Source organism: Durio zibethinus, chromosome 2 (assembly GCF_047325235.1).
Source record: "Durio zibethinus cultivar Kanyao isolate XHJ-2024 chromosome 2, ASM4732523v1, whole genome shotgun sequence".
Lineage (NCBI taxonomy): Eukaryota > Viridiplantae > Streptophyta > Magnoliopsida > Malvales > Malvaceae > Durio > Durio zibethinus.
In genome coordinates, this window is record NC_143163.1 from 23,719,775 (window position 1) to 23,791,863 (window position 72,089).

The window sequence follows — 72,089 nt, forward strand, 5'->3', positions numbered from 1 at the left end:
CGGCATTGGCATGGTAACAATATGAAGATGTGCCTGAACCCACCTACCACTCGATCGATCCACGACTTGCGCATCCCGCCTCTCTGGGCGGCTAAGTGCCCGCACGCTTGTTTTGTGGGTTGACTTAGGCATACGTAGTGCCCTTCCAGTCAACGATCGAACTAGACCAAGGGTTGCAGTAGCTGGACCCGTAGCAGGATCGACAGCACGAAGAGGGGATCGAGTCGATCCCCAGCTTGCGCATCCTTCCTCTCCGGCTGGCTGAGCGCCCGCACGCTCGTTTCGTGGGTTGACCTAGGCATATGGAGTTCATCCCCAGTCTAAGATCGGATCAGACCGAGGGTTGCGACAGCAAGACCAGCAGTAGGATTGGTAGCACGCAGGGGGGACCAGGCCAATCCCCGACTTGTGCATTCTACCTTTCCGGTCGGCTGAGCGTCCGCACGCTTGTTTCATGGGTTGGCTTAGGCATACGGAGTTCATTCCATGTCTAAGCCCCAGCCGGACAGAGGGTTGTGGTAGCGAGACCGACAGCACGCAGAAGGGGATCAGGCCGATCCCTGACTTGTGCATTATGCCTCTCCGGCCGGCTCAACACCCGCACGCTCATTTTATGGGTTGACTTAGACATATAAGGTTCATTCCCAGTCTAAGCATACGGAGTTAATTCCCAGTGTAAGATCGGATCGGTAGCAGCATGTAAAGGGGGACTAAGTCGATCCTCGGCTTATGCATCTTGCCTCTCCGACCGGCTGAGCGCTCGCACGCTCGTTTCATGGGTTGACTTATGCATACGAAGTTCATTCCCGGTCTAAGCCCCAACCGGACTGAGGGACCCGCAACGAGATCGGTAGCACGCATAGGGGGACTGGGCCGATCCTCAACTTGCTCATTCTGGCTCTTCATTTGGTTGAGCGCTCACATGCTCGTTTCATGGGTTGACTTAGGCATATGTAGTGCATTCCCGATCTCGACCAGCCAAGGGCCAGAGGCTATCGATGGCATTTGGGGCAACAACCGAGGGGGTCCAACAGCAGAATCCTTGGTTGGCTCACGCATCCCACCCTCAGCGGTTGGTTCGGTGCTCGCACACTCATTTCGGGGTTTGATCGGGGCTCGACATGTGCCGATGGTGGTCGAGGCAACCCCCCGCACCATGGCCCAACATATGCCGATGGTGTTCGATGCAACCGCCCGTTCCAGGGGCCATCTTGTGTCGATGGTGGTCGAGGCAATTGCCGGTACCAGGGCCTAACTTGTGTCGATGGCGGTCAAGGCAAGTGCCCGTACCAAAGGGCAGCCTGTGCCGATGATGGTCGATGCATGTGCCATCACCATATGACATCATGTGCCATTGATGGTCGAGGCCTTAGCCAAAGTTTGATTTTGAGCCACGATGCACATGCTGGGCTCGGGCATGTGCTGGTGCCACATTTTTTTTGCCCGACGCACCATCGTCGGAGCAACCCCGAAGAACCTAACCGACGGCATTGGGGGTTTCAATAATTGGGGGGTCGGGGGTGTGCGCACATGATGTCCGATGGGTGCTGGTACTTGGCCCTTATTTTGGCCCCCTATCCCTCATCAAATCTCGAGAACTCACACCCCCTTAAAGAGCATTTGAGATTTTATAGGTTTGCTCACAGTAGCCATTAAAGTGTCTAAAATGGGGACATTTTTTTCAAACGATCACAAAATCTTCTCCACTTCGAGTTTTTAGCTAAATTTGTTTATGTGTGCCAACAAAAATACAAGGATCATGTCTACCAAAATTTGGGCCAAAACACCTTCTAAAAAATTTTAAAAAATTCCGAACCGTAAAAAGTTTCAAACATCATGAAAAATAGAAAACGGGTCGTCTTGCCATGAAACTTCACATGAAGGCTTAGGGGCCCATTGTATGAATTTACAAGCCATAAAAATGGCATTGGTGCAGCAGAAATATGAAGATGTGCATAACCCACCTACCACTCGAACGATCCATGGCTTGTGCATCCCACCTCTCCGGCCAACTAAGTGCCCGTACGCTCGTTTCGTGGGTTGACTTAGGTATACGTAGTGCGCTCCCAGTCTAAGATCGAATCGGACCGAGGGTTATGGTAGCAGGACCCATAACGAGATCGGTAGCATACAGAGGGGATCGAGTCAATCCTCGGCTTACGCATCTTGCCTCTTTGGCCAACTGAGCGCACGCACGCTAGTTTCATGGGTTGACTTAGGCATACGGAGTTCATGCCCAGTCTAAGCATACGGAGTTCATTCCCTGTCTAAGATCGGACCAGATCAAGGGTTGTGACAGCAGGACCAGCAGTAGGATTGGCAGCACGCAGGGGGGATCGGGCCGATCCTCGGCTTGTGCATTCTGCCTCTCCGATCGGCTAAGCCCCCACACACTCATTTCATGGGTTGGCTTAGGCATACGGAGTTCGTTCCATGTCTAGGCCCCAGTCGGACCGAGGGCTGTGGTAGTGGGACCAGCAGCATGCAGAGGGGGATCGGATCGATCCCCGACTTGCACATTATGCCTCTCCAGTCGGCTCAGCACCCGTACACTCATTTTATGGCTTGACTTAGGCATACGGAGTTCATTCCCAGTCTAAGATTGGTCCGGCAGCAGTACACAGAGGGGGATCGGGCTGATCCTCAGCTTGTGCATCCTGCCTCTCCGGCCGACTGAGTGCCCATACGCTCATTTGATGGGTTGACTTAGGCATATAGAGTTCATTCCCGATCTAAGACCCAATTGGACCGAGGGGCTCGCTGCGAAATCGACAGCACACAGAAAGGGATCAGGTCGATCCTTGGCTTGTGCATTCTGGCTCTCTGATCGACTGAGCGCCCGCATGCTCGTTTCATGGGTTGACTTAGGCATATGTAGTGCATTCCTGATCTCGACCAACCAAGGGCCAGACACTATCGACTGCGTTTAGGGCAACAACTAAGGGGGACCAGCAACGGGATCCTTGGTCGGCTCGCTCATCCCACCCCCAGCGATCGGTTCGATGTTCGCATGCCTATTTCGAGGGCCGACCGGGGCTCGACATGTGCCGATGGTGGTCGAGGCAACCGTCCGCACCAGGGGCCATCTTGTATCAATGGTGGTCAAGGCAACCGCTTGCACTAGGGCCCAGCTTATGTCGATGGCGGTCGAGGTAAGTACCCTTACCAAAGGGCAGTCGGTGCCGATTATGGTCAATGCATGTGCCATCACCATGCGCTATCATGTGCCATTGATGGTTGAGGCCTTGGCTGAAGTTTGATCTTGAGCCACGGCGCACATTCTGGGCTCAGGCATGTGCTAGCGGCACATTTTTTTTCGCCCGGGGCAACATCACCAGAGCATTGCCGGAGAACCTAACCGGCGGCATTGGGGGTTCTGGCGATTGGGGGGGCCGGAGGGTGTGCGCACATGATGTGCGATGGGTGCTGGTAGTTGGCCCTTATATTGGCCCCCTATCCCTCATCAAACCTTGAGAACTCACACCCCCTTAAAGAGCATTTGAGATTTTATACGTTTGGTCCCAGTAGCCATTAAAGTGTCTGAAATGGGGACATTTTTTTCAAACGGTCACAAAATCTTCTCCACTTCGATTTTTTAGCTGAATTTGTTTGTACGAGCCATCAAAAATACAAGGATCATGTCTACCAAATTTGGGGCCAAAACTCTTTCTAAAAAAATTTTAAAAAATCTCGAACCGTAAAAAGTTTCGAAAATCATGAAAAATAGAAAACGGGTCGTCTTGCCACGAAAATTCACATGAAGGTTAGGGGACCATTGTATGAATTTACAAGCCATAAAAATAGCATTGGCATGGCAGAAATATGAAGATGTGCCTAAACCCACCTACCACTCGATCGATCCACGGCTTACGCATCCCGCCTCTCTGGCCGACTAAGTGCCCGCACGCTCGTTCCGTGGGTTGACTGAGGCATACATAGTGCGCTCCCAGTCTAAGATCGGATCGGACTGAAGATTGCAACAGCAGGACCCGTAGCGAGATCGACAGCATGTAGAGGGGATCAGGTCGATACCCAGCTTACGCATCCTGCCTCTCTGGCTGGCTGAGTGCTCGCACACTCGTTTCATGGGTTGACTTAGGCATAAGGAGTTCATCCCTAGTCTAAGCATATAGAGTTTATTCCCAGTCTAAGATCGGATCGAACTGATGGTTAAGGTAGCAGGACCAGTAACAAAATCGACAGCACCCTAGGGGGACCAAGCTGATCCCCGACTTACGTATTTTGCCTTTTCGGTCGGCTAAGCCCTCGTCAGATCGAGGGTTGTGACAACGGGACTGGCAACATGTAGAGGGGACCAGGACAATCCTCGACTTACGCATTATGCCTCTCCGATAAGATCAGTGCCCGCACGCTCGTTTCATGGGTTGACTTAGGCATACGAAGTTCATTCCCAGTTTGAGATCGGACCAGACTGAGGGTTGTAGCAGCAGGACCCATAGCGGGGTCGACAGCATACAGAGGGGACCTGGTCGATCCCCAGCTTACGCATCCTACCTCTCTGGCCGGCTGAGTGCTCGCACGCTTGTTTCATGGGTTGAATTAGGCATACGGAGTTCATCCCTAGTCTAAGCATACGGAGTTCATTCCCAGTCTAAGATTGGATCAGACCGAAGGTTGCGGCAGCAGGACCAACAGTAGGATCCGCAGCACGTAGGGGGGACCGAGCCGATCCTCAGCTTGTGCATTCTGCCTCTTCGGTCGGTTGAGCACCCGCACGCTCGTTTCATGGGTTGGCTTAGGCATACGGAGTTCATTCCGTGTCTAAGCCCCAATCGGACCGAGGGTTGAGGCAACGAGACTGACAGTACGCAGAGGGAGATCAGGTCGATCCTCGGCTTGCGTATTATGCCTCTCCGGCTGGCTCAGCACACGTACGCTCATTTCATGGGTTGACTTAGGCATATGGAGTTCATTCCCAGTCTAGGCATACGGAGTTCATTCCTAATCTAAGATCGGACCGACAGCGGGATCGACAGCAGCACACAGAGGGGGACCGAGTCGACCCTCGACTTGTGCATCCTATCTCTCTGGCTGGCTGAGCACCCGCAAGCTCGTTTCGTGGGTTGACTTAGGCATACAGAGTTCATTCCTTGTCTAAGCCCTAATCGGATCGAGGGACCCACAGCGGGAGCGCCAGCATGTAGAGGGGGACTAGGTCGATCCTCGACTTGCATACTCTGGCTCTCTGACTGGCTGAGCACCCGCACGCTCGTTTCATGGGTTGACTTAGGCCTACGTAGTGGATTCTCGATCTCGACCAGCCAAGGGCCAGAGGCTATCGATGGCGTTTGGGGTAACAACCGAGGGTGACCAGTAGCAGGATCCTTGGTTGGCTCACGTATCTTACCCCCAGTGATCGGTTCGATGCTCACATGCTCATTTTGGGGGTCGATCGAGGCTTGGCATGTGCCGATGTTGGTCGAGGTAATCACCCACACCATGGCCTAGCATGTACCGATGGTGTTCGATGCAATCGCCCGCATCAGGGGCCATCTTGTGCCGATAGTGGTCGAGGCAACCGCCCGCACTAGGACCCAACTTTTGTCGATGGTGGTCGAGGCAAGTGCCCGTACCAAAGTGCAGCCTATGCCGATGATGGTCCATGCATGTGCCATCACCATGCGCCATCATGTGCCATTGATGGTCGAGGCCTTGGCTGAAGTTCAAGTTTGAGCCACGGTGCACATGCTGGGCTCGAAAATGTGCTGGTGCCACATTTTTTTGCCTGGGTCACCATCGCCGAAGCATCGTCGGAGAACTTAACCAACGACATTAGGGGTTTTGACGATTGGGGTGCCCAGGCGGTGTGTGCACATGATGTGCGATGGGTGCTGGTACTTGGCCCTTATATTGGCCCCCTATCCCTCATCAAACCTCGAGAACTCACACCCCCTTAAAGAGCATTTGAGATTTTATAGGTTTGCTCCCAGTTGCCATTAAAGTGTCTGAAATAGGGACATTTTTTTCAAACGGTCACAAAATCTTCTCCACTCCGAGTTGTTAGCTGAATTTGTTTATGTATGCCAACAAAAATACAAGGACCACATCTACCAAATTTGGGGCCAAAACTGCTTCTAAAAAAATTTTAAAAAATCTTGAACCGCAAAAATTTTAAAAATCATGAAAAATAGAAAACGGGTCGTCTTGCCACGAAACTTCACATGAAGGCTTATGGGACTATTGTATGAATTTACAAGCCATAAAAATGGCTTTGGCACGGTAGAAATATGAAGATGTGCCTGAACCCACCTACCACTCGGTTGATCCACGGTTTGTGCATCCCGCCTCTCCGGCAGGCTAAATGCTCGCATGCTCGTTTCGTGGGTTGACTAAGGCATACGTAGTGCACTCCCAATCTAAGATTCGACCAAACCGATGGTTGTGGTAGCAGGACCCACAGTGGGATCGACAGCACGTAGAGGGGATCGGGTCGATCCTCGGCTTGCACGTCCTGCCTCTTTGGTCGACTGAGCGCCCGTACGCTCATTTCGTGGGTTGACTTAGGCATACGGAGTTCATCCCCAATCTAAGAATATGGAGTGAGGGTTGCGGTAGCAGGACTAGCAACAGAATCGATAGCACGCAGGGGGGATCGGGCTGATCCTTGGCTTACGCATTCTGTATCTCAGGTCGGTTGAGTGCCTGCATGCTCGTTTCATGGGTTGGCTTGGGCATATGGAGTTCATTCCATGTCTAAGCCCTTGCCAGATCGAGGGTTGTGACAGCGGGACCGATAGCACACAGAAGGGGATCGGGCCGATCCCCGATCCCCGATTTATGCATTATGCCTCTCCAGCCGACTTAGCACCCGCATGGTCATTTCGTGGGTTGACTTAGGCATACGGAGTTCATTCTCAGTCTAAGATCATACAGGCAGCAGCACGCAGAGGGTGAACAGGCCGATCCTCGGCTTACGCATCCTACCTCTTCGACCGGCTGAGCACCTGTACGTTCGTTTCATGGGTTAACTTAGGTATACGGAGTTCATTCCCAGTCTAAGCCCCAACCGAATTGAGGGACCCACAGCAAGATTGGTAGCACACAGAGGGGGACTGGGTCGATCCTCGGCTTGCGCATTCTGGCTCTCCAATCGGCTGAGAGCCCGTACGCTCGTTTCATGGGTCGACTTAGGCATACGTAGTGCATTTTCGATCTCGACCAACCAAGGGCCAGAGGCTATCGACGGTGTTTGGGGCAACAACTGAGGGGGACTAGCAGCGGGATCCTTGGTCGGGCCGCCCCCAGCTTGTGCCGATGGCGGTCGAGGCAAGTACCCATACCAAAGGGTAGCCCGTGCTGATGATGGTCGACGCATGTGCCATCACCATGCGCCATCTTGTACCATTGATGGTCTAGGCCTTGGCTGAAGTTCAATTTTGAGTCACGTGCACATGCTGGGCTTGGGCATGTGCTGGTGCCACATTTTTTTTGCCTGGGGCACCATCACCGGAGCATCGTCGGAGAACCTAACCGGCGACAATGGGGGTTTCGGTGATTGGGGATCGGGGGATGTGCGCACATGATGTGCAATGGGTGCTGGTACTTGGCCCTTATATTGGCCCCCTATCCCTCATCAAACATCGAGAATTCACACCCCCTTAAAGAGCATTTGAGATTTTATAGGTTTGCTCCCAGTAGCCATTAAAATGTCTAAAATGGGGACATTTTTTTCAAACAGTCACAAAATCTTGTCTACTTTGAGTTTTTAGCTTAATTTGTTTGTGCGTGCCAACAAAAATACAAGGATCACATCTACCAAATTTGGGGCCAGAACTCCTTCTAAAAACATTTTAAAAAATCTCGAACCGTAAAAAGTTTCAAAAATTATGAAAAGTAGAAAACGGGTCGTCTTGCCACGAAACTTCACATGAAGGCTTAGGGGACCATTGTATGAATTTAGAAGCCATAAAAATGGCATTCGCATGGCAGAAATATGAAGATGTGCCTGAACCCACCTACCACTCGATCGATCCACGGCTTGCGCATCCCGCCTCTCCGATCGGCTAAGTGCCCGGATGCTCGTTTCATGGGCTGACTTAGGCATATGTAGTGCGCTGCCAGTCTAAGATCGAACCAGATTGAGGGTTGAGGTAACAGGACCGTAATAGGATCGGCAGCATGCAGAGGGGTTCGGGTCGATCCCCGGCTTGCGCATCCTACCTCTCTGGCCTACTGAGCGACCGCATGCTCATTTCGTTGGTTGACTTAAGCATACGGAGTTCATCCCCGGTCTAAGCATATGGAGTTCATTCCCAGTCTAAGATCAGACTGGACCGAGGGTTGCGGTAGCAGGACCTGCAGCAGGATTGACAGCACGCAGGGGCAGACCGGGCGATCCTCGGCTTGCGCATTCTACCTCTCCAGTCGGTTGTGTGCCCGCACGCTTGTTTCATGGGTTGGTTTAGGCATATAAAGTTCATTCCATGTCTAAGCCCCAGTCGAATCGAGGGTTGTGGCATTGGGACCAATAGAATACAGAGGGGGATTGGGCCGATCCCTGGCTTGCGCATTATGCCTCTCCGACCAGCTCAATGCCTGCACGCTCGTTTCGTGGGTTGACTTAGGCATACGGAGTTCATTCCTAGTCTAAGCATACAGAGTTCATTCCCAGTCTAAGATCGGACCGACAGCGGGATCGGTAACAGCAAGCAGAGGGGGACCAGGCTGATCCTTGGCTTGCACATCCTACCTCTCCGGCCGGCTGAGCACCCATTCGCTTGTTCTGTGGGTTGACTTAGGCATACGAAATTCATTCCCGGTCTAAGCCCTAACCAGACTAAGGGACCCGTAGCGAGATCGATAGCATACAGAGGGGGACTGGAACAATCCTCGACTTACGCATTTTGGCTCTCCAGTCGGTTGAGCTCCTGCACGCTCATTTCATGGGTTGACTTAGGCATATGTAGTGCATTATCGGTCTCGACCAACCAAGGGCCAAAGGCTATCGACGGTGTTTGGGGCAACAGTCGAGGGGGACCATCAGCGGGATCCTTGGTCGGCCCACGCATCCAACCCCCAACGGTCGGTTCGATGCTCACACGTTCGTTTCAGGGGCAGACCGGGGCTCGACATGTGCTGATGGTGGTTGAGGCAACCGCCCGCACCACTGCCCAGCATGTGCCGATAGTGTTCGATGCAACCGCTCGCACCAAGGGCCATCTTGTGCCGATGGTGGTCGAGGCAATCGCTCACACTAAGGGCCAGCATGTGCCGAAGGTGATCGAGGCAACTGCCCGCACCAGGGCCCAGCTTGTGCCGATGGCGGTCGAGGTAAGTACCCGTACCAAAGGCTAGCCTATGCCGATGATGGTCGATGCATATGCCATCACCATGCGCCATCATGTGCCATTGATGATCGAGGCCTTGGTCGAAGTTCAATTTTAAGCCATGCTGCACATTCTGGGCTCGAGCATATGCTGGTGCCACATTTTCTTCGCCTGAGGCATCATCGTCGGAGCATCACCGGAGAACCTAATCGATGGCATTAGGGGTTTTAGCGATTGGGGGGGCCGGGGGGAGTGCGCACATGATGTGTGATGGGTGATGGTACTTGTTCCTTATATTGGCCCCCTATCCCTCATCAAACTTTGAGAACTCACACCCCCTTAAAGAGCATTTGAGATTTTATAGGTTTGTTCCCAGTAGCCATTAAAGTGTCTGAAATGGGGACATTTTTTTCAAACGGTCACAAAATCTTCTTCACTTCGAGTTTTTAGTTGAATTTGTTTGTGCGTGCCAAAAAAAATACAAGGATCATGTCTACCAAATTTGGGGCCAAAACTCCTTCTAAAAAAATTTTAAAAAATCTCGAACTGTAAAAAGTTTCAAAAATCGTGAAAAATAAAAAACGTCGTCTTGCCACGAAACTTCACATGAAGGTTTAGGAGACTATTGTATGAATTTACAAGTAATAAAAATGGCATTGGCATGGTAGAAATATGAAGATGTGCCTGAACACACCTACCACTCGATCGATCCACGGCTTGCGCATCCCGCCTCTCCGGTCGGCTAAGTGCCCGCACGCTCATTTCATGGGTTGACTTAGGCATACGTAGTGCGCTCCCATTCTAAGATCAGACCGGACCGAGGGTTGTGGTAGCAGGACCCGTAGCGGGATCGATAGCTCACAAAAGGGACAGGGTCTATCCCTAGCTTGCGCATCCTGCCTCTCCGGCTGGCTGAGCACCCGCACGCTCGTTTCATGGGTTGACTTAAAAATATAGAGTTCATCCCCAGTCTAAGCATACGGAGTTCATTCCTAGCCTAAGATCAGATCGGATCGAGGGTTACGGTAGTAGGGCCAGTAGCAAGATCGACAGCATATAAGGGGGGACCGGGTCGATCCCCGGCTTGTGCATTCTGCCTCTTCGGTCGATTGAGCGCCCGCACACTCGTTTCGTGAGTTGGCTTAGGCATGCGGAGTTTATTCCATGTTTAAGCCCCAGCCAGACTGAGGGTTATGGCAGCGGGACTGACAGCATGCAGAGGGGGATCGGGCCGATCCCCGACTTACGCATTATGCCTTTCTGACTAGGTAAGCCTCCGCACGCTCATTTTGTGGGTTGACTTAGGCATACAGAGTTCATTCCCAGTCGAAGCATACGGAGTTCTTTCCCTGTCTAAGATCGAACCGACAACGGGATCGACAGTAGCATGTAGAGGGGGACCAGGTCGATACTCGGCTTGCGCATCGTACCTCTCTGGTCGACTGAGCGCCCATACGCTCGTTTCATTGGTTGACTTTGGCATACAGAGTTCATTCTCGATCTAAGCCCCAATCAAATGGAGTGACCCACAGTGGGATCAGCAGCACGCAAAGGGGGACTGGCCCGACCTTCAGCTTACGCATTTTGGCTCTCCGATCAGCTGAGCGCCAGCACGCTCATTTCATGGGTTGACTTAGGCATACGTAGTGCATTCCCGATCTCGACCAACCAAGGGCCAGAGGCTATCGACAGCATTTGGGGTAACAACCAAGGGGGACCAATAGTGGGATCCTTGGTTGGCTTGTGCATCCCACCACCAGTGGTCGGTTCGATGCTCTAACACTCATTTCGGCGGCCAACCGGGGTTCAGCATGTGCTGATGGTGGTCGAGGCAACCGTGCACACCACGGCCCAGCATGTGCCATTGGTGTTCGATGCAACTGCTCACACCAATGGCCATCCTGTACCGATGGTGGTCGAGGTAATTGCCTGCACCAAGGCCCAGCTTGTGCCGATGGTGGTTGAGGCAACCGCCCGTACCAAAGGGTAGCCTGTACCGATGATGATCGATGCATGTGCCACCACCATGCGCCATCATGTGCCATTGATGGTTAAGGCCTTGGCTGAAGTTCAATTTTGAGCCACGATGCACATACTAGGCTCAAGCATGTACTGGTGCCACATTTTTTTGCCTGGGGCACCATCGCCGAAGCATCACCGGAGAACCTACCCGACGGCAGTGGGGGTACCGATGATTGGGGGGCCGGGGGGTGTGCGTACATGATGTGCGATGGGTGCTGGTACTTGGCCCTTATATTGGCCCCCTATCCCTCATCAAACCTTGAGAACTCACACCCCCTTAAAGAGCATTTGAGATTTTATAGGTTTGCTCCCAGTAGCCATTAATGTGTCTAAAATGGGGACATTTTTTTCAAACGGTCACAAAATCTTCTCCACTTTGAGTTTTTAGCTGAATTTGTTTGTGCGTGCCAACAAAAATACAAGGATCATGTCTATCAAATTTGGAGCCAAACCTCATTCTAAAAAAATTTTAACAAATCTCGAACCGTAAAAAGTTTCGAAAATCATGAAAAATAGAAAACGGGTCGTCTTGCCACGAAACTTCACATGAAGGCTTAGGGGACCATTGGATGAATTTACAAGCCATATAAATGGCATTGGCATGGTAGAAATATGAAGATGTACCTGAACCCACCTACCACTCGATCGATCCACGACTTATGCATCCCGTCTCTCCGGCCGGCTAAGTGCCCGCACGCTCGTTTCGTGGGTTGACTTAGGCATATGTAGTGCGCTCCCAATCTATGATCAGACTGGACCGAAGGTTGTGATAGCAAGACTCACAGTAGGATCGACAGCACGTAGAGGGGACCGAATTGATCCCCAGTTTGCGCATCCTACCTCTCTATCCGACTGAATGCCTGAATGCTCATTTCATGGGTTGACTTAGGCATACGGCGTTCATCCCCAGTCTAAGTATATGAAGTTCATTCCCAGTCTAAGATTGTATCAGACCAAGGGTTGCGACAGCAGGACCAGCAGTAGGTTTGACAGCATGCAGGGGGGGATCGAGCCGATCCTCGGCTTGTGCATTCTGTCTCTCCGATCGGCTGAGAGCCCGCACACTCGTTTCATGGGTTGGCTTAGGCATACGAAGTTCATTCCATGTCTAAGCCCCAGTCGGACCAAGGGTTATGGTAGCCAGACCGATAGCACACAGAGAGGGATCGGGCCGATCCTCGGTGCCATGAGCCAACCTTGTATAGGGCCATGGCTGGGACTTAGATTGCCATGAGCCACCCATGTATAGGGCCATGGTTGGGTAGATCCTTTGTGCTAGGAAAAGTGTCCCCATTTCAAACATTGTAATGGTTACTGGTAGCATAGCTCTAAAATCTTTAAGGCTCTTTAGGGGGGTGAGTCGGCAGCATTGTGTTGGGCTGTCTCACCGGTTGCTATGCGAGCCTAGGCCACCCACCATGGGCTACCCCCTGGCCCTGGTGATGGTGGGAGGTCCCGATGTATGATTCTCGATTATAATAAAACTCATCCCGATTGAATGTCCTGCTTGTTGCCTCGATGTGTTTTTCTTTTTCTCGATGCGAATATGCCTTCTTATGTGTGTGCTTGAGATTGATCTCGATATATTGTGCCTTATTGTGAATGCTTGGGACTAACCATGTCTTATGGTTATTTTTTCAGATATCGATCTATTGAATGTTGACTTGGTTGGGAGTGCCTATTCAAGTACCGTACGGTCTATTGCTTGTTGAGAGAAAGCTTAGTCTGTGACACCCGACTTACGCATTATGCCTTTACGGCTGGCTCAGCGTCCGCACGCTCGTTTCATGGGTTGACTTAGGCATACGGAGTTCATTCCCAGTCTAAGCATACGGAGTTCATTCCCAGTCTAAGATCAGACTGGTAGCGGATTCGTAGCAGCACGCAGAGGGGGACCGAGTCGATCCTCAGCTTGCACATCCTGCCTCTCTAGCCGACTGAGTGCCCGTACGCTCGTTTCGTGGGTTGACTTAGGCATACGGAGTTCATCCCCAGTCTAAGCATACAGAGTTCATTCCCAGTCTAAGATCGAACTAGACCGAGGGTTGCGGCAGCAGGACCAGCAGCAGGACCAGTAGCTGGATCGACAACACGCAAGGGGGACCGAGCCGATCCCCGGCTTACGCATCCTGCCTCTCCGGCCGGCTGAGTGCCCGCATGCTCATTTTGTGGGTTGGCTTAGGCATAGGGAGTTCATTCCATGTGTAAGCCCCAGTCGGACTGAGGGTTATGGCAGCGGGACCGACAGCATGCAGAGGGGGATCGGGCTGATCCATGGCTTGCGCATTACGCCTCTCCGGCCAGCTCAGCGCCCGCACACTCGTTTCATGGGTTGACTTAGGCATACGGAGTTCATCCCCAATCTAAGCATACAGAGTTCATTCCCAGTCTAAGATCAAACCAAATCGAAGATTGCGATAGCAGGACCAGCAGCAGGATCGGTAGCACGCAGGAGGGACCGGGCCGATCTCGGCTTACGCATTCTGACTCTCCGATCGGCTGAGCGCCCACACGCTCGTTTCATGGGTTAGCTTAGGCATACTGAGTTCATTCCTTGTCTAAGCCCCAGCCGGACCGAGGGTTGTGGCAGCCGGACCAACAGCATGTAGAGTGGGACCGGGCCAATCCTTAACTTGTGTATTCTGGCTCTTCAGCCGGCTAAGTGCCCGTATGCTCGTTTCGTGGGTTGACTTAGGCATACATAGTGCATTCCCGATCTCGACTAACCAAGGGCTAGAGGCTATCAATGGTGTTTGGGGCAACAACTGAGGGGGACCAGCAGTGTGATCCTTGGTCGGCTCACACATCCCAACCCCAGTGGTCGGTTCGGTGCTCGCACATTCGTTTCGGGGGCCGATCGGGGCTCGAAAAGTGACAATGGTGGTCGAAGCAACCGCCCGCACCACGGCCCAGCATGTGCCGATGGTGTTCGATGCAATCGCCCGTACCAGGGGCCATCTTGTGCCGATGGAGGTCGAGGTAACCACCCGCACCAGAGCCCAGCCTGTGCCGATGGTAGTCGAGGCAAGTGCCCGTACCAAACGACAGCCTGTGCCGATGATCATCGATGCATGTGCCATCACCATGCGCCATCATGTGCCATTGATGGTCGAGGCCTTGACCGAAGTTCAATTTTAAGCTGCGGTGCACATGTTGGGCTTGGGCATGCGCTGGTGCCACATTTTTTTTGCCTGGGGCACCATCGTTGGAGCATCGTCGGAGAACCTAACCGGCGGCATTGGGGGTTTCGGCGATTGGGGGGGCCAGGGGGTGCGCACACATGATGTGCGATGGGTGCTGGTACTTGGCCTTTATATTGGCCCCCTATCCTCATCAAACCTCGAGAACTCACACCCCCTTAAAGAGCATTTGAGATTTTATAGGTTTGCTCCCAGTAGCCATTAAAGTGTCTGAAATGGGGACATTTTTTTCAAACGATCACAAAATCTATTCCACTTTGAGTTTTTAGCTGAATTTGTTTGTGCCTGCCAACAAAAATACAAGGATCACGTCTACCAAATTTGGGGCCAAAAATCCTTCTAAAAAAATTTTAAAAAATCCTGAATCGTAAAAAGTTTCAAAAATCATGAAAAATAGAAAACGGGTCATCTTGCCATGCAGAGGGGACCGGGTCGATCCCCGACTTGCGCATCCTACCTCTCTGGCCGGTTGAGCGCCCGTACGCTTGTTTCGTGGGTTGACTTAGGCATACAGAGTTCATCTCCAGTCTAAGCATACAGAGTTCATTCCCAATCTAAGATCGAACCAGATCGAGGGTTGCGGCATCAGGACCAGTGCAGGATCAACAGCACGTTGGAGGGATCGGGTTGATCCCTGACCTACACATTATGCCTCTCCGGTCGGCTCAGGGCCTGCATGTTGGTTTCATAGGTTGACTTAGGCATATAGAGTTGATTCCCAGTCTAAGCATACAGAGTTCATTCTCAATCTTATATCGGACTGATAGCGAGATCGATAGCAGCATGCAGAGGGGGACTAGGCCGATCTTCGACTTGCGCATCCGACCGCTCTGATCGACTGAGCGCTCGCACGCTCATTTCATGGGTTGACTTAGGCTTGCAAAGTTCATTCTCGATCTAAGCCCCAACTGGACCGAGGGACCTGCAGTGAGATCGGCAGCACGTAGAGGGAGACCAAGCCAATCCTTGGCTTACGCATTCTGGCCTCTGGTCGGCTGAGTGCCTGCACGCTCATTTCATGTGTTGAGTTAGCCATACGTAGTGCATTTTCGGTCTCGACCAACCAAGGGCTAGAGGCTATCGACGGTGTTTGGGGCAACAACTGAGGGGGACCAACAGCGGGATCCTTGGTTGGCTCATGCATCCCACCCCCAACGATCGATTCGGTGCCCGCACGCTCATTCTGGGGGCTGATCGGGGCTCGACATGTGCCGATAGTGGTCGAGGCAACCGCCCGCACCATGGCCCAGCATGTGCCGATGGTGTTCGATGCAATGGTTTGCACCAGGGGCCATTGTGTCGATGGTGATCGAGGCAATCACCAGCACCAAAGGTTAGCATGTGCCGATGGTGATCGAGGTAACCGCTCGCACCAGGGCCCAGCTTGTGCCGGTGGTGGTCGAGGCAAGTGCCCGTACCAAAAGGCAGCCTGTGCCGATGATGGTCGATGCATGTACCATCACCATGCACCATCATGTGGCATTGATGGTCGAGGCCCCGACCGAAGTTCAATTTTGAGCCACGGTGCACATGCTAGGCTTGGGCATGTGCTGGTGCCACATTTTTTTCGCCCAGGGCACCATCGCCGAAGCATCATCGAAGAACCTAACTGGCGACATTGGGGTTGGGGCGGCCGGGGGGTGTGGGCACATGATGTGCGATGGGTGCTGGTACTTGGCCCTTATATTCGCCCTCTATCCCTCATCAAACGTCAAGAACTCACACCCCCTTAAAGAGCAATTGAGATTTTATAGGTTTGCTCCCAATAGCCATTAAATTGTCTGAAATGGGGACATTTTTTTCAAACGGTCACAAAATCTTCTCCACTTCGAGTTTTTAGCTGATTTTTTTGTGCATGCCATCAAAAATACAAGGATCGTATCTACCAAATTTGGGGCCAAAACTCCTAAAAAAATTTAAAAAAATCTTGATCAGCAAAAAGTTTCCAAAATCGTGAAAAATAGAAAACGGGTCGTCTTGCCACGAAACTTCACATGAAGGCTTAGGGGACCATTGTATGAATTTACAAGCCATAAAAATGGCATTGGCACGACAGAAATATGAAGATGTGCCTGAACCCACCTACCACTCGATCGATCCACGACTTGTGCATCCCGCCTCTCCGACCGGCTAAGTGCCTACGTGCTCGTTTCGTCGATCGACTTACGCATACGTAGTGCGCTCCCAGTCTAAGATCGGACCGGATCGAGGGTTGCGACAGCAAGACCCACAGCAGGATCGACAGCATGCAGAGGGGACCGACTTGATCCCCGACTTACGCATCCTGCCTCTCTGGCCAGCTGAGCGCTTGCATGCTCGTTTCGTGGGTTGACTTAGGCATATGGAGTTCATCCCCAGACTAAGTATACGGAGTTCGTTCCCAGTATAAGATCAAACCGGACCGAGGGTTGCAGCAACAGGACCAGCAACAGGACTAGTAGTAGGATCGGTAGCACGTAGGGGGGATCGGGCCGATCCACGGTTTGCGCATTCTACCTCTCCGACTGACTGAGCACCCGCATGCTCATTTCATGGGTGGGGCTTAGGCTTACGAAGTTCATTCCATGTCTAAGCCCCAGTCGGACGGAGGGTTGTGGCAGCGGGACCGACAGCACGTAGAGGGGGATCGAGCTTATACCTGGCTTACGCATTATGCCTCTCCGGTCGGCTCAGCGCCCGCACGGTCATTTCATGGGTTGACTTAGGCATACGGAGTGCATTCCCAGTCTAAGCTTACGGAGTTCATTCCCAATCTAAGATCAGACCTGTAGCGGGATCGACAGCAGCGCGCAGAGGGAGACCGGGCCGATCCTTGGCTTGCGCATCCTACCTCTCTGATCGGCTGAGTGCCTATGTCACACCCTGGGTGGGCGAGCTAGGCACATCAGGTGCACCAGCAGGCAAGCCAGAGGTTGAGGCCCGCAGAGCAGGCATGCTGGCGGTATCTGTGCTGAAAGCCTACCAAACGAGTTTAGAATGCTTGCCCAACTTACAGGCCAATCTGTGAGACCAAGGCTTGGCATACAAGCTACCCGCACCACATCCAGAAGGGCCCAAGGTTTTAGACACGAAAGGGAAGCTTCTTGAAGCAGGCAGGAGCAACAGGAGCATCCTGGCAGATTTGGTTGACCCTGAAAATCAAGAGTTAGCATCTTGATTGATTGTAACCTGTATAATCCCTTGATTTTAGCCTTTATTCTAGGATATTGCCATTAAGTGTAGCTGGAGCCTCAACTATAAATAGAAGGTTGCTCCAACCTCATTTGTACACCATTAAACACTTCTGTTTCAGTGAATACAAGAGTATTTCTAGAATTCTGCCTTCTTATCCTGTTTCTCTTTAACTTGCGTAATCAGCCCTTCCTATTGTTCTAGTGCCCGCACACTTATGTTTTAGGCTGACTTAGGCATAAAAGAGGAGTTTCCAAGCCTAAGGTTGGACAGTTTCTGAGTCTAAGGTCAGAGTCCGTGACAGTTGGTATCAGAGCAAGTTTGATTCTGTATGTTTGTGTTATGCAGGTTAGATCGTGATTGAGGAGATGGCATCCCAAAGCGACATTGCTAGCCAACAACCAGAGGCCCAGGAACATGGGTGTAGAAGAGGCAAGAAAGCCAGTTCTAGAGATATCTGGTCTACCATGGACGGTAGGCTAGCCAAGGTAGAGGTGACCATAGGCTACATGGGGGAGAAGCTTGAGGAAGTAGAGACTCACATTGCCCTTGTGCGATGGCATGGAGGCCATACGCCAGCGGATGGAAGAGCTTACCAGTGAGTTCGTTGCTTGCAAGACTGCCATTGGGAATGGCATGTTTGTCGAAGTGTCCAAATATAGATTGGAGGTACCCAAGCCTAAGGAGTTCAAGGGGACTAGGGTGGCCAAGGAAGTAGACAACTACCTTTGGGGTATGGAGCAGTACTTCCAGGCCATGGGCATGCAAGATGAGGCGATAAAGGTAAGCACCGCTACTATGTATCTCACTGATGTAGCCTTATTGTGGTGGAGGTGCAGGTGTGATGATGTCAGGCGTGGGAGCACCAAGATTGGAACCTGGGCAGAGTTCCAAAAAGAGTTCAGAGAACAATTTTACCCGGAGTATGCCGATGATGAGGCGCGGGCAAAGTTACATCGACTTAGCCAGCAAGGGGACATAAGGGAGTATGTCCAAAAATTCTCTAAACTAATGTTGCAGATCTCGGATCTAGGTGAGAAAGATGCCTTATTTGCTTTCATGGATGGGCTGAAGTCATGGGTGAAGCATGAGCTACAAAGGAGGGGAGTTCATGACTTGGCTAAAGCCATGACTACTGTCGAGGCCTTGATAGAGTTCAAGCCTCTGAACAAGTTCGAGTCTTCCAAGTCCAAGGGTAAGGGCAGAGACAATAGGGACCGAAAGAACCAGTCCAAAGGGAAGGACCATGACCAGGAGTCCAAGGATGCAGATCGAGACCGTTCAACAAGACGGTGAGAAGAAGCCACTAGCAGGCAAGTAGAAAACAAAAGGGTTCGAGAGCTACTAGCATGCTACCTATGTGGAGGGAGCCACATAGCATGTAATTGCCTACAGAAGGGCAAGCTGGCTACTGTAGACAAGGAGTCTGACGAGGAGCCAGAGTCAGGGGCAGCAAAGCTTAGGTCGTTGGTGCTCAATGCTATCCAGAGTAAGGGGAGCCGTAAGCCAAAGGGCTTGATGTTTGTGGATCTGATGGTTACGGGTCAGAAGGTGAGTGCACTGGTGGACACAGGTGCCTCACATCTTTTTATTTCAGGTGATGGAGCCTGAAAGCTCAGACTAAAGGTGCAAAAAGGGAATAGTACCATTAAAATGGTGAACTTCAAGGAAGTTCCAGCCATTAGAGTAGCACAGGGAGTGGAGTTACAGCTTGGAGACTGGAAAGGCAAGGAGACCATTGAGGTAATACCCCTTGACGACTATGAGTTTGTGATTGGGTTGGATTTCCTTGTTCGGATTAGTGCCTTCCTGTGCCTTTTACCGATTGTGTTTGCATCTTGGATGCACGGTGCTAATGCCTAGTGCCATTCAGGAGAAGGGTTGGAGTTGGGTCGCGGGTGGTGTCAGCCATCCAATTTGCCAAGGTGGTAAGCAGACAAGAAGGCACCTTCTTGGCAGCACTGAAATATGATGAGCCGAGGGAGAAGGAGATCGAGCCACCCTTGAAGGTGCTAAAGGTGCTGAAAACCTTTAGTGATGTGATGCCCGTAAAGTTACCTAGCAAGCTACCACCTAAGAGAAAGGTGGACCACAAGATCGAGTTGGTGTCCGAGGCCAAGCCACCAGCCAGAGCCCCTTACCGAATGTCTCCACCAGAGTTGAAGGAGTTGAGGAAGCAGCTCAAAGAGTTAGTTGATGCTGGCTTCATCAGGCTATCGAAAGCACCCTATGGTGCACCGATTCTATTCCAGCGCAAGCATGATGGGTTGTTATGGTTGTGCATAGACTATCGGGCTTTGAACAAGCTGACCATCAAGAACAAGTACCCCATCCAACTCATTGCAGACTTATTAGATCAACTTGGGAGCGCAAGGTGGTTCACCAAGCTGGATTTGAGGTCGGGCTACTACCAAGTCAGGATCATAGAGGGAGATGACCCAAAGACAGCATGTGTCACTCAGTATGGTTCGTATGAGTTCTTGGTGATGCCTTTCAGACTCACAAATGCCCAAGCAACATTTTGCACCCTTATGAATGAGGTACTTTAGTCATTCCTTGATCGGTTTGTTGTGGTTTATTTGGATGACATTGTGATCTACAGCCAGACTTTGGGAGAGCATGTAGACCACTTGAGACAGGTGTTCGAGGTGTTGCGGGTGCACAAGCTGTTTGTCAAGAGGGAGAAGTGCTCATTCACCCAATAGGAGATCCCCTTTCTTGGCCACATAGTGGGAGGTGGCAGGATACGCATGGATGAAGGCAAGATACACACCATCCTAGAATGGCAACTGCCAGCCAAGGTCACTAAGTTGAGATCATTCCTTGGGCTGGTTAACTACTACAGGCGCTTCCTTAAAGGTCACTTAGCAATAGCCACGCCATTGACTAACTTACTCAAGAAAAAGAGAGCATGGGAATGGAGCACAGGGTGCCAGGAAGCTTTTGACAGGTTGAAACGGGCTGTGACCGAGGAGCCAGTCTTGGCCTTGCCAGACCATGCCAAGCCATGTGAGGTGTATACGGATGCATTAGACTTTGCCATAGGGGGCATGTTGATGTAGAAGGGACGTCCAATCGCATTCGAGAGCAGGAAGCTGAACGAGATTGAGTGCAAGTACACGATCCAAGAGAAAGAGATGACTGCAGTGGTGCACTGCTTGCGCATTTGGTGCCATTACCTGTTGGGGTCGAGGTTCATGGTGAGGATGGACAATGTGGGGACCAGCTACTTCCAGACGCAGAAGAAGTTATCCCCCAAGCAGGTGAGATGGCAAGATTTTCTTGCAAAATTTGATTTCCAGATGGAGTACAAGCTAGGACGGGCGAACCTAGTGGCAGACGCCCTGAGCAGAAAGGCTAACCTTGCTGCCATTAGCCAACCAGAGGGGTCATTGCTGTCACGCATCAAGAAGGGACTTGCACTTGATCCTACAGCCAAGGCTTTGATGGAGTACGCCCAGCAAGGTAAGACTATGTGGTTTTGGTTACAGGATGGGTTGCTGTACACCAGAGGTAGTAGACTATTTGTGCCGCAGCAAGGGAAGCTCCACAAGGAAGTTTTGCAAGAATGCCATGATTCAAGGTGGGCTGGACACCCTGGAGTGAGCCATACCTTGGTGCTGATTGAGGACCGGTACTACTGGTGGCACATGAGGGACGATGTGGAGGCCTATGTGAAGACTTATCTTGTGTGCCAACAGGACAAGGTGGAGCTCAACAAACCAGACGATCTCTTGTAGCCATTGCCAATGCCAGAGTGACCATGGGAGAATGTTTCTCTGGACTTTATAGTCGGTCTACCCAAAGCAAAAGGGTTTGGAAGCATCATGGTAGTGGTGGACAGGTTTTCCAAGTATGGAATCTTCATTCCAGCAACCAAGGAGTGCCCAGCCAAAGAGGCAGCTCGATTGTTCCTGAAGAACATGGTTAAGTACTAGGGAGGACCGAGGACCATTGTTAGTGATTGAGACATGCGTTTCACGGGCAGGTTTTGGATTGAGTTGTTCAAGCTATTGGGATCAGACTTGAACTTTTCCACTAGCATGCATCCGCAGACCGATGGGCAGATAGAACGAGTGAATGGACTATTGGAGGTCTACCTCAGGCACTATGTGAGTGCCACACAAAGGGACTAGCCAAATCTGCTAGATGTTGCACAGTTTTCCTACAATTTGCAATAGAGCGAGGCAACGAACCAGAGCCCATTTGAGGTTATGACCGGGCAACAACCACTAACACCCGGTTCAATTGCTGCAGGTTATACAGGGCTGAATCCAACAGCATACAAGTTTGCCAAGGCATGGCAAGAGCAAATTGACTTGGCCAGAGTTTTTCTACACAAGGCGGCCAAGAGGTCAAAGAAGTGGGCAGACCAGGTTGGAGACTTGGTGTTGGTGAAGCTGCATCCCATTGTGCACCATAGGGGGCTGCACAAAGGCCTAGTCCGAAGGTTGAGGGACCTTTCTGAGTAGTCAAAAGGGTAGGCAAGGTTGCCTACAAGCTAGATATGCCACCCATGTTGAGGGTACACCCGATGTTCCGTGTGAGCATGCTCAAGCTGGTCCATGAGGATGAGGGAGATCCAAGATGGGCAGAGTCAAAGCGTGCACCATTGGGAGCAAGGACCTCATATGAGAAGGAGGTCCACAGCATCATAGCTGATCGGGAGGTGAGACGAAAGAACTATCAGCCAAGACAAGAGTACTTGGTGCGTTGGAAGGGACTTCCAGATAGTGAGGTGAGCTGGGAACCAACGGATGACTTATGGCAGTTCAGGGACTAGATCAGGTAGTACCATGTAGAAGATGCAACGAGGGCGTTATGCAATCAGGTGGGGGAGAATGTCATGCCCTGGGCGGCCACGCGAGGCACATCAGGCACACCAGCAGGCGAGCCAGAGGTTGAGGGCCATAGACCAAGCATGCTGGTGGTTATCTATGCGCAAAGCCTAGCAAACGAGTTCAAAAGACCTGCCCAACTTGCAGGCCAGCCCATGAGACCAAGGCCTGGCATACAAGCTGCCCGCACCACATCCAGCAGGGCCCAAGGTGCCAGACACGCAAGGGAAGCTTCTGCAAGCAAGCAGGATCAGCAGGAGCATCCTGGCAGATTTGGTTGACCCTAAAAATCAGGAGTTAGCATCTTGATTGATTGTAATATGTATAATCCCTTGATTTTAGCCTTTATTCTAGGGATATTGCCATTAAGTGTAGCTGGAGCCTCAACTATAAATAGAAGGCTGCTCCACCCTTATTTGTACACCATCAAACACTTCTGTTTCAGTGAATACAAGAGCATTTCTAGAATTCTGCCTTCTTATCCTATTTTTCTTTAACTTACGTAATCAGCCCTTCCTATTGTTCTAGTGCCCGCATGCTTGTGTTTTAGGTTGACTTAGGTATAAAGAAGGAGATTCCAAGCCTAAGGCCGCACGCTTTCTGAGTCTAACGTCGGAGCCCGTGGCACCTGCACGCTCGTTTCATGGATTGACTTAGGCATACGGACTTCATTCTTGGTCTAAGCCCCAACCGGATCGAGGGAACCGTAGCGGGATTGGTAAGACGAAGAGGGGGACCGGGCTGATCCTCAGCTTGTGCATTCTGGCTCTCCGATTGACTGAGCGCCTGCACGCTTGTTTCATGGGTTGACTTAGACATGTGTAATGCATTCCCGATCTCGACCAACCAAGGGCCAGAGGCTATCGACGGTGTTTGGGGCAACAACCGAGGGGGACCAGCAGCGGGATCCTTGGTTGGCTCACGCATCCCGCCCCCAGCGGTCGGTTTGGTGCTTGCATGCTCGTTTGGGAGGCCGATCGAGGCTTGGCATGTGCCGATGGCGATCGAGGTAACCGCCTCCACCACCGCCTAGCATGTGCCGATGGTGTTCAATGCAACCACCCGTACCAGGGGCCATCTTGTACCGATAATGGTCGAGGAAACCGTCTGCACTAGGGCCCAGCTTGTGCCGATGGCGGTCGAGGCAAGTGGCCTTACCAAAGGGTAACCTGTGCTGATGATGGTCGATGCATGTGCCATCACCATGTGCCATCATGTGCCATTGATGGTCAAGGCCTTGGTTGAAGTTCAATTTTGTGCCATGGTGCACATGCTGGGCTCGGGCATGTGCTAGTGCCACATTTTTTTGCCCGGGGCACCATCGTCGGAGCATCGCTGAAGAAACTAACCGACGGCATTGGGGGTTACGGCGATTGGGGGGCCAGGGGGTGTGCACACATGATGTGCGATGGGTGCTGGTAGTTGGCCCTTATATTGGCCCCCTATCCCTCATCAAACCTCGAGACCTCACACCCCCTTAAAGAGCATTTGAGATTTTATAGGTTTACTCCCAGTAACCATTAAAGTGTCTGAAATGAGGACATTTTTTTCAAACGGTCACAAAATCTATTCCACTTCGAGTTTTTAGCTGAATTTGTTTATGCGTGCCAACAAAAATACAAGGATCACGTCTACCAAATTTGGGGCCAAAACTCCTTCTAAAAAAATTTTAAAAAATCTCGAACCGTAAAAAGTTTCCAAAATTATGAAAAATAGAAAACGGGGTCGTCTTGCCACGTAACTTCACATGAAGGCTTAGGGGACCATTGTATGAATTTACAAGCCATAAAAATGGCATTGGCACGGTAGAAATATGAAGATGTGCCTAAACCCACCTATCACTCGATCGATCCATGGCTTGCGCATCCCACCTCTCCGGCCAGCTAAGTGCCCGCACGCTCATTTCGTGGGTTGACTTAGGCATACGTAGTGCACTCCCAGTCTAAGATCGGATCGGACCGAGGGTTATGGTAGCAGGACCCACTGCGGGATTGGCAACACGCAGAGGGGACCGGGTCGATCCTCGGCTTGCGCTTCCTGCCTCTATGGCAGGCTGAGCGCCCACACTCTCATTTCGTGGGTTGACTTAGGCGTACGGAGTTCATCCCCAGTCTAAGCATACAGAGTTCATTCCCAGTCTAAGATCGGACTAGACCGTGGGTTACAGCAGCAGGACCAGCTATCGGATCTGCAGCACTTAGGGAAACTGAACCAATCCCCAACTTGAGTATTCTGCCTCTCCGACCGATTGGGCACCCGCACGTTCGTTTGGTGGCTTGGCTTAGGCATACGGAGTTCATTCCATGTCTAAGCCCCAGTCGGATCGAGGGTTATGGCAGCGGGACCGAGAGCATACAGAAAGGGATCGGGCCGATCCTCGGCTTGTACATTATGCCTCTTCGGCCTGCTTAGCACCCGAACACTCGTTTCGTGGGTTGGCTTAGGCATACAGAGTTCATTTCCAGTCTAAGCATACAGAGTTCATTCCCAGTCTAAGATCAAATCGACAGAGAGATTGATAGTAGCACATAGAGGGGGACCAGGCCGATCTGTAACTTGTATATTTTGCCTCTCCGGCCAGTTGAGCGCCCGCATGCTCGTTTCGTAGGCTGACTTAGGCATACGGAGTTCATTCTTGGTCTAAGCCCCAATCAAACTAAGGGACCCGTAGTGGTATAAATAGCACGTAGAGGGGGATCAGGTTGATCCTCGATTTACGCATTTTGACTCTCCAGTCGATTGAGTGCCTGTACGCTCGTTTCATGGGTTGACTTAGGCATATGTAGTGTATTCCCGGTCTCGATCAACCAAGGGCCAGAAGCTGTCGATGGCGTTTAGGGCAACAACCGAGGGGGAACAGCAGCGGGATCCTTGGTCGACTCATGCATCCCGGCCCTAACGGTCGGTTCGGTGCTCGTACGCTTGTTTCGGGGGTAGACTGGGGCTCGGCATGTGCCGATGGTGGTCGAGGCAACTGCCCGCACCATGGCCCAGCATGTTCCGATGGTGTTTGATGCAACCGCCCACACCAAGGGCCACCTTGTGCCGATGGTGGTCGGAGCCTGTGACACCATCACCATGCGCTTCATGTGCCATTGATGGTCGAGGCCTTGGCCAAAGTTTGATTTTGAGCTATGGTGCACATGGTGGGCTCAGGCATGTGCTGGTGCCACATTTTTTTCGCTCGGGGCACCATTGTCGGAGCATCGCCAGAGAACCTAACCGACGGCATTGGGGATTCCGGCGATTGGGGGGGTCGGGGGGTGGCACATATGATGTGCGATGGGTGCTGGTGCTTAGCCCTTATATTGGCCCCCTATCCCTCATCAAACCTTGGGAACTCACACCCCCTTAAAGAGCATTTGAGATTTTATAGGTTTGCTCCCAGTAGCCATTAAAGTGTCTGAAATGGGGACATTTTTTTCAAACGGTCACAAAATCTATTCCACTTCGAGTTTTTAGCTGAATTTTTTTGTGCAAGCCAACAAAAATACAAGGATCACGTCTACCAAATTTGGGGCCAAAACTGCTTCTAAAAAATTTTTAAAAAATCCCAAACTACAAAAGGTTTTGAAAATCATGAAAAATAGAAAACGGGTCATCTTGCCATGAAACTTCACATAAAGGCTTAGGGGACCATTGTATGAATTTACAAGCCATAAAAATGGCATTGGCATGGCAGAAATATGAAGATGTGCCTGAACCCACCTACCACTCGATCGATCCACAGCTTGCGCTTCCCGCCTCTCCGGTCGGCTAAGTGCTCGCACGCTTATTTCATGGGTTGACTTAGGCATACGTAGTGCGCTTCCAGTCTAAGATTGAATTGGACTAAAGGTTGCGACAGCAGGACCCGCAGTGAGATCGATAACACGTAGAGGGGACCGGGTCAATTCCCGGCTTGTGCATCCTGCCTCTCTGACCGGCTGAGCGCCCGCACGCTCGTTTCATGGATTGACTTAGGCATGTGGAGTTCATTCTCGGTCTAAGCATACAAAGTTCATTCCCAGTCTAAGATCGGACTGGATCGAGGGTTACGGCAACAAGACCAGCAGCAGGATCGGTAGCACACAGGGGGGGACCGGATCGATCCCTAGCTTACGCATTCTGCCTCTCCGGCCAGCTGAGCTCCCGCACACTCATTTCATGGGTTGGCTTAGGCATACGGAGTTCATTCCATGTCTAAGCCCTAGCTCGGGACCGACAGCACGTAGAAGAGGATCGGGCCGGTCCCCGACTTGTGCATTATACCACTCCAGCTAGCTCAGCGCTCGCACGCTCATTTCGGGGGTTGACTTAGGCATATGGAGTTCAATCTCAGTCTAAGCATATGGAGTTCATTCCCAGTCTAAGATTGGACCGACAGCGGGATCGCCAGCAGCACGTAGAGGGGGACCGGGTCGATCCCCAGCTTGGCATTATGCCTCTCCGGTCAGCTCAGTGCCCGTATGCTCGTTTTGTGGGTTGACTTAGGCATACAGAGTTCATTCCCTGTCTAAGCATACGGAGTTCATTCCCAGTCTGAGATTAGACCGACAGCGGGATCGACAGCAGCACGCAAAGGGGGACCGTGTCGATCTGTGACTTGCGCATCCTGCCTCCGGCCGACTGAGAGCCCGCACGCTCGTTTCATGGGTTGACTTAAGCATACGGAGTTCATTCCTGGTCTAAGCCCCAATCAGACCGAGGGACCTGTAGCGAGATCGATAGCACGCAGAGGAGGATCGGGCTGATCCTCGACTTATGCATTCTAGCTTTCCAGCAGGGTGAGCATCCACACGCTCGTTTCATGGGTTGACTTAGCCTTATGTAGTGCATTCCCGATCCCGACCAACCAAGGGCTAGAGGCTGTCGACGGCGTTTGGGGTAACAACCAAGGGGGACCAGCAGTAGGATCCTTGGTCGGCTCATGTATCCTGCCCCCAACGATCGGTTCGGTGCTCACACACTCGTTTCGAGGCAACTACCCATGCCACGACCTAGCATTTACCGATGGTGGTCGATGCAACCGCTCGCACCAGGGGCCATCCTGTGCCGATGGTGGTCAAGGTAACCGCTCACACCAGGGTCGACCTTGTGCCGATGGAAGTCGAGGCAAGTGCCCGTACCAAAGGGCAGCCTGTGCCAATGATGGTCGATGCATGTGTGATCACCATGCACCATCAAGCGCCATTGATGGTCGAGGCCTTGGCTGAAGTTTGATTTTGAGCCACGGTGCACATGCTGGGCTCAGGCATGTGTTGGTGCCACATTTTTTTCGCCCGGGGCACCATCACCAGAGAACCTAATCGACGGCATTGGAGGATCTGACGATTGGGGGGGCCAGGGGGTGTGCGCACATGATGTGCGATTGGTGCTGGTACTTGGCCCTTATATTCGCCCCCTATCCCTCATCAAACCTCGAGAACTCACAACCCCTTAAAGAGCATTTCAGATTTTATAGGTTTGCTCCCAGTAGCCATTAAAGTGTCTGAAATGGGGACATTTTTTTCAAACGGTCACAAAATCTTCTCCACTTTGAGTTTTTAGCTAAATTTGTTTGTGCGTGCCAACAAAAATACAAGGATAACGTCTACCAAATGGAGTTCATTCCCAGTCTAAGCATATGGAGTTCATCCCTAGTCTAAGCATATGGAGTTCATTCTCAATCTAATATCGAACTAGACCTAGGGTTGTGACAACAGGACCAGCAGCAGGATCGAAAACATGCAGGGGGGACCGGGTCGATCCTCGACTTACGCATTCTACTCTCCCAACGGCTGAGCGCTCGCACGCTCATTTCATGGGTTGGCTTAGGCATACAGAGTTCATTCCATGTCTAAGCCCCGATCGGACTGAGGGTTATGGCAGCGGGATCTGCAGCACGCAGAGAGGGACTGGGCTGATCCCTGGCTTACGCATTATGCCTCTCCGATCGGCTCAACGCCCGCACGCTTGTTTCGTGGGTTGACTTAGGCATACAAAGTTTATTCCTAGTCTAAGCATACGAAGTTCATTCCCAGTCTAAGATTGGATCGACAGCAACACGCAGAGGGGGATCGGGCCGATCCTAGGCTTGCGCATCCTGCCTCTCCAGCCGACTGAGCACCTGCACGCTCGTTTCATGGGTTGACTTAGGCATATCGAGTTCATTTCCGATCTAAGCTCCAATCGGACCGAAGGACCCACAGTGGGATCGACAGTACACAAAGGGGGATCGAGCCAATCCTCGGCTTACGCATTCTGGTCTCCGACCGGCTGAGCATCCGCACGCTTGTTTCATGGGTTGACTTAGGCATACGTAGTGCATTCCCAGTCTAGACCAACCAAGGGCCAAAGGCTATCGACAGCGTTTAGGGCAACGACCAAGGGGGACCAGCAGTGAGATCTTCGATCGACTCACGTATCGCATCCCGAGCAGTCGGGTCGATGCCCGCACGCTCATTTCGGGGGTCGATCGGGGCTCGACATGTGCCGATGGTGGTCGAAGCAACCACCCGCACCATCACCCAGCATGTGCCGATGGTGGTCGAGGCGACCGCCTGTACTAGGGCCCAGCTTATGCCGATGGTGGTCGAGGCAAGTGCCCGTACCAAAGGGCAACTTGTGCCGATGGTGGTCGAGGCAAGTGCTCGTACCAAAGGGCAACTTGTGCCGATGGTGGTCAATGCATATGCCATCCACATGTGCCATCATGTGCCATTGATGGTCGAGGCCTTGGCTGAAGTTCAATTTTGATCTACGATGCACATCTGGGCTCGGGCATGTGCTGGTGCAACATTTTTTTCGCCCGGGGCACCGTCACCGGAGCATCATCGAAAAACCTAACCGACGGCATTGGGGGTTTCGACGATTGGGGGGGTCGGGGGGTGTGCGCACATGATGTGCGATGGGTGCTGGTACTTGGCCCCTATATTGGCCCCCTATCCCTCATCAAACCTCGAGAAGTCACACCCCCTTAAAGAGCATTTGAGATTTTATAGGTTTGCTCCCAGTAGCCATTAAAGTGTCTAAAATGGGGACATTTTTTTCAAATGGTCACAAAATCTTCTCCATTTCGAGTTTTTAGCTGAATTTTTTTGTGCATGGCAACAAAAATACAAGGATCACGTCTACCAAAGTTGGGGCCAAAACTCCTAAAAAAGTTTTAAAAAATTTGAACCTCAAAAAGTTTTAAAAATCATGAAAAATAGAAAACGGGTCGTCTTGCCACGAAACTTCAGATTAAGGCTTAAGGGACCATTGTATGAATTTAGAAGCCATAAAAATGGCATTGGCATGGCAGAAGTAAGAAGATGTGCCTGAACCCACCAAACACTCGATCGATCCACGGCTTGCGCATCCCGCCTCTCTGGCCCGCTAAGTGCCCGCACGCTCGTCTCGTGGGTTGACTTAGGCATATGTAGTGCGCTCCTAGTCTAAGATCAAACCGGACCAAGGGTTGCAGCATCAAGATCCACAACAGGATCGGCAACACGCAGAGGGGATAGGGTCGATCCCCGGCTTACTCATCCTACCTCTCTGGTCGACTGAACGCCCACACGCTCGTTTCGTGGGTTGACTTAGGCATACAGAGTTCATCCCCAGTCTAAGCATACGGAGTTCATTCCCTATCTGAGATCAGACCGGACCAAAGTTTGCGATAGCAGGACCAGCAGCAGGATCGACAGCACGCAGTGGGGGATCGGGCCAACCCCTGGCTTGCACATTCTGCCTCTTCGATCGATTGAGCACCCGCACGCTTGTTTCATGGGTTGGCTTAGCCATACAGAGTTCATTCCATGTCTAAGCCCCAGCCGGATCGAGGGGTAGTGGGACCGACAGCACGTAGAGGGGGGCCAAGCTGATCCGTGGCTTGCACATTATGCCTCTCCAGTCGGCTCAGCACCCGCACGCTCATTTCATGGGTTGACTTAGGCACACGAAGTTCATTCCCAGTATAAGATCGGATCGATAGCGGGATCGGCAGCAACACTCAGAGGGGGATCGAACCGATCCTCAGCTTGAGTATCCTACCTCTCCGGTTGGCTGAGCGCCTGCACACTCGTTTCATGGGTTGACTTAGGCAAACGGAGTTCATTCCCAGTCTAAGATCAGACCGACAGTGGGATCAGTAGCAGCACGCAGAAGGGGATCGGACCGATCCACGGCTTGCGCATTATGCCTCTTCGGTCAGCTCAGTGCCAGCAAGCTCATTTCGTGGGTTGACTTAGGCATACGGAGTTCATTCTCGGTCTAACCCCCAACCAGACCGAGGGACCCACAGCAAAATCAGCATCATGCAGAGAAAGATCGGGCAGATCCTCAACTTGTGCATTCTGGCTCTCCGATCGGTTGAGTGGTCGTACGCTTATTTTATGGGTTGACTTAGGCATATGTAGTTCATTCCCGATCTCGACCAACCAAGGGATAGAGGCTATCGACGGTCTTTGGGGCAACAATCGAGGGGGACTAATAGTGGGATCCTTGGTCGGCTAGCGCATCCCGCCCCCAGCGATCGATTTCGTGCTTGCCCGCTCATTTCGAAGGTTGACCGGGGCTCGGCCTGTGCCGATGGTGGTCGAGGCAACCATCCGCACCATGGCCCAGCATGTGCCGATGGTGTTTGATGCAACCGCCCGCACCAGGGGCCATCTTGTGCTGATGGTCGAGGCGACCACCCGCACCAGGGCCCAACTTGTGCCAATGGTGGTCGAGGCAAGTGCCTGTACCAAAGGGCAGCCTGTGCTGATGATGGTCAATGCATGTGCCATCCCTATGTGCCATCATGTGCCATTGATGGTCGAGGCCTTGGCTGAAGTTCGATTTTGAGCCACGGTGCACATACTGGGCTCGGGCATATGCTGGTGCCACATTATTTTCACCTGGGGCACCATCATCGGAGCATCACCAAAGAACCTAACCGGCGGCATTGGGGGTTTTGACGATTGTAGGGGCCGGGGGGTGTGCGCACATGATGTGCAATGGGTGCTGGTACTTGGCCCTTATATTGGTCCCCTATCCCTCATCAAACCTCGAGAACTCACACCCCCTTAAAGATCTTTTGAAATTTTATAGGTTTGCTACCAGTAGCCATTAAAGTGTCTGAAATAGGGACATTTTTTTCAAATGGTCACAAAATCTTCTCCACTTTGAGTTTTTTGCTGAATTTTTTTGTGTGTGCCAACAAAAATAAAAGGATCACGGTCGTTTCGTGGGTTGGCTTAGGCATACAGAGTACATTCCATGTCTAAGCCTCAGTCGGACCATGGGTTGTGGCAGCGGGACCGACAGCACGCAAAGGGGGACCAGGCTGATCCCCGACTTATGCATTATGCCTCTTCGATCGGCCTAGCCCTCGCACGCTCATTTTATGGGTTGACTTAGACATACGGAGTTCATTCCCAGTCTAAGCATATGGAGTTTAATCCTAGTCTAAGATCAGACCGACAGCGGGATCGGTAGTAGCACGCAGAGGGGCACCACGGCCCAGTATGTGCCGATGGTGTTCGATGTAACCGCCTGCAGCTGGGGCCATGTTGTGGTGATGGTGGTCAGGCAACCACCCGTACCAGATTCTAGCTTGTGCTGATGGCATTTGAGGCAAGTGCCCGTATCAAAGGGCAGCCTGTCCCGATGATGGTTAATGCATGTACCATCACCATGCGCCATCATGTGCGATTGATGGTTGAGGCCTTGGTCAAAGTTTGATTTTGAGCCATGGCACACATGCTGGGCTCGAGCATATGCTGGTGCCACATTTTTTTTGCCCGGGGCACCAAAGTCGAAGAATAATCGGAGAACCTAACCGATGGCATTGGGGGTTTCGACGATTGGGGGGGCCGGAAGGTGTACGCACATGATGTGCGATGGGTGCTTGTACTTGGCCCCCTATCCCTCATCAAACCTCCAGAACTCACACCCTCTTAAAGAGCATTTGAGATTTTATAGGTTTGCTCCTAGTAGCCATTAAAGTGTCTGAAATGGGGACATTTTTTTCAAACGGTCACAAAATCTTCTCCACTTCGAGTTTTTAGCTGAATTTGTTTGTGCGTGCCAACAAAAATACAAGGATCACGTCTACCAAATTTGGGGCCAAAACTTTTTCTAAAAAAATTTTAAAAAATTTGGTACCGTAAAAAGTTTCAAACCTATAAATTCTCCAGTCTGATCATCCCTAATCTATGATCAGATCAAACCGAGGGTTGCAACAGTATGACCAGCAGTAGGATCGACAGCATGCAGGGGGGACCGGGTCGATCCCCGACTTGCACATTCTGCCTCTCTGGCCGGATGTGCCCTCGCACGCTCGTTTCATGGGTTTGCTTAGGCATACGGAGTTCATTACATGTCTAAGCCCCAGTCGGACCGAGGGTTGTGGCAGCGGGACCAATAGCACGCAAAGGGGGACCAGGCCAATCCCTGGCTTGTGCATTATACCCCTTCGGCCTGCTCAGCACCCGCACGCTCCTTTCGTGGGTTGACATACGCATACGAAGTTCATTCCCAGTCTAAGCATACAGAGTTCATTCCCAGTCTAAGATCGGACCGACAATAGCATGCAGAGGGTATCAGGTCGATCCTCGCCTTACGTATCCTACCTTTTCGGCCGGTTGAGTGTCGGCACACTCATTTTGTGTCTTGACTTAGGCATACGGAGTTCATTCTCGATCTAAGCCCTAACTAGACCGAGGGACCCGCAGCGGGATCAACAGCACGCAGAAGGGGATCGGGCCAATCCTTGGCTTACGCATTCTGGCTCTTCGGTCGTCTGAGCACCCGTACGTTCGTTTCATGGGTTGACTTAGGGATACGTAGTGCATTCCCGATCTAGACCAACCAAGGGCTAGTGGCTATCGATGGCATTTGGGGTAACAACCGAGAGGGACAAGTAGCAGGGTCATTGGTCGACTCACGCATTCCACCCCCAGCGGTCGGTTCAGTGCTCGCACGCTTATTTCCAAGGCCGACCAGGGCGTGACATGTCCCGATGATTGTCGAGGCAACTGCCCGCACTACGACCCATCATGTGCCGATGCTGTTCGAGGCAACCGCCCGCACCAAGGCCCAGCTTGTGCCAATGGCGGTCAAGGCAAGTGCCCATACCAAAGGGCAGCCTATGCCAATGATGGTCGATGCATGTGCCATCACCATGTGCCATCATGTGCCATTGATGGTCGAGGCCTTGGCCAAAGTTTGATTTTGAGCCACGGTGCACATGCTGGGCTCAGGCATGTGCTGGTGCCACATTTTTTTCGCTCGGGGCACCATCGTCGGAGCATCGACGAAGAACCTAATCGACGGCATTGGGATTTCGGCGATTGGGGGGGCCAGGGGGTGTGCGCACATGATGTGCGATGGGTGCTAGTACTTGGCCCTTATATTGGCCCCCTATCCCTCATCAAACCTCGAAAACTCACACCCCCTTAAAGAGCATTTGAGATTTTATAGGTTTGCTCCCAGTAGCCATTAAAGTGTCTGAAATAGGGACATTTTTTTCAAACTGTCACAAAATCTTCCCCACTTTGAGTTTTTAGCTGAATTTGTTTGTGCATTCCAACAAAAATACAAGGATCATGTCTACCAAATTTGGGGCCAAAACTCCTTCTAAAAAAATTTTAAAAAATCCCAAACCGCAAAAAGTTTCAAAAATCATGAAAAATAGAAAACGGGTCATCTTGCCACAAAACTTCACATGAAGGCTTAGGGGACCATTGTATGAATTTACAAGCCATAAAAATGGCATTGGCATGGCAGAAATATGAAGATGTGCCTGAACCCACCTACCACTCGATCGATCCACAGCTTGCGCATCCCGCCTCTTCGTCCGACTAAGTGCCCGCACGCTCGTTTCGTGGGTTGACTTAGGCATACGTAGTGCACTCCCAGTCTAAGATTAGACCGGACCGAGGGTTATGGCATCAGCTCCCACAGTGGGATCGACAACACACAGAGGTGATCAGGTTGATCCTCGGCTTACGTATCCTGCCTCTCTGGCCGGTTGAGCACCCGCACGCTCATTTTGTGGGTTGACTTAGGCATACGAAGTTCATCCCAGGTCTAAGCATATGGAGTTCATTCCCAGTCTAAGATCGGACTAGACCGAGGGTTACGACAGCAGGACCAGTAGCAAGATCGGTAGCACACAGGGGGGACCAGGCTGATCACCAGCTTGCACATTCTGTCTCTCCAGCCGGCTAAGCCCCTGCATGCTTGTTTCGTGGGTTGGCTTAGGCATACGGAGGTCACTCCCAGACTAAGCCCCAATTGGACCGAGAGACCCACAGCGAGATCGACATCACGCAGAGGAGGATCGAGCCGATCCTCGACTTATGCATTTTGGCTCTCCGGTCAGCTGAATGCCCGCACGCTCGTTTCATGGGTTGACTTAGGCATGTGTAGTGCATTCCCGATCTCGACCAATCAAGGGACAGAGGTTATCAATGGCGTTTGGGGAAACAATCGAGGGGGACCAGTAGCGCGATCCTTGGTCAGCTCGTGCATCCCACCCCTTGCGATCAGGTCGGTGCCCGCACGCTCGTTTCGGGTGCTGATCGGGGCTCGACATATGCTGATGGGGGTTGAGGCAACTGCTCGCACCACAGCCAAGCATGTGCCGATCGTTTTCGATGCAACCGCCTGCACCAGGGGCCATCTTGTGCCGATGGTGGTCGAGGCAACCACCCACACCAAGGCCCAGCTTGTGCCGATGGCTATCGAGGTAAGTGCCTGTACCAAAGGGCAGCCTGTGCCGATGATGGTCGATGCATGTGCCATCACCATGCGCCATCATGTGCCATTGATGGTCGAGGCCTTGGCAGAAGTTCAATTTTGAGCCATGGTGCACATACTGGGCTCGGGCATGTACTGGTGCCATAATTTTTTCACCCGGGGCACCATCGCTAGAGCATCATTGGAGAACCTAACCGGCAGCATTGAGGGTTCCGGTGATTGGGAGGGCCGGGGGGTGTCCGCACATGACGTGCGATGGGTGCTGGTACTTGGCCCTTATATTGGCCCCCTATCCCTCATCAAACCTCAAGAACTCACACCCCCTTAAAGAGCATTTGAGATTTTATAGGTTTGCTCCCAGTAGCCATTAAAGTGTCTAAAATGGGGACATTTTTTTCAAACGGTCACAAAATCTTCTCCACTTTGAGTTTTTAGCTGAATTTGTTTGTGCGTGCCAACAAAAATACAAGGATCATGTCTACCAAATTTGGGGCCAAAACTCCTAAAAAAATTTTAAAAAATCCCGAACCGTAAAAATTTTAAAAATCAAGAAAAATAGAAAACGGGTCGTCTTGCCACGAAACTTCACATGAAGGCTTAGAGGACCATTGTATGAATTTACAAACCATAAAAATGGCATTGGCATGGTAGAAATATGAAGATGTGCCTGAACCCACCTACCACTCGATCGATCCACAGCTTATATATCCCACCTCTACGGTCGGCTAAGTGCCCGTACGCTCGTTTCGTGGGTTGACTTAAGCATACGGAGTTCATCCCCAGTCTAAGCATGCGGAGTTCATTCCCAGTCTAAGATTGAACCGGATCGAGGGTTGCGGTAGCAGGACCAGCAGCAAGTTTGGCAGCACGCAAGGGGGATCGGGCCGATCCCCGACTTGTGCATTCTTTCTCTTCAGCTGGCTGAGCACCCACTCGCTCATTTCGTGGGTTGGCTTTGGCATACGGAGTTCATTCCATGTCTAAGCCCCAGTCAGACCGAGAGTTGTGGCAGCAAGACCGGCAGCACGTAGAGGGGGATCAGGCCGATCGTCGGCTTGCGCATTATGCCTCTCCAGCCGACTCAACGCCCAGACGCTTGTTTCATGGGTTGACTTAGGCATACGGAGTTCATTCCTGGTCTAAGCCCCAATCGGACCGAGGGGCCCGCAGTCGGATCGATAGCACGTAGAGGGGGATGGGGTTGATCTTCGGCTTACGCATTCTAGCTATCCGACTGGCTAAGCACCCGCACGCTCGTTTCATTGGTTGACTTAGGCATACGCAGTGCATTCCCGATCTCGACCAACCAAGGGCCAGAGGCTATCGACGGCGTTTGGGGTAACAACCGAGGGGGACTAGTAGTGGGATCCTTGGTCGGCTCACGCATCCTACCCCCAGCAGTCGGTTCGATGCTCGCAAGCTCGTTCTGGGGGCCGACCGAGGCTCGGCATGTATCGATGGTGGTCGAGGTAACCACCCGCACCGCAGCCCAGCATGTGCCGATGGTGTTCGATGCAACCGCCAGCACCAGGGGCCATCTTGTGCCGATGGTGGTTGAGGTAACCACCCGCACCAGGTCCCAGCTTGTGTCGATGGCAGTCAACGCAAGTGCCTGTACCAAAGGGTAGCCTGTGCCGATGATGGTCGATGCATGTGCCATTGATGGTGAGGCCTTGGCCGAAGTTCGATTTTGAGCCATGGTGCACATGCTGGGCTTGAGCATGTGCTGGTGCCACATTTTTTTCTCTCGGGGCACCATCGTCAGAGCATCACCGGAGAACCTAACCGACGGCATTGGGCGTTCCAATGATTGGGGGGTCGGGGGGTGTGCGCACATGATGTGCGATGGGTGCTCGTTCTTGGCCCTTATATTGGCCCCCTATCCCTCATCAAACCTCAACAACTCACACCCCCTTAAAGATCATTTGAGATTTTATAGGTTTGCTCCCAGTAGCCATTAAAGTGTCTGAAATGGGGATATTTTTTTCAAACAGTCACAAAATCTTCTCCACTTCGAGTTTTTAGCTGAATTTGTTTGTGCGTGCCAACAAAAATACAAGGATCATGTCTACCAAATTTGGGGCCAAAACTCCTTCTAAAAAAATTTAAAAAAATCCCAAACCGTAAAAAGTTTTAAAAATCGTGAAAAATAGAAAACGGGTCGTCTTGCCACGAAACTTCACATGAAGGCTTAAGGGACCGTTGTATGAATTTACAGGCCATAAAAATGGCATTGGCATGGTAGAAATATGAAGATGTGCCTGAACCCACCTACCACTCGATTAATCCACGGCTTACGCATCTCGCCTCTTCGGTCGGCTAAGTGCTCGCACGCTCGTTTTATGGGTTGACTTAGGCATACGTAGTGTGCTCCCAGTCTAAGATTGGACCGAACTGAGGGTTGCGGTAGCAGGACCCGTAGCGGGATCGACAGCACACAGAGGGGATCGGGTCGATCCCCAGCTTATGCATCCTACTTCTTTAGCCTGCTGAGCGCCCGTATGCTCATTTCGTGGGTTGACTTAGGCATACAGAGTTTATCCCCAGTTTAAGCATGCGGAGTTTATCCCCAGTCTAAGCATACAGAGTTCATTCCCAGTCTAAGATTGGATCGGGTCGAGGTTTGTGGCAGCAGGACCAGTAGCAGGATTGACAGCACGTAGGGGGAGACCAGGTCGATCCCCGACTTGCGCATTCTACCTCTATGGCCGGTTGAGCCCCCGCACACTCATTTCGTGGGTTGGCTTAGGCATACGGAGTTCATTCCATGTCTAAGCGCCAGCTGGTTGTGGCAACGGGGTCGATAGCACGCAGAAAGGGACCGGGTTGATCCATGGCTTATGTATTATGCCTCTCCGGCCTGCTCAGCACCCGCACGCTCATTTCATGGGTTGACTTAGGCATACGAAGTTCATCCCCAGTCTAAGCATGCGGAGTTCATTCTTAGTCTACGATCAGACCGACAGTAGCACCTAGGGGGACCGAGTCGATCCTCGGCTTGTGCATTCTGCCTCTTCGACCAACTGAGCGCCCGTACGCTCATTTCGTGAGTTGGCTTAGGCAAACGGAGTTCATTCCATGTCTAAGCCCCAGTCAGACCGAGGGTTGTGGTAACGGGACTGGCAGGACGCAGAGGGGGACTAGGCTGATCCCCGGCTTGCACATTATGCCTTTTCGAACGGCTCAGTGCCCGCACGCTCGTTTCGTGGGTTGACTTAGGCATATGGAGTTCATTCTCAGTCTCAGATCGGGTCGACAGTAGCACGTAGGGGTGGACCGAGTCGGTCACAAAATCTTTTCCCCTTCTAAAAAATTTTTAAAAAATCTCGAACCGCAAAAAGTTTTAAAAATCGTGAAAAATAAAAAACTGGTCATCTTGCCAGAAACTTCACATGAAGGCTTAGGGGACCATTGTATGAATTTACAAGCCATAAAAATGGCATTAGGATGACAGAAATATGAAGATGTTTCTAAACCCACCTACTACTCGATCGATCCACTGCTTGTGCATCCCGCCTCTCCGGCCTGCTAAGTGCTCGCACGCTCGTTTCGTGGGTTGACTTAGGCATACGTTGTGCGCTCCCAGTCTAAGATAGGATCAGACTGAGGGTTGCAGTAGTAAGACCCACAATAGGATTGACAGTACACAGAGGGGATCGGGTCGATCCCCGACTTGCTCATCCTGCCTCTCTGGCTGGCTTAGTGCCCCCACGCTTGTTTCATGGGTTCACTTAGGCATACGGAGTTCATCCCTAGTCTAAGCATACGGAGTTTGTTCCCAGTCTAAGATTAGATCGGACCGAGGGTTACGGTAGCAAGATCGACAGCACGTAGGGGGGGACCAAGTCGATCCCTTACTTGTGCATTCTGCTTCTCCAACCGACTGAGCCCCCGTACGCTCGTTTCGTGGGTTGGCTTAGGCATACGAAGTTCATTCCATGTCTAAGCCCTAACCAGACCGAGGGTTGTGGTAGTGGGACCGATAGCACGCAGAGGGGGATCGGATCGATCTCTGGCTTGCGCACTATGCCTCTCCGGCCTGCTCAACGCCCGCACGCTCGTTTCGTGGGTTGACTTAGGCATATTGAGTTCATTCCGAGTCTAAGCATGTGGAGTTCATTCTCAGTCTAAGATCAGACTGATAGCAAAATGTAGAGGGGGATCGGGTCGATCCTCGGCTTGCGCATCCTACCTCTCTGATCGGCTGAGCGCCCGCACGCTCGTTTTGTGGGTTGACTTAAGCATACGGAGTTCATTCCATGTCTAAGCCCCAGTCGATTGTGGCAGCGGGGCCGACAGCACGCAGAGGGGGACCAGGCTGACCCTTGGCTTACGCATATGCCTCTTCAGCCTGCTGAGTGCCCGTATGCTCGTTTCATGGGTTGACTTAGGCATACGGAGTTCATCCCCAGTCTAAGCATATGGAGTTCATTCTTAGTTTAAGATCGGACCGACAGTAGCACCTAGAGGGGATCGAGCCGATCCCCGGCTTGCGTATTCTACCTCTTCGACCAGTTGAGTGCCTGCACACTCGTTTCATGGGTTGGCTTAGGCGTACGGAGTTCATTCCATGTCTAAGCCCCAATCGAACCGAGGCTTGTGGCAACGGGACCGACAGGACGCAAAGGGGGACTGGACTGATCCCTGGCTTACGCATTATGCCTTTTCGACCGACTCAATGCCCGTACGCTCATTTCATGGGTTGACTTAGGCATACGGAGTTAATTCCTAGTCTCAGATCGAACCGATGCAACACGTAGAAGGGGATCGGGCCGATCCTTGGCTTGCTCATCTTGCCTCTCTGACTGGTTGAGCGCCCGTACGCTCGTTTCATGGGTTGACTTAGGCATACGGAGTTCATTCCCAATCTAAGCCCCAACCAGACCGAGGGACCCGTAGTGGGATCGGTAGCACATAAAGGGAGATCGAGCCGGTCCTTGACTTACATATTCTAGCTCTCCGGTCGGTTGACCGCCTGCACGCTCGTTTCATTGGTTGACTTAGGCGTATGTAGTGCATTCCTAGTCTCAACCAACCAAGGCCCAGAGGCTATCGATGACGTTAGGGGCAACAACTGAGGGGGACCAGTAGTGGGATCCTTGGTCGGCTCACGCATCCCACCCCCAGCAATCGGTTCGGTGCTCGAATGCTCATTTCGGGGGTCGATCGGGGCTCAGCATGTGCCGATGGTGGTTGAGACAATCGCCCGTACCATGGCCCAGCATGTGTCGATGGTGTTTGATGCAAGCGCCCACACCAGGGACCATCATGTGCCGATGGTGGTCTAGGCAAGCGCCCGCACTAGGGCCCAGCTTGTGCCGATGGTGTTCGAGGCAAGTGCTCATACCAAAGGGCAGTCGTGCCGACCATGGTTGATGCATGTGCCATCACCATGTGCCATCATGTGCCATTGATGGTAGAGGCCTTGGACGAAGTTCGATTTTGAGCCACAGTGCACATGCTGGGCTCGAGCATGTGTTGGTGCCACATTTTTTTCGCCCGGGGGACCATCGCTGGAGCATCGTCGGAGAACCTAACCGGCAGCATTGGGGGTTCTGACGATTGGGGAGGCCAGGGGATGTGCGCACAAGATGTGCGATGGGTGCTGGTACTTGGCCCTTATATTGGCCCCCTATCCCTCATCAAACCTCGATAACTCACACCCCTTAAAGAGCATTTGAGATTTTATAGGTTTGCTCTCAGTAGCCATTAAAGTGTCTAAAATGGGGACATTTTTTTCAAACGATCACAAAATCTTCCCCACTTTGAGTTTTTAGCTGAATTTTTTTGTGCGTGCCAACAAAAATACAAGGATCACGTCTACCAAATTTGGGGTGAAAACTCCTTCTAAAAAAATTTTAAAAAATCACGAAAATAGAAAATGGGTCAATTTGCCATGAAACTTCACATGAAGGCTTAGGGGGCCATTGTATGAATTTACAAGCCATAAAAATGGCATTGGCATGGTAGAAATATGAAGATGTGCCTGACCCCACCAACCACTCAATCAATACACGGCTTGCGCATCCCGCCTCTCTGATTGGCTAAGTGCCCGCACGCTTGTTTCGTGGGTTGACTTAGGCATACGTAGTGCGCTCCCAATCTAAGATTGGATCGAACTGAGGGTTGTGATAGCAGGACACGTAGTGGGATCGGTAGCGCGTAGGGGACCTGGTCAATCCCCGGCTTGCGCATCCTGCCTCTCTATCCAGCTAAGCGCCCGTACACTCATTTTGTGGTTTGACTTAGGCATATGGAGTTCATCCCTAATCTAAGCATACGGAGTTCATTCCCAGCCTAAGATCGGACCGGACCGAGGGTTACGATAGCAGGACCAGCAGCAAGATCGACAGTATACAGGGGGGACCAGGTCGATCCCCGGCTTGCGTATTCTGCCTCTCTGACCGGCTGAGCATCCGCATGCTCGTGTCATGGGTTGGCTTAGGCATACGGAGTTCATTCCCTGTCTAAGCCCTAATCAGATCGAGGGACCCGCAGCGAGATCGATAGCATGTAGAGGGGGACCGGGCCAATCCTCGACTTACGTATTCTGGCTCTCCGGTCGGTTGACCACCCGTACGCTCGTTTTATGGGTTGACTTAGGCATACGTAGTGCATTCTAGGTCTCGACCAACCAAGGGCCAGAGGCTATCGATGATGTTTGGGGCAACAACCGAGGGGGACAGTAGCAGAATCCTTGGTCAGCTTGTGCTTCCCGGCATTAGCGGTCGGTTAGGTGCTCGCACACTCGTTTCGGGGGTCGATCGGGGCTTCGCATGTGCCGATGGTTATCGAGACAGCTACCCGCACCACAGCCCAGCATGTGCCGATGGTGTTCGATGCAACCGCCCACACTAGGGCCCAACTTGTGCCGATGGTGGTCGAGGCAACTGCCCGCACCAGGGCCCAGCTTCTGCCAATGGCGATCGAGGGAAGTGCCCATACCAAATGGCAACCTGTTCTGATGATGGTCGATGCATGTGCCATCACCAAGTGCCATCATGTCCCATTGATGGTTGAGGCCTTGGTCGAAGTTTGATTTTGGCCACGGTACACATGCTGGGCTCGGGCATGTGCTGGTACCACATTTTTTTTGCTCGGGGTACCATCACCGGAGAACTTAACCGACGACATTGGGGGTTCCGACGATTGGAGGGCCAGGGGGTGTACGCACATGATGTACGATGGGTGTTGGTACTTGGCCCTTATATTGGCCTCCTATCCCTCATCAAACCTCGAGAACTCACACCCCCTTAAAGAGCATTTGAGATTTTATAGGTTTGCTCCAAGTAGCCATTAAAGTGTCTGAAATGGGGACATTTTTTTCAAACGGTCACAAAATCTTCTCCACTTTGAGTTTTTAGCTAAATTTGTTTGTGCGTGCCAACAAAAAGACAAGGATCATGTCGACCAAATTTGGGGCCAAAACTCCTTCTAAAAAAATTTTAAAAATCTCGAACCGTAAAAAGTTTTGAAAATCGTGAAAAATAGAAAACGGGTCGTCTTGCCATGAAACTTTACATGAAGGCTTAGGGGACCATTGTACGAATTTACAAGCCATAAAAATGGCATTGGCATGGCAGAAATATGAAGATGTGCCTGAACCCACCTACCACTCGATCGATCCACGGCTTGCGCATCTCGCCTCTCCGGTCGGCTAAGTGCCCGCATGCTCGTTTCATGGGTTGACTTAGGCATACGTAGTGCGCTCCCCATCTAAGATTGGACCAGATTGAGGGTTACGGTAGCAGGACCCATAGCGGGATCAACAGCACGCAAAGGGGACTGGGTCGATGCCCGACTTGCGCATCCTGCCTCTTTGGCCGGTTGAGCACCTGCACGTTCATTTCGTGGGTTGACTTAGGCATACGGAGTTCATCCCCAGTCTAAGCATACAGAGTTCATTCCTAATCTAAGATCGGACTAGACCGAGGGTTGCGGTAGCAGGACCAATACCAGGATCGACAGCACGCAGGGGGATCGAGCCGATCCACGACTTGCACATTCTGCCTCTCCGATCGACTGAGCGCTTGCATGCTCGTTTCATGATGGAGTTCATTCCATGTCTAAGCCCAGTCGGATCGAGGGTTGTGGTAGCGGGACCGACAACACACAGAGGGGGATCGGGCCGATCCTCGACTTGTGCATTATGCCTCTCCGGCCTGCTTAACGCCCGCATGCTCGTTTTGTGGGTTGACTTAAGCATACGGAGTTCATTCCCAGTCTAAGCATACGGAGTTCATTCCTAGTCTAAGATCAGACTGGCAGCAGCACGCAGAGGGGGATCGAGCTGATCCTCGGCATGCGCATCCTACCTCTTCGACCGGTTGAGCACCCGAAGACTCATTTCGTGGGTTGACTTAGGCATACGGAGTTCATCCCTGATCTAAGCACCAATCGAACCGAGGGACCAGTAGCGAGATCGACAGTACGCAGAGGGGGACCGGGCCGATCCTCGACTTTTGCATTCTGGCTCTTCGATCGGCTGAGTGCTCGCACGCTCATTTCATGGGTTGACTTAGGCATACGTAGTGCATTCTCGGTCTTGACCAACCAAGGGCCAGAGGCTATCGACGATGTTTGGGGCAACAATCGAGGGGGACCAGTAGTGGGATCCTTGTTCGGCTCGCACATTCGACCGGGGTTCGACATGTGCCGATGGCGGTCGAGGCAACCGCCCAGACCATGGCCCAGCATGTGTCGATGGTGTTTGATGCAACCACCCGCACCAGAGGCCATCTTGTGCCGATGGTGGTTGAGGCAATCACCCGTACCAAGGGCTGGCATGTGCCGATGGTGATCGTGGCAACCGCACGCACCAAGGGCGAGCTTGTGCCAATGGCGATCGATGCAAGTGCCCGTACCAAAGGGCAGCATCACGTAGAGGGGGATCGGGTCGCTCCTTGGCTTGCGCATCCTGCCTCTCTGATTGGCTGAGCACCTGCATGCTCATTTCGTGGGTTGACTTAGGTATACGGAGTTCATTCCCAATCTAAGATCGGATAGACAGTAGTATGCAGAGAGGGATCGGGTCGATCCTCGGCTTGCGCATCCTGCCTCTCTGACTGGCTGAACAGCCGCACACTCGTTTCGTGGGTTGGCTTAGGCATACGAAGTTCATTCCTGGTCTAAGCTCCAATCAGATCGAAGAACCCGTAGCGAGATCGACAGCACGTAGAGGGGGATCGGGCTGATCCTTGGCTTACGCGTCCTGCGTCTCTGACCGGCTGAGCGCCCGTACAGTCGTTTCGTGGGTTGACTTAGGCACACGGAGTTCATTCCTAGTCTAAGCCCCAACTGGACATAGGTACTCGCAACGGGATCGATAGCACGTAGAGGGGGATCGAGCCGATCCTCGACTTGCGCATTTTGGCTCTCCACCGACTGAGTGCCCGCACGCTCGTTTCATGGGTTGACTTAGGCTTACGTAATGCATTCCCGATCTCGACCAACCAAGGGCCAGAGGCTATCAATGACATTTGGGGCACCAACCGAGGGGGACCAGCAGCGGGATCCTTGGTCGGCTCACGTATCCCGCCCTCATCGATCGGTTTGGTGCTCGCACGCTCGTTTAGGGGCCGATCGGGGCTCGGCATGTGCCGATAGTGGTCGAGGCAACCACCCGTACCACGGCCCAATATGTGCCGATGGTGTTCAATGCAACCGCCCACACCAGGGCCCAGCTTGTGCCGATGGCGATCGAGGCAAGTGCCCGTACCAAAGGGCAGCCTGTGCCGATGATGGTCAATGCATGTGCCATCACCATGCGCCATCATATGCCATTGATGGTCGAGGCCCTGGCCCAAGTTTGATTTTGAGCCACGGTGCACATGCTGGGCTCGGGCATGTGCTGGTGCCACATTTTTTTCACCCAGGGCACCATCGTCGGAGCATCATCGATAACCTAACCGACGGCATTGGGGGTTCCCACGATTGGGGAGCCGGGGGGTGTGCGCACATGATGTGCAATGGGTGCTGGTACTTGGCCCTTATATTGGCCCCCTATCCCTCATCAAACCTCAAGAACTCACACCCTCTTAAAGAACATTTGAGATTTTATAGGTTTGCTCCCAGTAGCCATTAAAGTGTTTGAAATGGGGACATTTTTTTCAAACGGTCACAAAATCTTCTCCACTTCGAGTTTTTAGCTAAATTGTTTTATGCAACCCAACAAAAATATAAGGATCACGTCTACCAAATTTGGGGTGAAAAATCCTTCTAAAAAAATTTTAAAAAATCTTGAACCGCAAAAAGTTTCAAAAATCGTAAAAAATAGAAAACGGATCGTCTTGCCACGAAACTTCACATGAAGGCTTAGGGAAGTTTGTATGAATTTACAAGCCATAAAAATGGCATTGGCATGGCAGAAATATGGAGATGTGCCTGAACCCACCTACCACTCGATCGATCCACGGATTGCACATCCCGCCTCTCCGACTTTCTAAGTGCCCGCACGCTCGTTTCTTGGGTTGACTTAGTTACACGTAGTGCACTTCCAGTCCAAGATCAGACCAGACCAAGGGTTGCGGTAACAGGACCCGTAGCAGGATCGACAGCATGTAGAAGGGATCGGGTCGATCCCCGGCTTGCGCATTTCGCCTCTCTGATCGGTTGATCGCCCACACACTCATTTCGTGCATTGACTTAGGCATATGGAGTTCATCCCCAGTCTAAGCATACGGAGTTCATTCCCAGTCTAAGATCGGACAGGACCGAGGGTTACGGTAGCAGGACCAGCAGCAGGATCGACAGCACGCAAGGGGGGACCGAGCTGATCCTCGGTTTGCACATTCTGCCTCTTCGGCCAGCTGAGCCCCCGCATGCTTGTTTTGTGGGTTGGCTTAGGCATATGGAGTTCATTACATGTCTAAGCCCTAGCCGGACTGAAGGTTATGGCAGTGGGACCGGTAGCACGTAGAGAGGGATTAAGTCGATCCCCGGCTTGTGCATTATGCCTCTCCAATCGGCTCAGGACCCACACACTTGTTTCATGGGTTGACTTAGGCATATGGAGTTCATTCCCAGTCTAAGCATATAGAGTTCATTCCCAGTCTAAGATCAGACCAGCAACAGCACGTAGAGGGGGATCGGGCGGATCTTCACCTTGCACATCCTACCTCTCCGGTCGATTGAGCGCTCGCACGCTCATTTCCTAGGTTAACTTAGGCATATGAAGTTCATTCTCGGTCTAAGCCCCAATCAAAATGATTGACCTGTAGCAGGATCGATAGCACGCAGAGGAGGATCGGGCCAATCCTCAACTTATGCATTCTGGCTCTCCATCCGACTGATCGCCCGCACGCTCGTTTCATAGGTTGACTTAGGCATACGTAGTGCATTCTTGATCTCGACCAACCAAGGGCTAGAGGCTATCGACGGCGTTTGGGGCAACAACCGAGGGGGACCAGCAACGGGATCCTTGGTCGGCTCACGCATCCCACCCCTAACGGTCGGTTCGATGCTTGCACGCTCGTTTCAAGGGACGATCGAGGCTCAGCATGTGCCGATGGTGGTCGAGGCAACCGCTCGTACCACGACCCAGCATGTACCGATGGTGTTCGATGCAACCACCCGCACCAGGGCCTAGCTTGTGTCGATGGCAGTCAAGGCAAGTACTTATACCAAAAGACGGCCTGTGCCGATGATGGTCGATGCATGTGCCATCACCATGCACCATCATGTGCCATTGATGGTTGAAGCCTTGGCTGAAGTTTGATTTTAAGCCACGGTGCACATGCTGGGCTCGAGCATGCAACAACCGAGGGGGACCAGCAACAGGATCCTTGGTCGGCTTGCGCATCCCACCCCCAGCGATCGGTTAGGTGCCCGTACACTAGTTTTAGGGGCCGACTAGGGCTCGGCATGTGCCGATGGTAGTCAAGGGAACCGCCCACACCACGGCCCAACATGTGCCGATGGTGTTCGATGCAACCGCCTGCAGCAAGGGCCATCTTGTGCCGATGGCGGTCGAGGCAATCACCCGTACCAAGGGTCGGCATGTGCTGATGGTGATCGAGGCAACTACCTGCACCAGAGCCTAGCTTGTGCCGATGGCGGTCGAGGCAAGTGCCCGTACCAAAGGGTAGCTTGTGCCAATGACAGTCGATGCATGTGCCATCACCATGCACCATCATGTGCCATTGATGGTCGAGGCCTTGGCTGAAGTTTGATTTTGGGCCACGGTGCACATGCTAGGCTCGGGCATGTGCTGGTGCCACATTTTTTTCACCCGGGGCACCATCGTCGGAGCATCATCGAAGAACCTAACCGGTGGCATTAGGGGTTCCGGTGATTGGGGGGCCGGGGGGTGTGCACACATGATGTGTGATGGGTGCTGGTACTTGGCCCCCTATCCCTCATCAAACCTTGAGAACTCACACCCGCTTAAAGAACATTTGAGATTTTATAGGTTTGCTCCCAGTAGCCATTAAAGTGTCTAAAATGGGGACATTTTTTTCAAACGATCACAAATCTTCTCCACTTCGAGTTTTTAGCTAAATTTGTTTGTGCGTGCCAACAAAAATACAAGCATCACGTCTACAAATTTGGGCCAAAACTCCTTTTAAAAAAATTTTAAAAAATCTCGAATAGCGAAAAGTTTCAAAAATCGAACAAAATAGAAAACGGGTCGTCTTGCCACAAAACTTCACATGAAGGCTTAGGGGACCATTGTATGAATTTACAAGCCATAAAAATCGCATTGGCATGACAGAAATATGAAGATGTGCCTGAACCCACCTACCATTCAATCGATCCATGGCTTGGCAATCCCACCTCTCCGGTCGGCTAAGTGCCTGCACGCTCATTTCGTGGGTTAACTTAGGCATACGTAGTGTGCTCCCAGCCAAGATCAAATCGGACCGAGGGTTGCAGCAGCAGGACCTACAGCGGGATCGACAGGAAGCAGTGGTGATCGAGTTGATCCCCAGCCTGCGCATCCTGCCTCTATGGCCGACTGAGCGCCCGTATGCTCGTTTCATGGGTTGACTTAGGCATACGGAGTTTATCCCCAATCTAAGCATACGGAGTTCATTCCCAGTCTAAGATCAGACCAAACCGAGGTTTGAGGTAGTAGGACCAGCAGCAGGATCGATAGCACATAAGAGGGGACCAGGTCGATCCTTGACTTGCGCATTCTGCCTCTCCGGTCGGTTGAGCGCCCGTACGCTCGTTTCATGGGTTGGCTTTGGCATACGGAGTTCATTCCACGTCTAAGCCCCAGTCAGACCGAGGGTTGTGGTAGCGGGACCAGTAGCACGTAGAGGGGGACCAGGCTGACCCCAGCTTGCAAATTATGCCTCTCCGACTGGCTCCGCACCCACACGCTCATTTCATGGGTTGACTTAGGCATACGGAGTTCATTCCCAGTCTAAGCATATGGAGTTCATTCCCAGTCTAAGATCGAACTGACAGCGGGATCGACAGTAGCACGTAGAGGGGGACTGAGTCGATCATCGACATGTGCGTCCAGCCTCTCCGACCGGTTGAGCACCCGTACGCTCGTTTCATGGGTTGACTTAGGCATACGAAGTTCATTCCCGATCTAAACCCCAACTGGATAGAGGGATCTGCAGCAGGATCGACAGCACACAATGAGGGATCAGGCTGATCATTGGCTTGTGCATTCTGGCTCTCTGGCCAGCTGAGTGCCCGTATGCTCGTTTAATGGGTTGACTTAGGCGTACATAGTGCATTCTCGGTCTCGACCAACCAAGGGCAGAGGCTATCAATGGCGTTTGAGGCAACAACTGAGGGGGACCAGCGGCGGGATCCTTGGTCGGCTCACGTATCCCACCCCCAGTGGTTGGTTCGGTGCCCGTACGCTCATTTCGAGGGTCGATTGGGGCTTGAGATATGCCGATGGTGGTTGAGGTAACCGCTTACACCACGACCCAGCATGTGCCGATGGTGTTCGATGCAACCGCCTACACCAGGGGCCATCTTGTGTCGATGGTAGTTGAGGCAATCACGCACAGCAAGGCCCGGCATGTGTCAATGGTGATCGAGGCAACTGCCTGCACCAGGGCCCAAATTGTGCTGATGGCAGTCGACGCAAGTGCCCATACCAAAGGGCAGCCTGTGTCGATGATGGTCGATGCATGTGCCATCACTATGCACTATCAGGTGCCATTGACAGTCAAGGCCTTGGTCGAAGTTCAATTTTGAACCACGATGCACATGCTGGGCTCGGGCATGTGCTGCTCCCACATTTTTTTCGCCCGGGGCACCATCACCGGAGCATCGCCGGAGAACTTAATCGGCGGCATTGAGGGTTCCGACGATTGGGGGGCCGGCGGGTGTGCGCACATGATGTGCGATGGGTGCTGGTACTTGACTCTTATATTGGCCCCCTATCCCTCATCAAACCTCCAGAACTCACACCCCCTTAAAGAGCATTTGAGATTTTATAGGTTTGCTCCCAGTAGCCATTAATGTGTCTAAAATGGGGACATTTTTTTCAAACGGTCACAAAATCGTCTCCACTTCGAGTTTTTAGCTAAATTTTTTTGTGCATGCCAAAAAAAATACAAGGATCACGTCTACCAAATTTGGGGCCAAAACTTTTCCTAAAAAAATTTTAAAAAATCCCGAACCATAAAAAGTTTCAAAAATCATGAAAAATAGAAAACGGGTCATCTTGCCACGAAACTTCACATGAAGGCTTAGGGGACCATTGTATGAATTTACAAGCCATAAAAATGGCATTGGCATGGCAGAAATATGAAGATGTGCCTAAACCCACCTACCACTCGATCGATCCACGGTTTGCACATCCCGCCTCTCCGATCGGCTAAGTGCCCGCACGCTTGTTTTATGGGTTGACTTAGGCACACGTAGTGCACTCCCAGTCTAAGATTGGACCGGACCGAGGGTTGTGATAGCAAGACCCGCGATAGGATCGGTAACATGCAGAGGGGATCGGGTCGATCCCCAACTTACGCATCCTGCCTCTCTGGTCGACTGAGTGCCCGTGCGCTCGTTTTGTGGGTTGACTTAGGCATACGGAGTTCATCCCCAGTCTAAGCATACGGAGTTCATTCCCAATCTAAGATCGGATCGGACTGAGGGTTGCGGTAGCAGGACTAGCAATAGGATCGACAGCACGCAGGAGGGACTAGGCCAATCCCTGGCTTGCGCATTCTGCATCTCAAGTCAACTGAGCGCCCGTACGCTCGTTTGGTGGGTTGGCTTAGGCATACAGAGTTCATTCCATGTCTAAGCCCTAGTCGGATCGAGAGTTGTGGCAGCAAGATTGGCAGCATGCAGAGGGGGACCGAGCTGATCCCCAGCTTGCACATTATGCCTCTCCGGATGGCTCAACACCCGCACACTCATTTTATGGGTTGACTTAGGCATACGGAGTTCATTCCCAGTCTAAGCATACAAAGTTCACTCCCAGTCTAAGATTGGACCAGCAGCAGGATCGACAGCAACACGCAGAGGGGGACTGGGCCAATCTTCGGCTTGCGCATCCTACCTCTCTGATCGATTGAGCACCCGCACGCTCGTTTCGTGGCTTGACTTAGGCATACAGAGTTCATTCTCGGTCTAAGCCCCAACCGTATCGAGGGACCCGCAGCGCGATCGGTAGGACGCAGAGGGGGACCGAGTCGATCCTCGACTTACACATTCTAGTTTTACGACCGACTGAGCGTCTGCACGTTCGTTTCATGTGTTCATTTAGGCATACGCAGTGCATTCCCAGTCTCGACCAACCAAGGGCCAGGGGCTATCGATGGCGTTTCGGGTAACAACCGAGCGGGAGCAGCAGTAGGATCCTTGTTCGGCCCATGCATCCCACCCCCAGCGGTCTGTTCAGTGCCCGCACACTCGTTTCATGGGTCGACCGAGGCTCGGATGTGCTGATGGTGGTCGAGGCAACCGCTCGCACCACGGCCCAGCATGTGTCGATGGTGTTTGATGCAACCGCCTGCACCAGGGGCCATCTTGTGCCGATGGTGGTCGAGGCAATCGCCCGCACCAAGGGTCGACATGTGTCGATGGTGATCGAGGCAACCGCTTGTGCCGATGGTGGTCGAGGTAAGTGCTCATACCGAAAGGCAGCCTGTGCCATTGATGGTCGAGGCCTTAGCCGAAGTTTGATTTTCAGCCACGGTGCATATGCTGGGCTCGGGCATGTGCTGGTGCCACATTTTTTTGCCCGGGGCACCATCGCCGGAGCATCACCGAAGAACCTAACCAGCGGCATTGGGGGTTCCGATGATTGGGGGGCCAGGTGGTGTGCGCACATGATGTGCGATGGGTGTTGGTACTTGGCCCTTATATTGGCCCCCTATCCCTCATCAAACCTCAAGAACTCACACCACCTTTAAGAGCATTTGAGATTTTATAGGTTTGCTCCCAATAGCCATTAAAGTGTCTGAAATGGGGACATTTTTTTCAAATGGTCACGAAATCTTCACCACTTCGAGTATTTAGCTGAATTGTTTTGTGCATGCCAACAAAAATACAAGGATCATGGCTACCAAATTTGGGGCCAAAACTCCTTCTAAAAAAATTTTAAAAAATCTCGAACCGCAAAAAGTTTCAAAAATTGTGAAAAATAGAAAACGGGTCGTCTTGCCACGAAACTTCACATGAAGGCTTAGGGGACCATTGCACGAATTTAGAAGCCATAAAAATGGCATTGGCATGGTAGAAATATGAAGATGTGCCTGAACCCACCTACCACTTGATCGATCCACCGCTTCCGTATCCCGCCTCTCTGGCCGGATAAGTGCCCGCACGCTCGTTTCGTGGGTTGACTTAGGCATACATAGTGCACTCCCAGTCTAATATCAGATCGGACCAAGGGTTGTGGCAGCAGGACACGCAACGGGATTGACAGCACGCAGAGGGGACCAAGTCGATCCCCGGCTTACGCATCCTACCTCTCTGGCCGTCTGAGCGCCCGCACGCTCATTTCGTGGGTTGACTTAGGCATACAGAGTTCATCCCCAGTCTAAGTATACGAAGTTCATTCCTGGTCTAAGATCAGACCAGACAGAGGGTTGCGACAGCAAGACCAGTAGCAGGATCGACAGCACGCAGGGGGGACTGGGCCGATCCTCGACTTACGCATTTTGCCTCTCCGATCGACTGAGCACCTGTAAGCTCGTTTCGTGGGTTAGCTTAGGCATATGAAGTTCATTCCATGTCTAAGCCCCAACCGGACCTAGGGTCATGGTAGTGGGACCGACAGCACATAGAGAGGGATCGAGTCGATCCCCAACTTGTGCATGATGCGTCTCCTGCTGGCTCAGTGTCCGCACGCTTGTTTTATGGGTTGACTTAGGCATACGGAGGTCATTCCCAGTCTAAGCATATGGAGTTCATTCCCAGTCTAAGATCAAACTGACAGTGGGATCGACAGCAGCACGTAGAGGGGGACTAGGTCGACTCTCGGCTTACGTATCCTGCCTCTCCGATCGACAGAGCGCCTGCACACTCGCTTCGTGGGTTGACTTAGGCATACGGAGTTCATTCTCGGTCTAACCCCTAACCGGACAGAGGGACCCACAACGAGATCGGTAGCACGTAGAGGGGGACCGGGCCGATCCTTGACTTGCACATTCTGGCTCTCCGATTGGCTGAGTGCCCGCACGCTCATTTCATGGGTTGACTTAGGCATACGTAGTGCATTCTCAGTCTCGACCAACCAATGGCCAGAGGCTATCGACGACATTTGGGGCAACAACCGTGGGGGACCAGCAGCGGGATCCTTGGTCAGCTCGGGCATCCCACCCGCAGTGGTCGGTTCAGTGCCCGCAAGCTCATTTCAGGGGCTGACTAGGGCCCGACATAAACCGATGCTGGTCGAGGCAACCGTCTGCACCACGACCCAGTATGTACCGATGGTGTTCGATGCAACCGCCCGTACTAGGGGTCATCTTGTGTCGGTGGTGGTCGACGCAATTGCCCGCACCAAGGGCCGGCATGTGCCGATGGTGATTAAGGCAACCGCCCGCACCAGGGCCCAGCTTGTACCGATGGCGGTCGAGGCAAGGGCCCGTACCAAAGGGCAGCCTGTGCCGATGATGGTCGATGCATGTGACTGCCCGCACTAGGGGTCATCTTGTGCCGATAGTGGTCGACGTAATTGCCCTCACCAAGGGCTGGCATGTGCCGATGGTGATCGGGCAACCACACGAACTAGGGCCCAGCTTGTACCGATGGCAGTCGAGGCAAGGGCCCGTACCAAAGGGCAGCCTCTACCGATGATGGTCGATGCATGTGCCATCACCATGTGCCATCATGTGCCATTGATGGTTGAGGCCTTGGCCGAAGTTTGATTTTGAGCCACGGTGCACATGCTGGGCTCGGGCATGTGCCGGTACCACTTTTTTTTCGCCTGGGGCACCACCGTTAGAGAACCTAACCGGTGGCATTGGGGGTTCCGGCGATTGGGGGCTCGGGTAGTGTGCGCACATGATGTGTGATGGGTGCTGGTACTTGGCCCTTATATTGGCCCCCTATCCCTCATCAAACCTCGAGAACTCACACCCCCTTAAAGACCATTTGAGATTTTATAGGTTTGGTCCCAATAGCCATTAAAGTGTTTGAAATGGGGACATTTTTTTCAAACGGTCACAAAATCTTCTCCACTTTGAGTTTTTAGCTGAATTTGTTTGTGCGTGCCAACAAAAATACAAGGATCATGTCTACCAAATTTGGAGCAAAACTCCTTCTAAAAAAATTGTAAAAAATCTCGAACCGTAAAAAGTTTCAAAAATCATGAAAAATAGAAAATGGGTCGTCTTGCCACGAAACTTCACATGGAAGCTTAGGGGACCATTGTATGAATTTACAAGCCATAAAAATGGCATTGGCATGATAGAAATATGAAGATGTGCTTGAACCCACCTACCACTCGATCAATCCACCGCTTGCGCATCCTGCCTCTCCGACCGGCTAAGTTTCCGAATGCTCGTTCCGCGGGTTGACTTAGGCATATGTAGTGCCCTCTCAGTCTAAGATCATACTAGATTGAGGGTTGCGGTAGCAGGACTTGCAACGGGATCGACAGCATGTAGAGGGGATCAGGTCGATCCCCGACTTGCGCATCCTGCCTCTCTGGCCGACTGAGCGCCTACACGTTTGTTTCATGGGTTGACTTAGGCATACGGAGTTCATCCCCAGTCTAAGCATACGGAGTTCATTCCCAGTCTAAGATGGTACCGGACCAAGGGTTGCGACAGCAAGACCACCAGCAGGATCGACAGCACGTAGAGGGGATCAGGCTGATCCTCGGCTTACACATTTTGCCTCTTCGGTCGACTAAGCCCCCGCACATTCGTTTCGTGGGTTGGCTTAGGCATACAGAGTTCATCCCCAGTCTAAGCATACGGAGTTCATTCCCAGTCTAAGATGGTATCGGACCAAGGGTTGCGACAGCAGGACCACCAGCAGGATCGACAGCACGTAGAGGGGATCAAGCTGATCCTCGGCTTACACATTTTGCCTCTTCGGTCGACTAAGCCCCCGCACATTCGTTTCGTGGGTTGGCTTAGGCATACAGAGTTCATCCCACGTCTAAGCCCCAGCCGGATCGAGGGTTGTGGCAGCGAGACTGATAGCATGCAGAGGGGGACTGGGCCAATCCCCGACTTACGCATCATGCCTCTCCAGTCGGCTCAACACCCGCACGCTCATTTCGTGGGTTGACTTAGGCATACGGAGTTCATCCTCAGTCTAAGCATACGGAGTTCATTCCCAGTCTAAGATGGGACCGGACCAAGGGTTGCGACAGCAGGACCACCAGCAAGATCGATAGCACGCAAGGGGGATCAGGCCGATCCTCGGCTTACGCATTTTACCTCTTCGATCGGCTAAGCCCCCGCACATTCGTTTCATGGGTTGGCTTAGGCATACAGAGTTGATCCCATGTCTAAGCCCCAGTCGGACCGAGGGTTGTGGCAACAGGACTGATAGCATGCAGAAGGGGACTGGGCCAATCCCCAGCTTGTGCATCATGCCTCTCCAGTCGGCTCAACACCCGCACGCTCGTTTCATGGGTTGACTTAGACATACGGAGTTCATTCCCAATCTAAGATTGGACCAACAGTAGCACGCAGAGGGGGACCAGGCCGATCCTCAACTTGCGCATCCTGCCTGTCCAACTGGCTAAGTGCCCACACGCTCATTTCGTCGGTTGACTTAGGCATATAGAGTTTATTCCCGGTCTAAGCCCCAACTGGACCGAGAAACCTGTAGCGAGATCAATAGCACGTAGAGGGGGACTGGGCCGATTGTCAGCTTACGCAGTCTGGCTCTTCGACTGGCTAAACGTTGCACGCTCCTTTCATTGGTTGACTTAGGCATACCTAGTGCATTCTCGATCTCGACCAACCAAGGGCCAAAGGCTATCGACGGCATTTGGGGCAACAACCGAGGGGGACCAACAGTGGGATCCTTGGTCGACTCACGCATCCCACCCCCAACGGTCAGTTCGGTGCTTGCACGCTCATTTTGGGGGTTGACCAGGGCTCGACATGTGCCGATGGTGGTCAAGGCAACCGCCTGCACCAGCGCCCAGCATGTACCGATGGTGTTCGATTCAACCGCCCGTACTAGGGGCCATCTTACGCCGATGGTGGCTGAGGCAACCGCCCGCACCAGGGCCCAACTTGTGCCGATGCCGATCGAGGCAAGTGCCCGTACCAAAGGGCAGCCTGTGCCGATGATGGTCGATGCATGTGCCATCACCATGCGCCATCATGTGCCATTAATGGTCGAGGCCTTGGCCAAAGTTCAATTTTGAGCCATGGTGCACATGCTGGGCTTGAGCATGTGTTTGTGCCAAATTTTTTTTGTCGAAGCACCATCACCGAAGCATTGTCGAAGAACCTAACCGACAGCATTAGGGGTTCAGGCAATTGGGGGGTCAGGGGGTGTGAGCACATGATGTGCGATGGGTGCTAGTACTTGGCCCTTATATTGGCCCCCTATCCCTCATCAAACCTCGAGAACTCACACCCCTTTAAAAAGCATTTGAGATTTTAAAGGTTTGCTCCCAATAGCCATTAAAGTGTCTGAAATGTGGACATTTTTTTCAAACGATCACAAAATCTTCTCCACTTCAAGTTTTTAGCTGAATATGTTTGTATGTGCCAACAAAAATACAAGGATCACGTCTACCAAATTTGGGACCAAAACTCCTAAAAAAATTTTAGAAAATCCTGAATCGTAAAAAGTTTTGAAAATCATGAAAAATAGAAAACGAGTCGTCTTGCCACGAAACTTCACATGAAGGCTTAGGGGACCATTGTATGAATTTACAAGCCATAAAAATGGCATTGGCATGGCAGAAATATGAAGATATGCCTAAACCCACCTACAATTCGATCGATGCACAGCTTGCACATCCCATCTCTCCGATCGGCTAAGTGCCCGAACGCTCGTTTCATGGGTTGACTTAGGCATACGTAGTGCGCTCCCAGTCTAAGATCAGATCAGACCGAAGGTTGGGGCAACAGGACCCATAGCGAGATCGACAGCACACAGAGGGGACCGAGTCGATCCCCAGCTTGCGCTTCCTGCTTCCCTGGCCGACTGAGCGTCCGTACGCTCATTTTGTGGGTTGACTTAGGCTTATGAAGTTCATCCCAAGTCTAAGCATACAGAGCTTATTCCAGTCTAAGATCAGACCAGACCGAAGGTTGCGACAGTAGGACCAACAGCAGAATCGGTAGCATGCAGGAGGATCGGGCCGATCCTCGGGTCGTGCATTCTACCTCTCCGGCCAACTGAGTGCCCGCACGCTCGTTTCATGGGTTAGCTTAGGCATACAGAGTTCATTCCTTGTCTAAGCCCCAACCGAATCGAGGGTTGTGACAGTGGGATCGACAGCACGCAGAGGGGGACAGAGCCGATCTCCGGCTTGGGCATTATGCCTCTCCAGTCGGCTCAACGTCCGCACGTTCGTTTTGTGGGTTGACTTAGGCATACGGAGTTCATTCCCAGTCTAAGCATACAGAGTTCATTCCCAGTCTAAGATCAGATCGGTGGCGGGATCGACAGCAGCACGCAGAGGGGGACCGAGTCGACCCTTGGCTTGCGTATCCTACCTCTCCGACCGGTTGAGTGCCCGTACGCTCGTTTCGTGGGTTGACTTAGGCATATAGAGTTCATTCCCGGTCTAAGCCCCAATCGGACCGAGGGACTCACAGCAGGATCGATAGCACACAGAGGGGGATCGGGTTAATCCTCGGCTTGCGCATCCTGCCTCTCTGATTGGTTGAGTGCTTGCACACTCGTTTCGTGGTTTGACTTACACATACTGAGTTCATTCCCGGTCTAAGCCCCAATCGGACCGAGGGACCCGCAGTGGGATCAACAACAACCAAGGGGGTCCAACAATGGGATCCTTGGTCAGCTTAAGCATCGCACCCCCAGCGGTCGGTTCAGTACTCGTACACTCATTTCGGGGGTCAATCGGGGCTTGGCATGTGTCGATGGTGGTCGAGGCAACCGCTTGCACCACGGCCCAGCATGTGCCGATGGTGTTCGATCAAACTGCCCATACCAAGGGCCATCTTGAGCCGATGGTGGTCGAGGCAATCACCCGTACCAAGGGTCGACATGTGCCGATGGCGGTCGAGGCAAGTGCCTGTACCAAAGGGTAGCCTGTGCCGATGATGGTCGATGCATGTGCCATCACCATGCACCATCATGTGCCAATGATGGTCGAGGCCTTGGTCGAAGTTTGATTTTGAGCCACGGTGCACATGCTGGGCTCAGGCATGTGCTGGTGCCACTTTTTTTCGCCCGGGGCACCATCATCGGAGCATCACCGGAGAACCTAATCGGCGGCATTAGGGGTTCCAACGATTGGGCGACCGGGGGGTGTGCGCACATTATGTGCGATGGGTGCTGGTACTTGGCCCTTATATTGGCCCCCTATCCCTCATCAAACCTCGAGAACTCACACCCCCTCAAAGAGCATTTAAGATTTTATAGGTTTGCTCCCAGTAGCCATTAAAGTGTCTGAAATGGGGACATTTTTTTCAAACGGTCACAAAATCTTCTCCACTTCGAGTTTTTAGCTGAATTTTTTTGTGCATGCCAAAAAAATACAAGGTTCACGTCTACCAAATTTGAGGCCAAAACTCTGTCTAAAAAAATTTTAAAAAATCTCGAACCATAAAAAGTTTTGAAAATCATGAAAAATAGAAAACGGGTCGTCTTGTCACGAAACCTCACATGAAGGCTTAGGGGACATTGTATGAATTTACAAGCCATAAAAATGGCATTGGCATAGCTGAAATATGAAGATGTGCCTGAACCCACCTACCACTCGATCGATCTATGGCTTTCACATCCTGCCTCTCGGGCCAGCTAAGTGCCCGCACGCTCATTTCGTGGGTTGAGTTAGGCATATGTAGTTCATTCCCAATCTAAGATCAGACCAGACTGAGGGTTGAGGTAGCAGGACCCGCAACGGGATCGACAGCACGCAGAGGGAATCGGGTGAATCCCCAGCTTGCGCATCCTGCTCCTCTGGCCGACTGAGCGCCCGTACGCTCGTTTCGTTGGTTGCCTTAGGCATACGGAGTTCATCCCCAGTCTAAGCATACGGAGTTCATCCCCAATCTAAGCATACAGAGTTCACTCAATTCCCAGTCTAAGCATACGGAGTTCACTCGAGTTTTTAGATAAATTTTTTTGTGCGTGCCAACAAAAATAGAAGGATCACGTCTACCAAATTTGGGGCCAAAACTCCTTCTAAAAAAATTTTAAAAAATCTCAAATCGTAAAAAGTTTTAAAAATCGTGAAAAAGAAAAACGGGTCGTCTTGCCACGAAATTTCACATGAAGGCTTAGGGGACCATTGTATGAATTTACAAGCCATAAAAATGGCATTGGCATGGCAAAAATATAAAGATGTGCCTAAACCTACCTGCCACTCGATCGATACATGGCTTGCGCATCCTGCCTCTCTGATCGACTAAGTGCCCTCACGCTCGTTTCGTGGGTTGACTTAGGCATTCGTAGTGCGCTCCAAGTCTAAGATCAGACCGGACCAAGGGTTGCAGTAGTAGGACCCACAGGGGGATCGGCAGCACGCAGAGAGGATCGGGTCGATCCTCGACTTACGCATCTTGCCTCTCTGACTGGCTGAGCGCCCGCACGCTCGTTTCATGGGTTGACTTAGGCAGATAGAGTTCATCCCCAGTCTAAGATACGGAGTTTATTCCCAGTCTAAGATTGGATCGGACCGAGGGCTACAGTAGTAGGACCAGTAGTAGGATCAACTGCACGCAGGGGGAACAGGCTGATCTTCGGCTTGCGCATTCTGCCTCTTCGGTCGGCTGAGAGCCCGCATGGTCATTTCGTGGATTAGCTTAGGTATACGGAGTTCATTCCATGTCTAAGCCCTAGTCGAACCGATGGTTGTGGCAGCAGGACCGACAGCACGCAGAGAGGGACCGGGTCGATCCTCGGCTTGTGTATTATGCTTCTTCGACTGGCTTAGTGCCCATACGCTCGTTTTGTGGGTTGACTTAGGCATACAGAGTTCATTCCTAGTCTAAGCATATGGAGTTTATTCCCAATCTAAGATCGGATTGGTAGCTGCACGCAGAGAGGGATCGGGCTGATCCTCAGCTTACGCATCCAGCCTCTCCGACTGGTTGAGCTCCCATACACTCGTTTCGTGGGTTGACTTAGGCATACAGAGTTTATTCCCGATCTAAGCGCCAACTGGATTGAGGGACCCACAGTGGGATCGATAGCATGGATAGGGGGATCAGGTCGATCCTCAGCTTATGTATTCTGGCTTTCCGATTGATTGAGCGCCCATACGCTCATTTCATGGGTTGACTTAGGCATACGTAGTGCATTCCCGGTCTTAACTAACCAAGGGCCAGAGGCTGTCGACAGTGTTTGGGGCAACAACCGAGGGGAACCAATAGTGGGATCCTTGGTCGGCTCACGTATCCCATCCCCAACAGTCAGTTCAGTGCTTGTACACTCATTTTGGGGGTCGATCGAGGCTCAGTATGTGCTGATGGTGGTCGAGGCAACCACCCGCACCATGGCCCAGCATGTGTCGATGGTGTTCGATGCAACCACCCGCACCAGGGGCCATCTTGTACCGATGGTGGTTGAGGCAATCGCTTGCACCAAAGGCTGGCATATGCCGATGGTGATCGAGGCAACCACCCGCACTAGGGCCCAGCTTGTGCCGATGGCGATCGAGGGAAGTGCCCATACCAAAGGGAAGCCTGTGTCGATAATGGTCGATGCATATTCCATTACCATGCACCATCATGTGCCATTGATGGTGGAGGCCTTGGCCGAAGTTCAATTTTGAGCCACGGTGCACATGTTGGGCTCGGGCATGTGCTGGTGCCACCTTTTTTTCACCTAGGGCACCATCGTCGGAGAACCTAATCGGCGGCATTAAGGGTTCCGACGATTGGGGGGACCGGGGGGTGTGCGCACATGATGTGCGATGGGTACTGGTACTTGGCCCTTATATTGGCCCCCTATCCCTCATCAAACCTTGAGAACTCACACCCCTTTAAAGAGCATTTGAGATTTTATAGGTTCGCTCCAGCAGCCATTACAATGTCTGAAATGGGGACATTTTTTTCAAACGGTCACAAAATCTTCTCCACTTCGAGTTTTTAGCTAAATTTTTTTGTGCCTGCCAACAAAAATACAATGATCACGTCTACCAAATGTGGGGCCAAAACTCCTAAAAAAATTTTAAAAAATCTCGAACCGTAAAAAGTTTCAAAAATCGTGAAAAATAGAAAACAGGTCATCTTGCCATGAAACTTCACACGAAGGCTTAGGGGACCATTGTATGAATTTACAAGCCATAAAAATGGCATTGGCACGGTAGAAATATGAAGATGTGCCTGAACCCACCTACCACTCGATCGATCCATGACTTGTGCATCCCGCCTCTCCAGCTGGCTAAGTGCCCGCACGCTCGTTTTCTGGGTTGACTTAGGCATACGTAGTTCACCCCCAGTCTAAGATCAAACCGGACCGAAGGTTGCGGTAGCAGAACCCGCAGTAGGATTGCTAGCATGTAGAGGGGATCGGGTCGATCCTCAGTTTACACATCCTGCCTCTCTAGTTGGTTGAGCGCCCGTACGCTCCTTTCATGGGTTGACTTAGGCATACGGAGTTCATCTCCAGTTTAAGCATACGAAGTTTTTTCCCAGTCTAAGATCAGACCGAACTGAGGGTTGTGACAGCAGGATCGGTAGCATGCAGGAGGGATCGGGTCGATCTTCGGCTTGCACATTTTACCTCTCCGATCGGCTAAGCCCCCGTACGCTCGTTTCATGGGTTGGCTTAGGCATACGGAGTTTATTCCATGTCTAAGCCCCAACCGAATCGAGGGTTGTGGCAGTGGGATCGGTAGCACGCAGTGGAGGACCGAGCCAATCCTCGGCTTGTGCATTCTGCCTCTCTTGTCGGCTAAGCCCCCGTACGATCGTTTAGTGGGTTGGCTTAGGCATACGGAGCTCATTCCATGTCTAAGCCCCAGTCAGACCGAGGATTGTGGCAGCGAGACTGACAGCACATAGAGGGGGACCGAGATGATCCCCGGCTTGTGCATTACGTCTCTCCGGCCTGCTCAGCGCCCGTCCGTTCGTTTCATGGGTTGACTTAGGCATATGGAGTTCATTCCCAGTCTAAGCATATGGGGTACATTCCCAGTCTATGATCGAACCGGTAGCAGCACACAGAAGGGGGCTGAGCCAATCCTTGGCTTGTGCATCCTGCCTCTTCGATCGACTGAGTGCCCGTACGCTCGTTTCGTTGGTTGACTTAGGCATAAGGAGTTCATTCCTGGTCTAAGCACCAACCAGATCGAGGGACCCGTAGCAAGATCGGTAGCTCGCAGAGGGGGACCGGACCAATCCTTGGCTTACGATTCTGGCTCTCTGACCGACTGAATGCCCGCATACTCATTTCATGGGTTGACTTAGGCACACATAGTGCATTCTCGATCACGACCAACCAAGGGCCAGAGACTATCAACGACGTTTAAGGCAACAGCCGAGGGGGACTAGCAGTGGGATCTTTGGTCGGCTCGCACATCCTGCCCCCAGCGGTTGGTTCGGTGCTCGCACACTAGTTTCGAGGGTCAATCGAAGCTCGGCATGTGTTGATGGTGGTCGAGGCAACCACCTGCACTAGCGGCCATCTTGTGTCGATGGTGGTCAAGGCAATCACCCACACCAAAGGCTGGCATGTGCCGATGGTGATCTAGGCAACTGCCCACACCAAAGGCCTGCATGTGCCGATGGTGATCGAGGCAACCGCCCACACCAAAGGCTGGCATGTGCCGATGGTGATCGAGGCAACCGCCCGTACCAGGGCCTAGCTTGTGCTAATGGCGGTCGGGCAAGTGCCCGTACCAAAAGGTAGCCTGTGCCGATGATGGTCGATGCATGTGCCATCACCATGCGCCATCATGTGCCATTGATGGTCGAGGCCTTGGCTGAAATTCAATTTTGAGCCACGACGCACATGTTGGGCTCGGGCATGTGCTGGTGCCACATTTTTTTTGCTCAGGGCACCATCGCTGGAGCATCGTCGGAGTACCTAACTGGGGGCATTAGGGGTTCCGACGATTGGGGGGCTAGGGGGTGTGCGCACATGATGTGCGATGGGTGCTGGTACTTGGCCCTTATATTGGCCCCCTATCCCTCATCAAACCTCAAGAACTCACACCCCCTTAAGGAGCATTTGAGATTTTATAGGTTTGCTCCCAATAGCCATTAAAGTGTCTAAAATAGGGACATTTTTTTCAAATGGTCACAAAATCTTCTCCACTTCGAGTTTTTAGCTGAATTTGTTTGTGCCTGCAAACAAAAATACAAGGATCACGTCTACCAAATTTGGGGCCAAAACTGCTTCTAAAAAAATTTTAAAAAATCCCGAACCGTAAAAAGTTTCCAAAATCGTGAAAAATAGAAAACGGGTCGTCTTGCCACGAAACTTCACATGAAGGCTTAGGGGACCATTGTATGAATTTACAAGCCATAAAAATGGCATTGGCATGGCATCGATCGATCCACGGCTTGCGCATCCCGCCTCTCCGGTCGGCTAAGTGCTTGCACGCTCGTTTCATGGGTTGACTTAGGCATACGTAGTGTGTCATAGGCTCCGACCATAGACTCAGAATCTGTGCGACCTTAGGCTTGGAATCTCTTCCTTTATGCCTAAGTCAGCCTAAAACACAAGCGTGCGGGCACTAGAACAATGGGGAGGGCTGATTACGCAAGTTAAAGAGAAACAGGATAACAAGACAGAATTCTGGAAATGCTCTTGTATTCACTGAAACAGAAGTGTTTGATGATGTACAAATGAGGGTAGAGCAGCCCTCTATTTATAGTTGAGGCTCCAGCTACAACTTAATGGCAATATCCCTAGAATAAAGGCTAAAATCATGGGATTACAATAAATCAGGATGCTAACTCCTGATTTTCAAGGTCAACCAAATCTGCCAGGATGCTCCTGCTAATCCTGCTTGCTTCCAGAAGCTTCCCTTGCGCATCCAGCACCTTGGGCCCTTCTGGATATGGTGCGGGCAGCTTGTATGCCAGGCCTTGGTCTAACAGGCTAGCCTGCAAGTTGGGCTGGCGTTCTGAACTTGTTTGCTAGGCTTTACACACAGATACTTGCCAGCACACCTGGTCTGCGGGCCTCAACCTCTGGCTCGCCTGCTGGTCCACCTGATGTCCCTGGCGCGCCCGCCCAGGGCATGACATTCTCCCTCACTTGATTGTGTAATGCCCTCGTTGCATCTTCTGCATGGTACTACCTGATCTAGTCCCTGAACTGCCATAAGTCCTCTGTTAGTTCCCAACTCACCTCACTGTCTGGAAGTCCCTTCCAGCACACCAAGTACTCATGTCTTGGTTGATAATTCTTCTGTCTCACCTCTCGGTCAGCTATGATGCTATGGACCTCCTTCTCATATGAGGCCCTTGCTCCCAATGGCGCACGCTTTGACTCTGCCTATCCTGGATCTTGCTCATCCTCATGGAACGGCTTGAGCATGCTCACATGGAACACCAGGTGTACCTTCAGCTTAGGTGGCATATCCAGCTGGTAGGCAACCTTGGCTACCCCCTTGACTACTTGAAAAGGTCTCTCATAGCTCCAGACTAGGCCTTTGTGTAGCCCCCTATGGCGTACAATGGGATGCAGCTTCACCAACACCAAGTCTCCAACCTAGAACTACACATCCTGCCTCTTCTGGTTTGCCCACTTCTTCGACCTCTTGGTCGCCTTGTGTAGACAAACGCTGGCCAAGTCAGTTTGCTCCTACCATGCCTTGGCAAACTTGTATGCTGCTGGATTCGACCCTGTATAACCTACAGCAATCGAACGGGGTGTTAGTGGTTGTTGCCCTATCACAACCTCAAATGGGCTCTGGTTTGTTACCTCACTCCTTTGTAAGTTGTAAGAAAACTATGCAATAGCTAGCAGCCTTGCCCAGTCCCTTTGTATGGCACTCACATAGTGCCTGAGGTAAACCACCAATAGTCCATTCACCCGTTCTGTCTGCCCATCGGTTTGCGGATGCATGCTGGTGGAAAAGTTCAAGTCTGACCCCAACAGCTTGAACAACTCAGTCCAGAACCTGCCCGTGAACCACCCATCCTGATCACTAACAATGGTCCTCAGCACTCCCCAGTACTTAACCATGTTCTTCAGGAACAATCGAGCTGCCTCCTCGGTTGGGCACCCCTTGGTTGCTAGAATGAAGATTCCATACTTGGAAAACCTGTCCACCACTACCATGATGCTTCCAAACCCTTCTACTTTAGGTAGACCGACTATAAAGTCTAGAGAAACACTCTCCCATGGTCGCTCTGGCACTGGAAATCGCTCTAAGAGACCACCTAGTTTCTTGAGCTCCACCTTGTCCTACTGGCACACAAGACAAGTCTTCACATAGGCCTCCACATCGTCCCTCATGTGCGGCCAGTAGTACCGATCCTTGATCAGTGCCAAGGTGCGGCTCACTTCGGGGTGTCCAACCCACATTGAATCATGGCATTCTTGTAAAACTTTCTTGCAGAGCTTCTCATGCTGTGGTACAAACAGTCTACTGCCCTTGGTGTACAGCAAGCCATCCTGTAACCAAAACCACCTAGTCTTACCTTGCTGGGCATACTCCATCAAAGCCTTGGCTGTAGGATCATGCGCAAGTCCCTCCTTGATGTACGGCACCAGTGACCCCTCTGGTTGGCTAATGGTAGCAAGGTTAGCCTTCCTGCTCAGGGCGTCTACCACTAGGTTCACCCGTCCTGGCTTGTACTCCATCTGGAAATCAAATTCTGCAAGAAAATCTTACCATCTCGCCTGCTTGAGGGACAGCTTTTTTTGTGTTTGGAAGTAGCTGGTCGCCACATTGTCCGTCCTCACCACGAACCTCGACCCCAATAGGTAATGGCGCTAAGTGCGCAAGTAGTGCACCACTGCAGTCATCCCTTCTCTTGGACCATGTAACTACGTTCAGTCTCATTCAGCTTTCTACTCTCGAACGTGACTGCACGTCCTTCCTCCATCAACACGCCCCCTATGGCAAAGTCTGATGCATCCGTATGCACCTCATAGGCTTGGCATGGTCTGGCAAGGCCAAGATTGGCTCCTCGATCATAGCCCACTTTAACCTGTCAAAGGCTTCTTGGCACCCTGCGCTCCACTCCCATGCTCTCCCTTTCTTGAGCAAGTCAGTCAATGGCGTGGCTATTGTTGAGTGACCTTTGATAAAGCACCTGTAGTAGTTAACCAGCCCAAGGAATGATCTCAACTCAGTGACCTTGGCTGGCGGTTTCCATTCCAGGATGACGTGTATCTTGCCTTTATCCATGCATATCCTACCACCTCCCACTATGTGGCCAAAGAACGGGATCTCCTACTGGGTGAATGAGCACTTCTCCCTCTTGACAAATAGCTTGTGCGCCCATAACACCTTGAACACCTGTCTCAAGTGGTCTACATGCTCTCCCAAAGTCTGGTTGTAGATCACAATGTCATCTAAATAAACCACAACAAACCGATCAAGGAATGACTAAAGTACCTTGTTCATAAGGTGCAGAATGTTGCTAAGGCGTTCATGAGTCCGAAAGGCATCACCAAGAACTCATACGAACCATATCGAGTGACATATGCTATCTTTGGCTCATCTCCCTCTGTGATCCTGACTTGATAGTAGCCCAACCTCAAATCCAACTTGGTGAACCACCTTGCGCTTCCAAGTTGATCGAACAACTGTGCAATGAGTGGGATGGGGTACTTGTTCTTGATGGTCAGCTTGTTCAAAGCCCGATAGTCTATGCACAGTTATAACGACCCATCATGCTTGCACTGGAATAGAATCGGTGCACTATAGGGTGCCTTCGATGGCCTGATGAAGCTAGCATCAACTAACTCTTTGAGCTGCTTCCTCAACTCCTCCAACTCTGGTGGAGACATTTGGTAAGGGGCTCTAGTTGGTGGCTTGGCCTCGGACACCAGCTCGATATTGTGGTCCACCTCCCTCTTAGGTGGTAGCTTGCTAGGCAGCTTTGTGGGTATCACATCACTAAAAGTCTTTAGCACCTTTAGCACCTCTAAGGGTGACTCGATCTCCTTGTCCCTTGGCTCATGATATTTCAGGGCTACCAAGAAGGTGTCTTCTTGTTTGCTTACCGCCTTGGCAAATTGGATGGCTAACACCACCCGTGACCCAACTCTAAACCCTCTCCTCAATGGTACTAGGCATTGGCACCGTGCATCCAAGATGCAAACACAATCGGCAAAAGGCACAAGGAGGGCATTAATCCAAACAAGGAAATCCAACCCAATCACAAACTCATAGTCGTCAAGGGGTATTACCTCTATGGTCTCCTTGCCTTTCAGTCTCCAAGCTGTAAGTCCACTCCCTGCGCTACTCCAGCGGCTGAAACCTCTTCGGAGTTCATCGTTTTGATGGTACGAATCCCTTTCTACACCTTTAGTCTGAGCTTTTAGGCTCCATCACCTAAAATAAAAAGATGTGAGGCACCTGTGTCCACCAGTGCACTCACCTTTGACCCACAACCATCAGATCCGTAAACATCAAGCCCTTTGGCTTGCAGCTCCCCTTACTCTGGATAGCATTGAGCACCAACGACCCAAGCTTTACTGCCCCTAACTCTGGCTCATCGTCAGACTCCTTGTCTACAGCAGCCAGCTTGCCCTTCTACGGGCAATTACGCGTTATGTGGCTCCCTCCACATAGGTAACATGCTAGTGGCTCTCAGTCCCCCTTTGCTTTCCGCTTGCCTTCTGGTGGCTTCCTATTGCCATCCTTGGTTGAACGATCTCGATCTCCATCCTTGGACTCTCGGTCACGGTCCTTCCCCTTGGACTGCTTTTTTCGGTCCTTATCGTCCCTACCCTTACCCTTGGGCTTGGTAGACTCGAACTTGTTCAGAGGCTTGAACTCTATCAAGGCCTTGGCAGTAGTCATGGCTTTAGCCAAGTCATGAACTCCCCTCCTTTGTAGCTCATGCTTCACCCACGGCTTCAGCTCATCCATGAAAGCAAATAAGGTATCCTTCTCGCCTAGATCCGAGATCTATAGCATCAGTTCAAAGAATTTCTGGACATACTCCCTTATGTCCCCTTGCTGGCTCAACCTGCGCAACTTTGCCTGTGCCTCATCATTGACATACTTCGGGTAAAATTGTTCTCTAAACTCCTTTTGGAACTCTGCCCAAGTTCCAATCTTGGTGCTCCCACGCCTGACATCATCACACCTGCACCTCCACCATAATAAGGCTACATCAGTGAGATACATAGCAGCGGTGCTTACCTTTATCGCCTCGTCTTACATGCCTATGGCCTAAAAGTACTGCTCCATACCCCAAAGGTAGTTGTCTACTTCTTTGGCTGCCCTAGTCCCCTTGAACTCCTTAGGCTTGGGGACCTCCAATCTGGATTTGGACACTCCGACAAACATGCCATTCCCAATGGTAGTCTTGCAAGCAACGAACTCACCGGTAAGCTCTTCCATCTGCTGGCGCATGGCCTCCATGCCATCGCGTAAGGTCAGCGCTTCAGCCTCCAAGGCCTTATTCTTCTGGGTGATCACGTCCATGCCTTTGTTGAGAGCAGCTTCCAGCTCACTTTGGATCTCCTCCCCCATAGAGTCTAGTGATGCAATGTGAGTCTCTACTTCCTCAAGCTTCTCCCCCATGTCGCCCATGGTCACCTCCACGTTGGCTAGCCTACCGTCCATGGTAGACCAGATATCTCTAGAACTGGCTTTCTTGCCTCTTCCATGCCCATACTCCTAGGCCTCTGGTTGTTGGCTAGCAACGTCGCTTTGGGATGCCATCTCCTCAATCATGATCCAACCTGCACAACACAAACACGTAGAATCGAACTGGCTCTAATACCAACTGTCATGGGCTCCGACCTTAGACTTAGAATTCGTGCAGCCTTAGGCTTGGAATCTCTTCCTTTATGCCTAAGTTAGCCTAAAACACAAGCGTGCGGGCACTAGAACAATGGGAAGGGCTGATTACGCAAGTTAAAGAGAAACAGGATAACAAGATAGAATTCTGGAAATGCTCTTGTATTCACTGAAATAGAAGTGTTTGATGATGTACAAATAAGGGTGGAGTAGCCCTCTATTTATAGTTGAGGCTCCAGCTACAACTTAATGGCAATATCCCTAGAATATAGGCTAATCATGGGATTACAATCAATTAGGATGCTAACTCCTGATTTTCAGGGTCAACCAAATCTGCCAGGATGCTCCTACTAATCTTGCCTGCTTCCAGAAGCTTCCTTTGCATCTCTAGCACCTTGGGCCCTTCTGGATGTGGTGCGGGCAGTTTGTATGCCAGGCCTTGGTCTCATGGGGTGGCCTGCAAGTTGGGCGGGCATTCTGAACTCGTTTGCTAGGCTTCACGCATAGATACCCGCCAGCACGCCCTATCTGCGGGCCTCAACCTCTGGCTCACCTCCTGGTCCGCCAAACCTGCCTGGTGCGGCCACCCAGGGCATGACATAGTGCGTTCCCAATCTAAGATCAGATCGGACCGAGGCGAGATCGACAGCACGCAGAGGGGATCGGGTCGATCCTCGGCTTACGCATCCTACCTCTCGGGTCGGCTGAGCACCCGCACACTCGTTTCGTGGGTTGACTTAGGCATACAGAGTTCATCACTAGTCTAAGCATACGGAGTTCATTCACAGTCTAAGATCAGACCGGACCGAGGGCTATGGCAACAGGACCAGCAGCAGGATCGGTAGCACATAGAGAGGATCGGGCCGATCCCCAGCTTGCGCATTCTGCCTCTTCGGCCAGCTGAGCCCCTGCACGCTCATTTCGTGGGTTGGCTTAGGCATACGGAGTTCATTCGATGTCTAAGCCCCAGCCGAACAGAGGGTTGTGGCAGCGGGACCGGTAACACACAGAGGGGGACCAGGCCGATCCTCAGCTTGCGCATTATGCCTCTCCGGCCTGCTTAGCACCCGTACGATCATTTTGTGGGTTGACTTAGGCATACGGAGTTCATTCCCAGTGTAAGCATACGGAGTTCATTCCCAGTCTAAGATCAGACCGACAGCAGCACACAGAGGGGGATCGAGCTGATCCTCAGCTTGCCCATCCTGCCTTTCCGATCGACTGAGCGCCCACACACTCGTTTCGTGGGTTGGCTTAGGCATACGAAGTTCATTCCCGGTCTAAGCCCCAACCGGATCGAGGGACCTGTAGCGGGATCTACAACACGCTGAGAGGGATCAGGCCAATCCTCGGCTTACGCATTCTGGCTCTCCGATCGACTGAGCACCCGCACGTTCGTTTCGTGGGTTGGCTTAAGCATACGGAGTTCATTCCATGTATAAGCCCCAGCCAGATCGAGGGTTGTGGTAGTGGGACCGATAGCACGTAGAAGGGGACCGGGCCGATCCCCAGCTTGCACGTTATGCCTCTTCGGCTGGCTCTGCGCCCGCACGTTATGCCTCTTCGGCTGGCTCTTCGGTTGACTTAGGTATACGGAGTTCATTCCCAGTCTAAGCATACAGAGCTCATTCCCAGTCTATGATCGGACTGACAGTAGCACGCAGAAGGGGATCGAGCCGATCCTTGGCTTATGCATCCTACCTCTCTGACTGATTGAGCACCCGCACGCTCGTTTTGTGGGTTGGCTTAGGCATACGGAGTTCATTCCCGGTCTAAGCCCCAATCGGATAGAGGGACCCGTAGTGGGATCGACAGCACGTAGAGCGGGAAGGGGCCGATCCTCGGCTTGCGCATTCTGGCTCTTCGGCCGAATGAGCGCCCGTACGCTCATTTCATGGGTTCACTTAGGCATACGTAGCGCATTCTCGATCTCGACCAACCAAGGCCCAGAGGCTATCAATGGTGTTTGGGGCAACAATCGAGGGGGACCAGTGGTGGATCCTTGGTCGGCTCACGTATCCCACCCCCAGTGGTCGGTTTGGTGCCCGTACGCTCGTTTCAGGGGTCGATCGGGGCTCAGCATGTGCCGATGGTGGTTGAGGCAACCACCTGCACCACGGCCAAACATGTGTCATTGGTGTTTGATGCAACCGCAGGCACCAGGGGCCATCTTGTGCTGATGGTGGTCGAGGCAACTGCCCACACCAAGGCCCAGCTTGTGCCGATGGCGATCGAGGCAAGTGCCCGTACCAAAGGGCAGCCTGTGTCGATGATGGTCGATGCATGTGCCATCACCGTGTGCCATCATGTGCCATTGATGGTCGAGGCCTTGGCCGAAGTTCAATTTTGAGCCACGGTGCACATGCTGGGCTCGGGCATGTGCTGGTGCCACATTTTTTTCACTCGGGGCACCATCGCCGGAGCATCGTCGGAGAACCTAACTGGCAGCATTGGGGGTTCCGGTGATTGGGGGCCAGGGGGTGTGCGCACATGATGCGTGATGGGTGCTGGTACTTGGCCCTTATATTGGCCCCCTATCCCTCATCAAACCTCGAGAACTCACTCCCCCTTAAAGAGCATTTGAGATTTTATAAGTTTGCTCCCAGTAGCGATTAAAGTGTCTGAAATGGGGAAATTTTTTTCAAACGGTCACAAAATCTTCTCCACTTTGAGTTTTTTGCTGAATTTTTTTGTGCGTGCCAAAAAAAAATACAAGGATCATGTCTTCCAAATTTGGGGCCAAAACTCCTTCTAAAAGAATTTTAAAAAATCCCAAACCGCAAAAAGTTTTGAAAATCGTGAAAAATAGAAAACGGGTCATCTTGGCATGAAACTTCACATGAAGATTAGGGGACCATTGTATGAATTTACAACCCATAAAAATGGCATTGGAATGATAGAAATATGAAGATGTGCTTAAACCCACCAACCATTCGATGGGTCCATAGCTTGTGCATCCCGCCTCTTCGACCGGCTAAGTGCTCGCATGCTCATTTCGTGGGTTGACTTAGGCATATGTAGTGCGCTCCCAGTCTAAGATCAGACCGGATCGAGGGTTGCAGCAGCAGGACCCACAACGGGATCGACAGCATGCAGAAGGGATCGGGTCGATCCCTGACTTGCACATCCTGCCTCTCTGGCCGGCTGAGCGCCCGTACGTTCGTTTCATGCGTTGACTTAGGCATACGGAGTTCAACCCCAGCCTAAGCAAATAGAGTTCATTCCCAGTCTAAGATCAGATCAGACCAGACCGAGGGTTACGACAGTAGGACTAGCAGTAGGATCAACAGCATACAAGGGGGACAGGGTCAATCCTCGGCTTACGCATTCTGCCTCTCCGGTCGGCTGAGCCCCCGCACGTTCGTTTCATTGGTTGGCTTAGGCATACGGAGTTCATTCCATGTCTAAGCCCTAGCTGGACCGAGGGTTGTGGCAACGAGACTGGCAGCACGCA